The sequence below is a fragment of the Triticum aestivum genome, chromosome 2B (genome assembly GCF_018294505.1).
Source record: "Triticum aestivum cultivar Chinese Spring chromosome 2B, IWGSC CS RefSeq v2.1, whole genome shotgun sequence".
NCBI lineage: Eukaryota > Viridiplantae > Streptophyta > Magnoliopsida > Poales > Poaceae > Triticum > Triticum aestivum.
In genome coordinates this window covers 72,609,553-72,681,137 of record NC_057798.1, presented here as the reverse complement: position 1 = coordinate 72,681,137, position 71,585 = coordinate 72,609,553, and the positions used below count along the sequence as shown (strand labels likewise).

Here is a 71,585-nt window from a genome sequence, read left to right as displayed (position 1 = left end):
AACAATGGAGAAGAGGTCGGGGAAGCGAGGTGCAAAGGGGGTGTCTCCCGCGCATCGGTCAAACCAGAACAAAGTCGCAGCTCCCGATCCGATCGAGATGGAAGTCCCAATGCGGAGGACAGGGATCAGTTGGATGATCGACTGACAAAACTGGGAACCTCCGGACCTCTGGCAGAAGGCCAGGGCTGCCCATGCAGGTACTTGTTCCGGATGATGTCTAACCAAAGGCCGCCTTGCCCTTGAGAGATGCGCCAGAGCCAGTGGGAAAGGAGGGCAATATTCATGCGCTTAGAGCACATGATACCGAGGCCTCCTTGTTCCCAGGGCTTGCTGATGTCTGGCCAGCTAACCATATGGCATTTCTTCTTATTGTTATCACCAGCCCAATAGAAGCAAGACTGGACTTTGGCGATCTCATGGTGTAAAGTCTCGTGAAGGCTGTATAAGCTCATGCGGAACAAGAGAAGGTTGGAGAGGGAGGAGTTGATGAGAATCGTCCGGGCCGCCTTCGACAGCCACCTACCCTGCCATGGCTCAATGCGCATTTCCAGCCTGGCCACAGTCGGACGCAAGTCAGCAAAGGTAAGCCGAGAGTCACTAATGGGCGTTCCGAAGTAAGTCGTGGGGAAATATCCCAGGCGGCAGTTGAGCCGGTTGGCAATGTCGAGGGCCTCCACTGGAGAGTAACCCATCACCATCACATCACTCTTGTGGAACTTGATCTTGACACCAGACATTTGTTGGAAGCAGAGGAAGGAACTTAAGGTTAACGATATCCGCCTCTGAGCCTTTGACCATGATGATGGTGTCGTCGATGTACTGGATAAGGGAGATCCCGGAACCGCCGGCCAGGTGGGGAGTGATCCCACGAATATGGCCTGCCGCCTTAGCCTTGTCTATGATGGTGGCAAGCGCGTCCACCACCATATTGAACAAGAAAGGGGAGAAGGGGTCGCCTAGTCTAACCCCACAAAGAGTGGGTAAGTAAGGGCTAATCTCCCCGTTGATGTTCACGACAGTGCGACCGCAGGAAACCATCTGCATCACTCTGGTGATCCATCGGTCATCGAATCCTTTCCGGAGTAGAACTTCCCGAAGGAAGGGCCAGCTAACAGTGTCGTATGCCTTATGGAAATCGATCTTCAGGAAGATCGGACCTCATGGAGGACTTCATGAAGTACTAGCACCCCATCCAAGATATACCGACCTTGAATGAAGGCATATTGGTTAGGTTGGGTAATGTGGTCGACAAGCAGGGTCACCCTATTGGCAAACCCTTTTGCCAGAATCCGAAAGATCACATTGATCACCGTGATCGGTCGAAACTGGCGAATGTCGAAAGCCCCGGGCACCTTGTGGATGAGCGAAATGATCCCATAGTTAAGGCGCACGAGGTCGATGGACCCAACGTAGAACTCGTCGAAGATGGCCATGATCTCAGGCTATTTTAGTGCTAGATACATTCATGTGATGCTTCATACAAATAAATGGTTACAGAATGATTAGTGCATGCATGTAGCCACTAAAATATGTCTTCTCGACTTCACAGAGAAGGTCACACCTTCATTTGAGGAGACTAAAACCAGTCTATGATCTAGGATTATGGGGATGTAATATACACCCAACATCACAATATCCAACCATGGTCATATCTTGATTTTCTATTTCTCATAGTACGAACCAAGATATCTCGTGTCCAAAAGCTATATGAAAATATACTTCACACAAATCTGGGAAGGTTTCAACAATTTTGTCAAGTAGAAAAAAATTGAAAGCTAAAATTCAAATTGATGTCCATTTTTCGTCCAATTTTGGCCAAAAAAGTTTCCACAAAAATTCTCAAAAATCCACACAACCTTTATATTCAATCTAGGAAAGTATCAACAATTTTTCCCAACTAGAAAAAAATTAGAGCAAAAATTCAAATTCAGAGCCATATTTGATCAAATTTTGGGAAAAAGAAGTTCTAGAAAAATTGATGCAAAATCCACAGACTCTTTATATTAAACCTAGGAAAGTTTCAACATAAATTTCAAAGAAGAAAAAACATTAGGGAAAAAAATCAGAAGTATGGTGACATGGCGTATGGCATGGTGTTGACTGGACGGTCAACAGTCAAAAACCGGTCAACATCAGTTAAAAACCTCCACAAGGTTGCCTTTTGTCCGGTTTTCAAAGTTCAGGGTTGTAAATTAGACGGTTTCATAGATTAGGGTTGTGTTTTAGACTTCGGTGATAATTCGAGGTTTAATATGGAATTATCTCCACTTATTATGGAACAGTGGAGTACTTACTAAGGCTAGTCATAGTGGGAGTAACTTAGCTACTAACATAGCGTATTCCAACACAAATTTGCTTATGTGGCATGTATTCAATGAGGAGAGATGTGTTTAGAGTAATAAAGTATGTTACTGTAACATAGCACTTCCCAAAAGAAGATGAGTCTACACGCTAATAAATAAAGTCATTTGTGACACTACTACTATCTTACTTTGCACCATGGACATAGTAATTTAGACTAGTGTCATATGCATGACATTAGTATAAGCTACTCCCTGCTAGTCGCTGTCATGGTCCTAAGACTGACAGTAGAAAGGGGGTAGGTATGGAGAGGCAAGATCCTAGCTATGGTTAAGGTGTACGCATAGACTTTACGAGTTCAGGCCCTTCTCAGTGGAAGTAACAGCCCTACGTCTCGGTGCTCGGAGGCGGTCGATTGGATTATGCGTGTGATATTACAGGGGGTGCGAACCCTTGTGCCAGAGGAGGGAGGTGGCTTATCTAGAGTGCGCCAGGACCCCAGCCGTCCTCCATTACAAGGGACTTAATGTACATAAAGTGGGGGTGTTACTGGTAACGCCAGCCTTAAGTGTTGTTAATGACCTTAAAGACTACAGAGTGAACGCCTGTCCGTTGCCATGCTGAGTGACTCCTGGTCTTTGGTAGGTCGAGTGATTCTTTGTATGGTCGAGTGACGGTAGAGAGGAGGACCCCCAAGTGGTACGACCATCGTGTGGATTGCATTCGACACCTTCGACTGGGGGTCTCCTGCTGTCTCTTGGACTTCTTATCTTCTAGGGTAGTGACCTTGGGTAGGACGTATAGGTCATGCATATGACCCTACCCCAGGTCTGTATCCTCATCATTAGCCCCCGAATGGATTAAGGTTTGGGTGGAAAGTAGGTTGAAGTTGGACTTGTTCTGAGCTTTGCGCCTTCGCGAGTGTTTTCTGCAAGATTGAAAATTCACATTGGTACTTCAACGTCGACTCAGCCACCTTGATCGATTCAGTGAGTTGTCGCGTGAACTTGTGACATCATGTGCTGAGTGATGTATTAGAGTGCGGGATCTTGGGTGCGATTGACTGTTGTGTATCCCAGATTTCGCAGGATACAAAATTTCAGGGAAGCGCGCGGGACGGAGAGCGCCGAAGCGGGTGGAATGGATAAACAGTGATGCCTCGATTTCTGCGCTGCCTTTTTTGCCACATATGTTGCGCGCGACTGTTGCGGGATTTGATAGGATTACCTGGACCCACGCGTCAGTCACTCGGAAGCAACCCTTTATAAGGCGATGGGGCCGAGGCGTCTGCACTATGCACGCCTGTTCCTCCTTTTTCCTCCGCCTCTCCACCGCGCCCAGCTCTTCCTCTCTCGGCGCTGCTGCTCTGCCGCCATAGTGAAGGATAAGATGGCGGCGCTAGAGCATGCAAAGAAGGCGACGGGGGCGGCGAAAGGCAAGAAGCAGAACCGCGGGTCGTCGTCGCGCGTGGGGCTGCCGCCGGGCTGGATCCAGGGCGATTGGATCCGGTCTTTGATCCGGCAAGAAGATCTGGTTGAGCTAGCGTAGTCCGAGCTGATTGCCAAGGGAGTGACGAGGCTGCCGGAGGGGGAGATGGAACCACAACCTCAACCGGGTGAGTGTGTGCTGCTCGCCACTCACATCGACCGGGGTTTTTGCTCCCTCCGCACCCTTTCTTCCGTGGATTCCTGAATTTCTTTGGTGCTCAACTCCACCATTTTTCTCCCAACACCATCACTTATTTGGCCGCATTCGTATCGATGTGTGAGAACTTCTTAGGGTGTCGACCGCACTGGGGTCTTTTCAAACACATCTTCACCATCCGCTCCCAGTCGGTCAAAAAAGCAAAGTCGAGTGACTCAAAAACCCATGTCATCCAGATGTGTGGGGGTTTAGGTATCCAGAAGAGGCATAGGAGTGCCTTTCCTGCCATGACTCTCACTGAATCTGTTAGAGGCTGGCAGTCGACCTAGTTCTACTGCCAGGATATCGTAGCTCCAGGCCAGCCGACTGGTCTTCCCCACTTCACATTCGACCGTGTTCAGACCCCTGCCCCACTAAAAGTGACTGCTGCTGAGAGCGTGGAGACGAAGATGTTGGTGGAGAAAGTGGTCCAACTTATTAATGAGGGCGTCACCGGCCTGGACCTGCTGGAGGTGTTCCTCAGTCGACGCATCCAGCCTCTCCAGGCTTGCAATCATCCCATGTGGATGTACTCTGGATCGGACGACACCGCTCGGGTCCATCCAGAAGAAGTGTCGTCCAAGACTGTGGCTTTGTGGCCGAGGGGCATCACATGCAATCAGGACAACCCCAGAGGATCAAGGTGAGTCATCCCCTTCGGCGACGATAATCCGCCTGACAAGGTATGCTTTTTGTTCCGACTGTTTCATGCTCACGCTCTGACTGTACTTGATGTTGACTGACTTTTACTCGACTGATTTGTCCCGCGGGTATTCACTGAGATGCATTTGATGCCCAACGGCGAACAAGCTTTGGAGCAGGACCAGGAGGGAGAGGACAGTGCGAAGGAGAGTGGCAAGTGGGAGTCTCCAGATGAAGATGAGGAGGAGGAGAGCGAGGAGTCGGACGATGAGGAAGAAGTCGACTCGCTACCACGCTCTGAACGTTAATTCAAACAGCAGCATGACCCGTCTGGCGGGCGCGGGAAGAACGTGGCTCTGAGTACCAACACTCAGAAGCGCACTCAGACGTCGACCCTGGAGCCGACGGAGAAGGTGGCTAAGCAGACCAAAGTTGCTCCTCCCAAGGCTCGGAAGACTTTGCCACGGATCAAGATGGACGTCCCTATTGCTTCGGGGTAAGTGTCTGACTTGTGTTTACGTAGGTCGACTGAAGTTTTTGGTCTGACCAGCCGAATCATGCATCTTTCCAGTCCCACCTCTGCTACCACTGACATGGACATCGACAAGGCACCAGGAGACGAGGAGGCCACCTCACGAGTCGGTAAGTCCGCTCAATCAGGCTTCAATAAGTTGAGTGGATCGCCAATCGGCAGAGTTTCTATTATTTCTCTCTTTTTGTAGTTCTGCAAGAGGTCGTTGTGCTCCCTGACGACGAAGAAGAAGTGCCTCTACAAGAGAGGAGGAAGAGGGGTGGGAGTTCAGGTAGGAGGAGCCTTGAAGTTCAAGTCCCTCAGTCGACGCCGGTGCTTGAGGCGGTGGTCAAACGCTCCGGAGAGCTGGTTCGGACCAAGGTCACATTCGCCAGCCCGCTGACGACTGATCGTCCGTCGGGCTCGACCGCACCGACTCCTGCCGCTCCAGTGCAACTCCACGCATCTGACCCAGCTGCTGCTTCGACTGCCCTGCAGCCATCACTCTTTGCTGCGTATCAGACCCCAGACGACTCGTCGAGTGCCGCTAGGGAAGCTCTTCGCCAGGTGAACCTTGTCATGGAGCAGGTGAAGGTGATGCACGAGGCTAGTCAGGTGCCTTACAACGCTAGTACTGCCATTCAGACCAATGTTCAGGTCAGCAAAACCCCGACTGAACTTTCGAATGTTGTCTTATATCCGATCACCCACTGGGTGTTTCTTTGTTGAGAGTTTAGGAAATCTCCCACTCCACTTGACTTGAGTTGAGTCTCAGTAAACTTTCTGAACCAGTGGGGGCACGCCGAGTGCACCCACTGGGTGTAGTCCATGGTCGACTGCTGGCAGTCGATTGAGGTCTTAGAATGTACTTCTCTTTCTTTTTTTTTGAACTCACGCTGGGCAGGCCCTGTTGAGTATTGATCTGAACCAGTGGGGGCATGCTAAGTGCACCCACTGTGTGTAGTCCTCGAGACTACTATTGAATATTTGATTCGGTAGTAGTCTTAGAGCAACTTTTCACTGTCACTGTCTCTTATTCCTGCCGACTGACATATCACTCTTGCTGACTGCAGAGGTCTTGTGATCTTGGAGCTCGGCTTTCCAAGTTAAAGAAAAAGCATATTAGCGTTGAACTTGACCTTGAACTCGCAAAGAAGAATCTCAAGACTACTCAACAGGAGACGACCATCATGGGAGGTAACCATTCGACTGTCTTGTCTGCTTAGTAGTTCGCACTTTCCACTGCTTTTCTTTCAGTCTCTTGGAACCGAGTGACTTCACACAAGCAGATGTGCATAGTGAAAACCGCCAACTTCAGGCCCATCTGAAGAGTGTTGTTTCTTTAGAGAGAATGAAGGAGGCTTTGGAGAAGAACGACCTGGACCTTGCTGCTGCTCAAAAGGAAGCACATGAGAAGAAGACGCTTGCGGACTAGAAGCTGGCTTCAGTCGGCAAATTGGAGGAGGAGAACGCGAAGTTGAAGACTGCCATCTCGGACGCTAATCGAGAAGTCGAGCAACTGAGGAAGGACAAGGAGAACCTGACCACTAAAGTCGGCGGCCTCAGAGCCAAGACGGGCAAGCTAGAATCCTACATGGAACAACTTGTCGCGAAGCTTGTCCTGAAGCTTGAAGGTATGGCCGTTCGATTAGTTAACTTTCGTCGACTGATGTTTGTTGCAATATTGTCGACTCATTGTTTTTCGTGATGGAACAGAACTTTGCCAGGATTTTGAAGCTAAAACCAGGCGGGTCGAGACCATCAATTGTCCCGTGCAAGATGAAGTTGCGATGAACTTGCTTCGATTGGAATCACGCTTATACGGTGCTGTCGACTATCTGGCTCGGCTGAAGGCTGCGATGACCCGAGTGGACGCCAAACTCTGTCCTCAGGCAGAACTTTCTCAAGGCCTCGAGTCGTTGATGACTTGAATCAATTAGATTCCTGGCCGAGTGCAAGAGTGGAAGAAGTCCTCGGCTCGCTGTGGTGCTGACGTCGCCTTGTCATTGGTTCGAGTGCACTGCAAGGAGGCTAAAGAAGAGAAGCTGGCGGCCCTCAAGGTAGCGAATACTAAGAAGCACTCCTTCCAGTCCTTCATGGACACCTTCCTCGAGGCAGCCACCCACATTGTCGACAGCATCGATCTTGATAGCTTCTGCGATCCAGCCAGTCCTTCTCCCGTCGAGTGACGGAAGAACATTATGCCCCACTTTTATTTGCCTCAGAATGCCGAGTGATTGTGTAATCGTTAAAAACTCCTTCGGGCCTGACGCTCGAGTACTTTTTATCTGCGGTTAGGAACCTTTGGATTTATCTTTGAATATGTTGTGTTTATCTTTCGATTGAAATTCGTTCTTCTCTTGGATTGGTTCCTCTTTGTTTGATGCAGCTTCTGAAGAAGGATCAGCAGTCGACCAGTTGGACGAGCCTTGGGCAGCATTGATCAGCTTATCAGCAAGGTACTCAGCAATGGTCTTGACGTTCCTGTCATCAGCAAGGGATCAGCCGTTGGATGGGCCTTTGACAGTGTGCACAATCTCGTCCTTCTTCTTGACGGTGCAGCCCCAGGGGGAGGGGGGGCTGTGGTCGACCCGCACCACTGCCAAGTGGGAGGACTGCTCACCACTCGGTAGGATTTTTCAAACTTAGGCGAGTACTGGGCTGTAGCTAAGCCCCCGAGTGGGAGGACTGCTCACCACTCGGTAGGATTTTTCAAACGTAGGCGAGTACTGTACTGCAGCTAAGCCCCCGAGTGGGAGGACTGCCCACCACTCGGTAGGATTTTTCAAACTTAGGCGACTACTGGACTGTAGCTAAGCCCTCGAGTGGGAGGACTGCTCACCACTCGGTAGGATTTTTCAAACTTAGGCAAGTATTGGACTGCAGCTGAGCCCCCGAGTGGGAGGACTGCTCACCACTCGGTAGGATTTTTCAAACTTAGGCGTGTACTAGACCGCGGCTAAGTCCTCGAGCGGGAAGATTTGCTCCCACAATCTCATCCTTGTTCTTGAAGGTGCAGCCCCCGGGGGGGGGACATGACCGACCCATACCGTTTGGTAGGACTTTTTTATCACTTAGGCGAGTACTGGACTGCAGCTAAGCCTCCGAGTGGGAGGCAGACTCGCCACTCGGTAGGATTTTTATTACTTAGGTGAGTACTGGACTGCAGCTAAGCCCCCGAGTGAGAGGCAGACTCACCACTCGGTAGGATTTTTATCACTTAGGCGAGTACTGGACTGCAGCTAAGCCCCAGAGTGAGAGGCAGACTCATCACTCAGTAGGATTTTTATCACTTAGGCAAGTACTGGACTGCAGCTAAGCCCCTGAGTGAGAGGCAGACTCATCACTCGGTAAGATTTTTATCACTTAGGCGAGTACTGGACTGCAGCTAAGCCCCTGAGTGAGAGGCACACTCATCACTCGGTAGGATTTTTATCACTTAGGCGAGTACTGGACTGTAGCTAAGCCCCCGAGTGAGAGGCAGACTCATCACTCGGTAGGATTTTTATCACTTACACGAGTACTGGACTGCAACTAAGCCCCCGAGTGAGAGGCAAACTCATCACTCGGTAGGATTTTTATCACTTAGGTGAGTATTGGACTGCAGCTAAGCCCCCGAGTGAGAGGCAGACTCATCACTCGATAGGATTTTTATCACTTAGGCGAGTACTAGACTGCAGCTAAGCCCCCGAGTGAGAGGCAGACTCATCACTCGGTAGGATTTTTATCACTTAGGCGAGTACTAGACTGCAGCTAAGCCCCCGAGTGAGAGGCAGACTCATCACTCGGTAGGATTTTCTCTTCATCTTAGGCGAAACAGATTCGCAGCTAAGGCAACATGTAAAAAAGAAATAAACAACAATCATTCGGAAGACTGTAAAATTATGTCTTTTGATTACCAAACTAAAAGGTACTTCTTATTACATCTCATCAATCTAAATACTTAAGAGTAAAAAGGGCGGAGCAGTTCCGCGTTCCAAGCGCTTGGTTCATCTTTGTTGTGTTCGACGTTGAAGAGACGATATGCTCCGTTGTGGAGCACTTTGGTGACGGCAAAAGGGCCTTCCCAAGCAGGAGCGAGCTTGTGTGGCTTCTGCTGGTCCACTCAGAGAACTAGGTGTCCTTCTTGAAATGCCCGACCCCTTACGTTTCTGGCATGGAATCGACGCAAGTGTTGCTGATAAATGGTCGACCAGATCAAGGCCATCTCTCTTTCTTCTTCCAGGAGATCGACTGCATCTTGCCGAGCCTGCTCTGCTTCCTCTTCTGAGAAGAGTTCGACTCGGGGCGCGTTGTGGAGCAAATCACTCGGGAGTACGGCTTCGGCTCCGTAGACTAAGAAGAATGGAGTCCGTCCAGTCGACCGATTGGGAGTTGTCTTCAATCCCCAAAGCACTGACAGGAGCTCATCAACCCAAGCTCTTGTCGCATGCTTGAGGTCACGCATCAACCGGGGTTTCAGTCCTTTGAGAACCAATCCATTCGCTCGCTCAGCCTGCCCATTCGACTGAGGGTGAGCGATCGAGGCGTAATTGACCCTCGTGCCTTGGGAAGCACAAAAAGGCTCTGAATTCATCAGAGTCAAAGTTTGACCCGTTGTCCATGATGATGTTGTGTGGAACCCCATATCTGAATATCAATTCCCTGATGAAACTCACAGCAGTACTTGCTTTAAGGTTTTTAATGGGCTTGGCTTCAATCCACTTGGTAAACTTGTCGACTGCCACTAGCACATGGGTAAATTCGCTCCTGTCGGTCCTCAGAGGTCCAACCATGTCCAATCCCCAAACAGCAAAAGGCCAGACGAGTGGAATAGTCTTCAGAGCTGATGCAGGTTTATGGGACATGTTGGAGTAAAACTAACAGCCTTCACACTTGTCCACTATTTCTTTTGCCATCTCATTGGCACGTGGCCAGTAAAATCCTGCTCGGTATGCTTTGGCCACGATTGTCCGAGAGGATGCATGGTGACCACAGGTCCCCGAGTGAATATCATTGAGGATCATTCGGCCTTCTTCTGGCATGATGCACTTCTGGCAGACCCCAGTTACTCTTTCTCTGAACAACTAACCTCTTATCATGGTAAAGGCTTTAGATCATCGGACGATCTGTCGAGCCTCTTCTTCATCCTCTGGAAGTTCTTTCCTAAGAATGTATGCAATGTACGGCACTATCCAGTCGGTGGTGATGACCAAAACCTCCATGATCAAGTCGACCATGGCTGGGACTTCGACCTCAGTCGGATCTGTGGTGCTCTCGGGCTGTGGTGACTCTTCGGTGAAAGGATCCTCTTGAACTGAAGGTGAATGAATATGTTCCAAAAACACATTAGGGGAATGGCCTCTCTCTTTGAACCTATCTTTGCCAACTCATCTGCAGCTTGATTTTTCAGTCGGGGTATATGGTGAAGCTCCAACCCTTCAAACTTCTTTTCCAGCTTTCTTACCGTGTTGCAATAACCAGTCATGGCTAGGCTCCTGACATCCCATTCCTTCATTACTTGATTAACCACCAAATCCGAGTCGCCGTAGACCATAAGGCGACGGAGGCTGAGTGAAATGGCCATACGCAACTCGTATAAAAGTGCTTCATATTCGGCTTCATTATTGGAGGAATCAAAATGGATCTGGAGAACATAGCTAAGCTTGTCTCCCCGGGGGGATACCAATCCCACCCAAGCACCTGAACCATTCAGCATCTTGGAGCCATCAAAGAACATAGTCCAATGCTCCGAGTGTACTTGAGTCGGCAACTGCTGCTCGATCCACTCGGCGAGGAAATATGTGATTGCTTGAGACTTGATAGCTTTCTTTGTCTCAAACTTGATATCCAATGGAAGGAGTTCAATCGCCCATTTTGCCACTCGACCAGTTGCATCTCTGTTATTCAGAATTTCAAATAGTGGTGCGTCGCTGACGCTTGTAATGGAGTGATCAGAGAAATAATGTGCAACCTTATTCATGGTCATGTATATTCCATAGACAAGCTTCTGATAATGCGGATATCGTTGCTTGGATGGAGTCAAAACTTCAGAGAGATAATAAACTGGGCGCTGAACCTTGTAAGCTTTTCCTTCCTCTACTCGCTCGACCGTGAGTACTGTACTGACAACTTGTCCAGTGGCTGCAATGTAAAGCAGTAAAGGCTCTTTGCTTATTGGCACAACGAGTACCGGCTGGGTGGACAACAGGGTTTTGAGCTCTACAAACGATGCATCGGCTTCCTCGGACCACTCAAACTTATCAGATTTCTTCATCAGCCGGTAAAGAGGCAAGGCCTTTTCACCGAGACGAGAAATGAATTGACTCAAGGCGGCCAAACAACCAGTCAGCTTCTGAATGTCATGCACTCGCACAGGGCGTTTCATTCGAAGGATGGTATCAACTTTTTCTGGATTGGCGTCGATCCCTCATTCGGAAACGAGAAAACCGAGTAACTTTCCTCCCAGAACTCCGAATGTGCACTTTGACGGATTAAGCTTGATATCCATAATGTCATCCATGTATGCTTCCACATTCCGACTGATTTGAGTGAGCAGACACTTTTGAACCATTCTCATGAATGTGGCTCCGGCATTTTTAAGACCAAATGGCATGGTGACATAGCAAAAGCACCCAAATGGGGTGATGCAAGCTGTTTTTATTTCATCGGGACCATACAGACGGATTTGATGATACCCAGAATATGCATCCAAAAAAGACAAGCGCTTGCACCCCGCGGTCAAGTCAACAATCTGATCGATGCAAGGGAGAGGGAAGTGATCTTTCGGGCAGGCCCGATTGATATGCTTGAAATCGATGCACATACGAAGTGAATCGTCCTTCTTAGGCATGAACATGACTACATTGGCAAGCCACTCGAAGTGGTAGATCTCACGGATGAACTCTGCTGCTAGCAGCCGAGCCACTTCCTTGCCAATCGCTTTCCTCTTCTGCACGGCGGACCGCCAAAGATGCTCTTTGACGGGTTTTACCTTGGGGTCGACTCGCAAACGGTGCTCAGCCAGTCCCCTGGGAAACCTGGCATGTCATAGGTTTCCATGCAAAGATGTCCCAGTTCTCACAGAGGAACTAGATGAGCGCTTCTTCCTATTTGCTGTCGAGTGTTGTTGATATATGAGTCGGTGCAGCATTGGGATCGGTCGGGTGAATATGAATCGGCTTCGTTTCACCAGTCGACTGAAATGCAGAATTCGTAGCAGGCTACTTGGCTCGGAGTAAATCACTCGGATCTGCATTCTTCTGATACTCTTGGAATTCAAGTGCTGCCATCTGCACATCGGCAACTTTGGAACCTTTCTGGAAGCATTCCTCTGCTTTCTGCCGATTGCCAGTAACTGTGATCACACCTTTGGGGCCAGGCATCTTCAACTTGAGATACACGTAACATGGTTGAGCCATAAAACGTGCGTAGACCGGCCTACCCAGAATGGCATGATAAGCACTCTGGAAATCCACGACTTCAAATGTCAACTTCTCCTTACGGTAATGCTTGGAATCACCAAAAACCACGTCGAGGGCGATCTGGCCGAGTGATTCGGCTTTCTTTCCAGGGATAACACCATGAAAACTCATATTGCTCTCGCTAAGCTTGGACATCGGAATGTCCATCCCCTTCAAGGTTTCAGCATAAAGGATGTTCAAACCACTGCCACCATCCATCATCACTTTAGTCAGTCTAGTGCCTCCAACCACGGGGTCGACCACCAGTGCTTGCCTCCTGGAGGTGGCTACATGAACAGGATGGTCAGACTGGTCGAATGTGATGGCTGTTTGAGACCATTTCAGGTATGTGGTCGTCGTCGCCGGAGCGGCCATATTCACTTCTCTGTTGATGACTCTCAATTGACTCTTGCTCTCAACATCAGCAAAAATCATCAGGGTTGAATTGACTTTGGGATAACCATCGTCTTCTTCCTCATCCTTGTCTCGTCCGACTCCTTTCCCTTTTCACTAGGTTGATCTCCTCGGAACTGCTGGATCAGGAGCCGACACTGTCAAGTGGTGTGTTTAGGGTAAATCAGATTCCCCTATTCGTCCTTCTTCGTGTGGATGTGACACGGTAAATCCAACACATCATTTCCTGCCTGATCCTTCACTTTCTTAGGGGGCCGGGGCCCTTTAGGTTTTCCCTTGAACTTTGCTTGAGCCACTGCAGCAATCTCGCCGGGTGCCGCCGGCTCGGCCTTACGCTTCTGTTTCCGATTGGAATTACCTCCACCGGTCTCTTGGCCGACTAGCTTACTCTTTCCGCTACGGAGTCGATCCTCTTCTTCCCCATTAGCGTACCGGGTGGCTATTTCCATCATCAAAGTCAAAGTCATATCACCAGTCCGACCGAACTTCAGGACCAACTCTCGGTACTTGACGCCTTCCTTGAAAGAGCACACTGCTTGATGCTCTGATACATTTTCAACAGTGTGATGCAAAGTGGTCCACCTCTAAATGAAATCTCACAAAGTCTCACTCGGCTTCAGCACACAATGCTGCCACTCGGTCAATCCTGCAGGTCGTTTGCAAGTGCCTTCGAAAGTTCTGACGAACACTCGAGCCAACTCTTCCCAACTGTATATACTGCTCAGAGCTAACTGAGTCAACCACGCTCGGGCCGACCCTTCCAACATCAGCAGAAGATGTTTCATTGCTACTTCATCATTTCCACCGCCAATCTGCACAGCCACTCGGTAATCCTCAAGCCAAGTTTCAGGCTTGGACTCTCCGGTGAACTTACTGACTCCGGTCGCCAACCTGAAGTTGGGAGGAATCACTGCCGCCCTGATGGCTCTGCTGAAACACTCTGGACCGGAAACATGCACTCTGCTGCCACTTGGAAGATCTCTGCCAGGGTCTTCTCTATGCGCTCTGTTCCGGTCGACCAGGCCTTGAACAAGGATGGATCTCGCGTCGAAGCCTAGTTCTCTTGGGTCGACTGAGGCTCTGCGCTCGCCACTGTGACGGCGTCTGTCATTGTTCCGCCGAGGCACATATGACGCACTCCTCGGAGGAGGCATGGGTCCCCGACGATGATTGTCGTGGTCGAGTGGATGATCATACTATCCACGGCCCTCACGCCGTGGAGGCGATCTTAGGCTATGGGCCGACTGAACTGTATCCGCTACTATGGATCTGCTGTGAATCCTATTTCGTGAATGAGACACTGTTGTGTTTTCCTCTCCCGCTGCCCGGAGCAAAGCCCGGATCTGCATCAGCCCTCTGCCAGCCTCCGACTGGGAAGGTTGGATCGACTTTGCTATTCGGGCCGCAGTTGTGAGGTTCTGAATCGGAGTACGGTATACCTTGGGTGGAGGCGGGAAAAGCTGCCGTCGACTGGAGTCAGGAACCCGCTCCCGAGCACGCTTGTCGAGAGCACGCTAAGGGTTATCCAGTCGAGTGCGCTCAGCCAAATTAGCTAGGCGCACCTCCTCCAAGGCCCGAGCCTCGGGGGTTTCTCCAACGATAGGCGTGTGGACTGCATCCATGTTGCGGCGACGAAGTTCTTCCCTCTGCTGTGAAGAGAGGGGTCGGTACTCCTCGTGGACGCGCGACGGATCGCCGCCCCCGTCCCTGCCGTCCTCTCGGCGGAAACCAGGTGGACTGTGAGGTCCGTCGACCATCAAGACTTCGGCCGCAGGGTCGCTGCTATCGGACTAGGATGCGGTCTTCGCGGAGCCAGTCCACAGATCGAACAGGCCATGGAGAGTTTCGTCGGGCTCGATTGCCGCGACTTGATGGGTGGCCGAACGCCGAGCCACCACGTGCTTCATCCACCGCTGAAGCCGCGATCGACCGGATCGCTTGCGGCGGCGAACAGCGGGAAGGGAAAACACCATCGGAGCCGACTGATACTGAGTCGACGGCTGCCGAAGAAGGACGCCGCGAACGCACGCGCGGAAGTGCGTCACCCCTCGGACAGGGAGCGCCTCAATGTCCAGGGGAGCTTCTTGAAGCCATGCGAAGTCGTCGGCGACAAAAACGAGCGCACCGATACGGATCTCGCGGCCCTCGGCCAATCCGTCGCCGGAAACCATGATGATGATGATCGGTAAAACTTGCAACTTCACCAACAAGTCGCTAAGACACCTGCCCCGCGGTGGGCGCCAATTGTCGTGGTCCTAAGACTGACAGTAGAAAGGGGGTAGGTATGGAGAGGGAAGATCCTAGCTATGGTGAAGGTGTACACACAGAGTTTACGAGTTCAGGCCCTTCTCAATGGAAGTAACAGCCCTACGTCTCGGTGCCCGGAGGCGGTCGATTGGATTATGCGTGTGATATTACAGGGGGTGCGAATCCTTGTGCCAGAGGAGGGAGGTGGCTTATATAGAGTGCGCCAGGACCCCAGTCGTCCTCCATTACAAGGGACTTAATGTACATAAAGTGGGGGCGTTACTGGGAACGCCAGCCTTAAGTGATGTTAATGACCTTAATGACTATAGAGTGAACGTCTGTCTGTTGCCACGCTGAGTGACTCCTGGTCTTCAATAGGTCGAGTGATTCTCTGTATGGTCGAGTGATTCTCTATATGGTCGAGTGACGGTAGAGAGGAGGACCCCCGAGTGGTATGACCGTCGAGTGGATTGCACTCAACGTCTTCGACTGGGGGTCTCCTGCTGTCTCTTGGATTTCTTATCTTCTAGGGTAGTGACCTTGGGTAGGACGTATAGGTCATGCCTATGACCCTACCCCAGGTTTGTATCCTCATCAATCGTTGCCTCCTTCTCCTCCACTACAAAAAGAGCTAGGGTTTCTGCCTCCCGTTGGTGCCGCCGCAGATCCGCTCCTCTCTGGTGGCCCTAGGGCCATGGGGGCACGGTGGATCTCGGCAAGGGCCAGCGAGAGGGCTCCGTTTTTAGTTGTTTCTTTCAGTTTTGCTAGGGTTTGTGTCCTTCTTAGGAAGACGAGACAGCGGCGGCTCCCTGAAGATGGAATAAAGGTCTCCCCGTCTAGACCTCGTTCGGCGGTGCGTCTAGCATGGTTGGTGGGCGTGTGGAGATTTTTTTTCCAAAAAGGAGGTTAACACCCGGCCTTTGCATCAGAATGATGCATACGGCCATATTATTAATAAGCAAAGGTTCAAGTGGAGGTGTGTCTCTGGCGGATCTATCTTTGGTGGATTTGTTCGGATCTCGTCGTTGTTCGTCTATGTTCGTGTGTCTTCGAGTTGGATCCTTCTGATCTACGTTATTCTTTATCTGCGGCGGTTGCTGTTCTGGTGCGCTGGTCCTAAGGGGCCTTAGCACGACGACTTTCTGACTGTCTACTACAACAAGTTGTGCCCGACTCTGGCGATGGATGGGCGATGACAGCGACGCGCCTTCGGCTCGCTTCAGTGCTTGTAGTCGTCGCTAGGTGGTCTATGGATCTGGATGTAATATTTATTATTTCTGGTATTCGTTGTACTGCCATGATTGAAGATGAATAGATCGGAAATTTTACTATTCTTGTGGATGAGATCATTTGTGACAACAACAACATAATTCAAAGATAATACTATCCCCATTGCTGTCGAACAGCAAAACAAGAAAGGCAAGCTAAACTAAGTACAACAGCCTAGAGGAGGTTGGTTTGTCTAAAACAAACTTAGAGGCTGGTTGGAACCATCCATAGCATTCTGTGCTGCGTTCCAAGCATAGGATGGTGGGTGTTGGTCCCATGTTTTGCAACGGAAACGTAAGCTTCTCCGATGTCGCGTCGCTTTGCTGTCCCGTCCTCCACGTTGAACATGTTGAAAGATTTGTCAGCCAACTTAACCAAGGAGTAGACACAGTTGTGCTGAATCCCGTACCGATCCCCAGCCAAGCACGACACGCCGAAGTTCAACGGAGCGACGAAGAAGGCGCGGCCGCCGAGATCGCGGACGGGGCGGCATTGCTGCTCGGAGAAATCCATCTTGTAGACGTTGGCTTCGTTGAAGTCTCGACTGCGCAGCAGCCTAACCATGTACAGCTCCTCCTCGGACTCCACCAAGAAGGCCTTTGCTGTTTCTCCGTAGTTGCAGCTCTCACCGTCCACGGCGATGGAGCTGAACGCCGGCCCTGCAGCAGCTGCAGGGGAGAGGTCCAGCACGCCGAGCTCGGTGGGCGAGGCATGGCATGGACGACATCGCCTCCGCTTCCCTCCTCTTTAGTTAATCAAATCAATTCACACAACGAAGAAGGGCAGCTCGCCTAGTCGATCGCCTTGATTCGTCGGCAGAGTTGGTGGTGGACAAGCTCGATCGCACGGCCGGATGGATCTAAATAGCCGCTGCTGGATCCCGACTCCAGTGGGAATCGGAACTACCAGACGGAAAGAGAATCCAGGTCGGACTCAACAGACGCACCGGATCAAAACTATCTCTTTTTCTTTTCTTTTTTCTTTTTGAGCAAAACTCTTTTTTTTTTGAGAAACTTGCCACAGACTCCTTCCCTGCGGCGTCCTCACCGGCGACCAGCGGGGGAAGATGCGGTGGGTGCGGGACAAGTACAGGATCTACGACTACTGCGCCGACCACGAGGGCGGCAAGGTGCCCGGCGTCGAGTGCACCCTGCCGCACTACTGATGAAGAGAGCATTCATTCAATTCGCACATCTCTTTCTAAGTATAGGAGTAGCAGCAGAGAAAAACGACCGACTATCCAACATCTGAATCATCTCATCATTCGGTTATGTTATAAGTTGGGCTGGGTTGGATTCGATGATAGGCATACAACCCAATCCAATCCAATCCAACCGTACCAAGTCCAAGACTGATTCGGTACGGTGGAGCTAGCTAGCTCGGGCTCACGCTGCCAGAGGGAGGAGAGAGAGGACTTGCCTTGCCCATGGATGTGATGGCGGCCGGCTGGGCTGCTGCATGCGGACGTCTTCTTCGGCGGTGCCGGGACGATCCGCTCTCGACATCATCCCTTTTGAAGAAGAAGCTCCTCGTCTCGCCCGTCGTCCAAAGACACAAGTCACGCGCACCCCGCACGCGGATGGATAACCATTCCTTGGATATATAGTGATGACGACGTGGTGGAGATTAGAAAACAAGGAAGGATCTGAAGCAAGGCCTGCCACAGATCAGTGAGGTGGCATAATCTAGACCCTCCCTCCCTCCCTCCCTAGTTAACTAATGGGCATCCCAAGCGGCACATTCGTTTCATCCCAAAATAAATACTAGCACTCCCTTCATCCCAAGCGACGTGGGTGTGTTGGGCGTTTTGTTTTCTCCGTAATAACTGATGCATGCAACCCCATGTGAGCTGGATGCTGAGATATTCTCCATAATAACTGATGCCTGATGCATGCAGCCTCATGTGAGCTGGATGCCGACATACATGACAAGGCCCACGACATGGCCATAGTTACCCTACATGCAGGCGCTATGGCCCTCCCAACTTGCATGCACACCCTAGCACTATGGCTCTCCCGGCTTTTCAATTAGTTATAGGTAAGTTTCTAACCTATGTATCAAGCAACACCTCTTTCCCCATATAAATGAGATGCATGTCATCTCACTTGCTATTCTTAGCAATTACATGAAGATCACTTGCTTTTACAACACCTATCAAGAATGCTATATTTTCTAGCAAATTAACTTTCCAAGACAGCCTACTTTCTTTGAGGGTGTCAGAAATGGGTCAATTGTTCTATAGTGGGTTACCGGAGCAGCTCATCTTTCTTTATACTAAAATGTTACAGCCTACTCCTGTTTGATGTTGATGGGCATGGATTTGCAAGCCAATGTTTCACCATACATCTCCTTTGCATACAAACAACAGAACACACATGCAATGCATCAACCATCCAGAGAGATGGTACAAAAAAGGGAGCGATGCTTTTATTTGGTCGCCAACCGGACCATCCAGGAATACATCAATGCACACTCCAAATTATACCACTGCTGATTGTTGCAATGCATCTTGTAAGCAACAACAAAAATAAAGCGCGGCACCACCTGTCATCTATCATCATCTGTTTATTGTTCAAAATTCCGAAAAACAAAGTCAACTAACTAAACCGATAAGAATCTAATCCCTTTCGTCATGGCCTCGGGGCCGCCCTTCTTCAGTCACAAGCTAAGAAAGAGCTAGCAGCACTTGAAGAACACAAAACAAGCCCAGACCTCTACATCCGAAACTTGGATAATGAGTAGTATGTTCCACCAGCCGTCTCGTTGACCATTCCGTTGATTGTAGTCAAACAACAATAAACTTCAACCCAACAAGTGACCACCAAGGTGGAGGCAGGCAGGCCCTTGGGAGTTCCTGCATGTGAGTATGAGTAAACCGCATGATGAGATCCGGCCCTTGATTTCCGCAAACGCGACCACCAGGGCACCCCCTAGATGAAAAGAGCCTGACACACAACTCTTGACCCTGAAACCAACATGCACCAGTTAGTTGCGCTCTAGACCAGAAGAGGCATCAAGAATTCATGATTATCAGAACGTTGAACAGTAAATACTCCAGCTTGGGTATCAGTTCGTCAACGGCATCAGTTGGACTAATATGCAGAAATAAGAGGTTGCAGACATGTACACATCTTCAAGAAAATGACATAGCCTTGACGAGCATATTAAACGGATGACAATGTTAGCTGATTCATTGACTTGACATAGTTACCCTACATGCAGGCCATTTCTCCATCTCCATATCCATCTCACTTGCATATATGCACAACACACCCATGCAATGCATAATAAGCCAATAGAAAAGGCACAAACATAGAAGATTTTATTTGGTCTGCGATGCCCGCACATTTGCCAACTCAAGCAAATCAGGATGATCCATTCATGCACTCCAAATCAAGAATGAAACTGTTCAATTTCATTCACTCATGCACTGGATAAAGTCAAAATCCTCTAACAAGCGTTTCTCTACTAATCCAACAACACGACAGGCTCAGTAAGCTGATGAATCAAATCTGGCATTCATCACCAACAATGGGAGTTCACCACGCCGTCCTTCAAGTGAGTCTGAATAGTCACAGGTCATTGATGCATCTCTCCTGTAGCGGCCTGGCCTGCAGACAAGCAAGCAGGACCTTGAGTTTTAAAAAGACGGTACTTGGGAATACAAAACAAGGCAAGAGGTAGCACCCAGCAAAACAATAACCCATCGGGCAACTTGCCAAAACTGATCCACACCACCATAACAAGACCACATTCAGCAGCAACCCTAAATGACAATCTCAGATTTGAACTTTTCGACCAACACCAAGCAATGGACCAAAGTATGGCACTAAGTTGTCACTCTCGCACGTCACGTACCATAGCAAAAATGTATGCAAAAGCCATGGAATATATATATAATCCATGGCAGCAATCAATATCAGGGTCGTACCTGAGAATTTGGGGGCCCTGTTGAAAGTGCAATCATGCCCTTAATCATATTTTGATGTTGATGACAACACATATGCTCGGGACTAATCATGTTTATCAAGTATATCTCAGGATTATGTTCCAAAGACCGCGTGCATGGATAATGACTAGGGACAAAAGCATATAACTCAAGAATGGAGGTACAAGATGTTGACTTCACTTTTGGTTTGTTCTTGAGTATAGGGATCCCGCACTATTAAGAGGGGATCGATGGATCTGTGAAAAAAACTTGCTCAAACTTGCTACCTTACCTTCGGACGTCCGGTCCTTCCTGATTGCCCGGACGTCCGGACACTTCCGGACGTCCGACACTTCCACAACAGAAACATTTTTACGGATGTCCGGAACCCGCCGGACGTCCGACACTTTCACATCAGAAGCATTCTTACGGATGTCCGGCCCAGCTCGGACGTCCGTATCCTGTACACTGGATTGTTGGTCACACTTTTCACAGCGGCCGGTCGTCCGATGACTGTCGGACGTCCGGACCCATTTGGGCCTCCGGACGTCCGACGTTCTCCGGACGTCCGACGTTCTCCGGACGTCCAGCCATCCTGTACCCCAAACGGTCACTTTTTCCCACCACCTATATATACTCCCTTCCCTTCCACGGGATAGGGTTGACCATTCACTTTGAGCCCCTACAAGAACACTCCTCACTCTCTCTCTCTCTCATTCATCCACACTAAATCCTAGATTCCAAGTGTTCTAGGAGCTTTTTGAGAGAAGTTCTCCAATCAAGTGATAGATCCACTTCTTCCCTTTCTTTGCACCAAAGGAATTCGTGACTTGAGCAAGTTTTGAGCATTTCCCCATCGTTCTTGTTACTCTTGGAGGTTGGAGACTCCTAGGCGGTAGGAGTCATCCGGAGAGGAATCGACCTTTGTGATTACCCTCGGAAAAGTTTGTGAGGGTTTGGAGACCACCCCAAGGTCTACCACTAGTGGTTGAGAAACGCCTCCGTGGTGTTGTCTCAAAGAGAGAATAGGGTGAGCCTTCGTGGCGTTGGTGTGCCTTCGTGGTAACATCCACCTCTCTAAACGGTGACGTAGCTTCCCTCCAAGGAAGTGAACATCGGCTTACATCCTCGTCTCTCGGAGTTGCGGTTATTCCTAACCCTATCTCTCTACTTGTGGTTACTTGTCTCTTAGTGCTTACTTACTCATATATTTGTGCCTCTTGATTATCTTGCTTAGCTCATTAGTATCATACTAGCAATTGTTAGGCTCACTTTCATTTTCCGCATTATTTCCTAAAATTGCTTAGTAATAATTAAAATTTGTAATTGTACCTATTCACCCCCCTCTAAGTCCATCTCGATCCTTTCACCTGTGCAAAATCTGAGTCTAGGTCCTAGTCATTAAGAAGACTAGTTAGTATGACCTTTCGCATTTTCAACATACAGGCAACAGTTTTTTAGAACTAATGTTAACCTTTTTCAAGAAGTATATGTTGAAAATACGTAAAATCGTGAATGCTTAGTTTTTAAGTGATATATTGTATTCCCTCTATCCGGATTTGTAAGGTGTGCGCACTGATTCTTTAGGTCTTCAATTTATCTACTGCGGAAATGTGTTAGTGAAAGATGAATTATGCCACCAAAAATACATTATTGGACTCGTCGACGGATGAATATTCGTCTTAATGCAAAAGACATGCAACTTTTAAATTTAGAGACATTTGTATGCCAGCGCATCATTACCCAAACTACTGTTGTACTTAACACGTGAATTAGTATTTGACTCCGCCCCCAAGTACTGTCATACTCCGTAACTAATGCTGTGATATAGATTTACTACTTTTTTTAGAGGCAAGTGCTGACATTGGGAAGACCAAAGGTAGCATGTGAAAAGACATGCATCTCTCTGTAACTAATGCTGAGCAGAGTCCCCAACTCCCCAAAGATAATTTGCGAAGGAGAGATGAGGGAAAGACAGTGTGGAGTAGGGAGACTCCCACGGAGTACATGCTCTCTATACATAGTTTTCAAACGAATTTGCCTACTCTTCATAAGTTTGGGGGCCCCGTAAACATAACTTCAAGAATTAATATGGGGGCCCCATTTTTGGGGGGCCCTGTGCCAGTGCACACCCTGCACCTGCCTCCCGTACGGGCCTGATCAATATCATCATCAATAACCATTTCCTTGATTCTAAGCAAGTACTAGCACACAAACCTCTATCTAACATCACCTTAGAAAAAACCATTGTGGTACGGGGATGTGGTTCACATGCCTATATGAAAAAATAGCATATTAAAGGAGAGGATGTTTTTAACATCGTGTACAGCAGGGTCTAATTTACATAGTTTTGTGCTCGCTGAAAAAATCCACATGTTGCTCTAACCAAGCAAATGTAGGCTAACATTTCATAGAAAGACTTGGATCCAGTTGCATGCATAATTGTACAAATCCTCTCCCTAAAATGGCATCCATAAGTTGACAAGTTTATCATTTTTCATTGGTGAAAGTAGAATATATCTTCTAAAGTGAGCATAAATGTATAATCAAGATCCTCGTAGCGCACAGCATGGCACATGGGAATAGCTCAAGTTTACCAAGCCTCTCGTCAGCAACACAAAGCACGCCACTAACACTCAGTAAAAGATGAAGTAGAGAATATCGGTCTCGTCTTATCCTATCAAACAAGACCAAGAATCACCTAAGCAGGAAATATTTACTCTGAAAGCCAATCCTGCTATAATGCCAAGAAAGCATATCGATTGAATTACTGCGACCCAAACAGTAGCATATCCATGACATGTCGATGTAGTTACTATACCATGGCAATTCAGGAAAGAACAAGCTATACCAAGACCAAGTAAATTGGCCTTGTTCTTATCAGAATTACTCCATAGCAATCAACAAAAGCATGCCAGTTGATTAATTTCAGAACAGTGACTAGTTTCCACTTATAAACTAAAACCATAATGATACAGTGAGGACATCAACTAAACTAATCGTTGTATATGGCAAAATTGGCTAAGAGCTAGCACCCAGCAAAACAAAAACCCATCCAGGCACTCGTCCCAACTGATTACATTCAATAACAACCCAAAACAACTAGTTCAGGTTTAAAATTTTGCGGGTAACCACATCAATCATGATCAATAACAGATAAGCTAAAGTTCCAGCCCAAGGGGAGCAAAATCCCAGGCAATTAGCCACACAGCTGCATGCTTAGGTAGATAAGAATCAAGAAGAGCAATATATAAAGTCGGCCTTGCTGTAAAACACACATTAATCAGTAAATACATAAAGGCCAGACCACACAACTTATTTTAGATGTCAAGTCTAGCTGTTACCCATGATGTGTCAGATGGTTCCTTGTTGTGCCACTTGCTTGGCGTATTCCTTCCCATTGAAATCCTTGAATCCTGGCGACAAACGAGATAGTGAGCGGCAAACAGGCCTTATACTGAGAAAATAAAAAAGCATGAATTCACATACGGGCTCAGTTTCACATGTATCCAAATTGCTGCTTTGGATTGAGATTCAAAGGACTACTGTCAGGTTCGAAATAGTGATGCCATTGACATGTTTCATAGTTACAAGAAGGAAAACACATTCACCTCCTGACCACTAGTACAAATACCAAGCAAAGAACAGTGATTTAGTATGAATCAAGAGCTAGGTTGTAGTATAGAATATGCAGGAGGAGAATGGGAAGATTGAAAAACAACACACCGTTCTAAACATTAGAAAACAAGGAGCAGTTTCTCTGTATCATTTTTATGCTTTGAGTTGTCGACTGTAATTGTTATAAAGCGATCAAACTGACATGATAATGTTGTGTCACTAGACTCGATTAATGTAGCCCGGATGGCTTTACATTGCAATCCAGGATAGAGAGAATAATTTTTGACAACACAAACGACAATCTCAGATTTAAACTTTTCGTGGTAACAACACCATCATCATCTATCGCTATGGCACCAACACCAAACAATGGACCAAAGTATGGCACTAAGTTGTCACTGTCGCGCGTCCCGCACCATAGCAAAAACGTATGCAAAAGCCATGGAATATATGTAAAATCCATGGCAGCAATCAATAACCATTTCCTTGATTCTAAGCAAGTAGCACACAAATCTCTATCTAATATCACCCTTAGAAAGAGCCATTGTGGTACAGGGTCATGGTTTACATGCCTATATGAAAGAAAAAAATAACATATTAAAGGAGAGGATGTTTTTAACATCATATACAGCAGGGTCTAATTTACATAGTTTTGTGCTTGTTGAAAAAATCCACAGGTTGCTCTAACCAAGCAAATGTAGACTAACATGTCATAGAAAGACCAGATCCAATTGCATGCATAATTGTACAAATCCTCTCACTAAAATGGACATCCAAAAGTTGACAAGTTTATCATTTTCCATTGGCGAAAGTAGAATATATCTTCTACTGTGGGCATAAATGTAAAATCAAGATCCTCGCTGCGCATGACACATGGGAATAGCTCAAGTTTGCAATATCTCTCATCAGCAACACAAAGCACGCCACTAGCACTCAGTAAAAGATCAAGTAGAGAATATCGGTATCTTATCCTATCAAGCAAGACCAAGAACCACCTCAGCAGAAAATAGGAACTCTAAAAGCCAATCCTGCTATCATGGCCAAGAAAGCATATTGATTGAATTACTACGACCAAACAGTAGCATAACCATGAACATGTAGTTACTATACCATGTCAATTCAGGAAATGAACAAGCTATACCAAGACCAAGTAAATTGAACTTGTTCTTATCAGAATTACTCCATAGCAATTAACAAAAGCATGCTGGTTGATTAATTTCAGAATAGTAACCAGTTTCCACTTATATAAACTAAAACCATGATGATACAGTGAGGACATCAACTAAACTAATCAGTTGTATATGGGGAAACTAGCTAAGTGCTAGCATCCAGCAAAACATGAATCCATCCAGGCACTCGTCACAGCTTATTACATTCAACAGCAACCCAAAACAACTAGTTCAAGTTTAAACCTTTGCGGGTAACCACATCAATCATCATGAATAACGGATAGGCTAAACTTCCAGCCCAAGGGGGACAAGTCCCAAGCAATTAGCCACACAGCTGCATGATTAAGTAGATGAGAATCAAGAAGAGCAAGATATAAAGTCAGCCTTGCTGTAAAACACACATTAATCAGTAAATACATCAGGGCCAGACCACAAAGCTTATTTTCCATGTCAGGTCTAGCTGTTACCTATAATGGGTCAGATGGTTCCTTGTTGTGCCGTTTGCTTGGTGTATTCCTCCCCATTGAAATCCTTGAATCCTGGCGACAAACGAAAATAAGAAAGCATCAATTCCAGTAGTGAACTAGTAAACAGTAAAGAGCCGGCAAACAACAGGGAAGTTTATCTCTACTATGCTCCTATGGCGCATACGGGCTCAGATTCACATGTATCCAAACTGCTGCTTTGGAGATTCAAAGGACTATTGTCAGGTTTGAGTTGTCGACTGTAATTGTTATGAAGCGATCAAACTGCCATGATAGTGTTGTGTGACTAGACTCAATTAATGTAGCCCGGCTGGCTTTACATTGCAATCCAGGATAAAGAGAATAATTTTTGACAGCACAAATATATGCATGGTACACTACTACTAAAACTCAGTTTGTTCGTCCCCCACAACTGCAAACTAGCCACGCAAATGGATTCAATTAGCCACTCAGTGTTTTGTTCGCCCACCACAACTTAAACTCTTCACTGGTGTTCATTAAAAAATAACTGCTGCTAATTAGGCAGGAAGGCACGCACGCATGAATATTTTGAGCAAGAAAAAGAAAATTTTCTTGCATGATTGATGGACGGCACATAACAAACGACTCCTACATGTACTAGAGACATTCTTCATGCAGTCTGAATCTGGTGACGTGGTTTGAATCAATCAAGCAAACGAACGCGGTTTTGATCTTGACAGAGATGGGAAACGGTGCTAACCTGTACTGTGTCACAGCAAGCAGGAGGGCCGGCGTCGGTGGAACATGGCCTCCCAATGCACGAGCACCACGAGCACTTGATCGCGGACAGCTCGAAGCCATGGTTCTGGACCACGCCCTTGACAAGCCCAAGCCCGTCGGCCGCAACAATGATCCAGAGGTGTTGCGTCATGGTTCTAGGAGCGCCGTCGCCTGGCCTACTCGATTTGTAAGTGTCACCGGGCTGCACGACTATTTGCGGCATCCATCAAAATCATGGACAAATTGGCACCAGCAACCAGGGCCTCCATGAAATTCTTTGTGCCAGACCTTGCAATGGTACCAACGTTATCTGACTTGGTAATACCAATACCACTGTCAATAAGCGTGACTGTGGTCGCGGCCTTGTAGGCCTGACAATGGGGATGAATAGCTCTGGTAGAGCGTACATCATGCTCTTGTCAGTCAGGCCCTCAAACCCGATATTATACAACGTGTGCACATCTTAGGACCCAAATACCTACTCCTTCCTTTCCGGTTTATAGGTCTCAAATCTGAAATCTCATCAACCAAGGCATATGGTGAGTGGAGGAATGTATATCGTACTTTACAAAACTACCCAAATTAAACTGATGCATTAATTTGAATTAATTGCAATGCATGCATGCTTGGCCAATAGATGAGTAGGAACAGTACATGCATCGGTGTGTTTCTTTTTAATTGTTGCATGCAAAGATTTAATGCCCTTCGGAATCTTAAAATGAGATGCAGATGAGCCCTTTAAATTGGAAAAGCGAAAAAAATGAGACAAGCCCTATAAACTGAAAAGGAGGGAGTAATTTAGTGTGGTTCTTAAATATAACAAGTCAATAATGCAAACATAACTGAAAGTAACCAATGCAACAGTACAAGATCAGTAGCAACATGACATTATCTTGCACTGAGGCAAAACATAAACCACAAGTTATTATTGTTCACCGCTAGCTACTGATCTAACAAGAACATTAACAACTAGAGTTGTCAAACAGGAAACAAGAAAATAATTACATCAAGGCCACTGTCTAACAGAAGTTACTATTGTTGTCAAATAGGAAAGCAACAACAATAAAACCGGCAACCACAAGTTTGAGGTGACCGAAAGAGCACCACCATAGACAGTGTGACCACAGAATGAGAACCGGGCCCCAACTAATTGGCCAGCACCACAACAGACCATGGTTTGACAACCCGACCATCTCGGGGTACAAGGAGAGAGGGAGGAGACCAGGGATTCACCAGAACCAATGAAGATGCTGAGTTATGGCCGTGGAAGAAGTAGTCCACCAAGCAGTAGTATGCGAACAATAAATTTGACAATTCTTTAAAGAGACCTACACATAAAGCACAAATTTGATCAGCCAAAAAAGGCACATGAGCTATATTGCATATGTAATCATGCATGAATAAGAAATGTACTGATTACACAGAGCAGAAGCCAACCAAAGCTTGTTGTAAGAGCAAGCTACCATGTGGCTACACCATTAAGAACTAGAGCGAGGTAGCAATAATCAAAGTGTTTAGAGCTAATACAACTAAAAGTTCAAAGAATATTATTTTGCGAGGACAAAAGTGAAAGCAACTAAGATGTTCCCAGGTGAGATTATTTCTTTCTCATGACAGGAGCATAACAACACATATCTCGCAATTCAGACAGAACAGCTACACTCATGACTTGTGTTGCATCGGCAACAAAAGCCATGAGTACCTTGACTGGATGTGCCCAGCGATGCAAAAATATCAGGTCACAACAAAAGGGAATTCATTCATTCAAAGAAGAATAATTATCGGGAAAGCAGCAGCCATCCATAATTCATGAAGTTATGACATACCTAGACTAGAAAAGTTCAGTTAAAGAAATATTTGTCTGAAGTGAAGAAACATTTTTGTCAGTTAAATGCAAATTGACAATTATGGCCATCCACAGTAGAAAATCTACAAATCTATCAAGTAAATAGCTGCAACCACTTTCATGTATCAAAAACATTTTTTTTACATAAAACAACCCTAGTAGAAGCCAAACAATCATATCACCAGAAGGTAAAATGAGATCTAGTTTAGCAACTGAGTACTAAATCGTCTCAAACGGTGACAATTACAACTATAAATAGAATCGTCACAAAAAACACAAATGTTGACTTCATTTCTGGCAGTCCATAATGCCCCAAACCAGACAACCACTTAATGCTCCCAACTCCCAACAGCAGTATATTCTACAACAAAATTACACTTGCACATAGAAAATATCTTCTTATTAGTCTCACTGCATAGCATGAAAGTTGCTATATCAGAAAGAAAGAGAAAGAGCTCCTTGCCTTAGAAGAAGTCCTGGAGAACCTCTGCACTCTGGGAATCCTAATGGAACCACCAACAAGGGCAACATTGTGTGGGGTGCTATTGTCCATCATTGTGTCCCTGAGATACTTCTCCACAGAATCCATGATCCTCCTGAACAGATACGTGTTCATCTCCTCAAACCGAGCACGAGTGATGGTGTCACTGCCCCCCTCAAACAACGAGTCAATCTCAATGGTGGTCTGAGTAGTGGAAGATACAGTTCTCTTTGCCCTCTCACAGGATATCGGCCTTTGAGGTCCTTGTGTCCAGCAACAACCTTGAAGGGCTAGGGCTTAATATCGCCCTAGACAGTAGAAGATATCTCTTCAGCTACAAACTGCTTCTCCTCACCTTTGTACTAGACATTAATCATGGGCTTGTTACCAGGTCCAGCAACAACCTTGAAGGGCCACGGTTTAATATCACTGTGGACAGTAGAATCAGTATATCTCTGGACAATTCGATGCTTGGCATCTACATAATACAGTTCACATCAAAAATAGCATACACACCACACTAAGAAAGTGAACACTAGCCATTATATGAAAAGTTCAATCTTCTGCTACATAAACTGAGGCAAAGCAGACAATAGATGACCTAGGTAGAAAACATGGTTTGCATTTTTAAATGAGCCTAGGCAGAAAACATGGTTTGCATATTTAAATGGGCCTGACATGCAACTAAACATAGTTGTATCAAAGGACCCATTCCAATGATAATCCATCATAAGAAAAGTAATACAAAAGGGCATATAGTCACTAGAGGCACATTATGAGCAGCCAGTGCTGCAAAGTTTCGTCCCCCCTCATTTGCTGCCATGTTTTGAGACACGGAATCCTAAAAAACCAGGCGTCAGATAACAAATGGCATTTACCGTATCAAACAAATGGGATTAAAAAATTAACTTAAACTTGTCACGCAATCTCAAACGAAAGATGATGATCTTGTTTATAATAATCACAGTGATTCAGGAAATGGGATTGTTTGCATCACAGGATGCACAACAACAAAACAGGTTTGGCATTGAATTCCATAGCTTATCAGAATTCAGAAGTCAGTCATATAAAATATCATAAAAACAATGGGAGATCAGATGGTATTGCATGATGTAAATTGATCAAAGTGAATGCAGAAATGTGGTATGGTTATGATATCACCACTACTCCCATCAAGTCGTATACATGCCAAACAAACACCAGACAAAACCATGAAAGCTATGGGTACATTTAGCTAGCTGGAAAATTTTGCCACACCAAATTAAATGGCAAAGAAAGAGCAAATCACAACAAATTCGCCCCAATTCCTCTTCACAAAACATGGTAGAAAACTTAATGGCCCAAAGCCATCCATCGTAAATTCAATAGAAAAGTGCTCGAATTTATTTTATCATCAATATAGTAGCTCCAGAAAAAAGAAACAGAAAACAAATAATAACTAATTCAAAAGATAAAGCAACACAAATTGGCACAGAACACTTACGTTGACTTTAGTAGAATGAGAATCAATGAAGTGCGCAGTGAAAAACAAGTCTATCATACACACCAAGAGTGATTTGATAAAGAATCGTTCCATCTGTTATTATATATCTAAATGATTGTGTTAACCTGGTACTAGGATATAGCTAATTCGATACTATGTGTGTTAAAACATAGCTACATATACTAAATGATTGTGGTATGAAATAGAGGACATGGGACATAACTCGAAACAACCAGGCATAAATCAACGAGGACAAGACTTAAAACATGTTAAACCGAACACAATTGGCAAGACAAAGCAATCAAGCTCTATAGTAGATTGATAATATAGATCTAACATGTATCAACCAAGTCGCATGTCAATGAAGTGTAAAATAACTCAATGTCCTGATCTACTTTAAATAAACTAAATCTAACTAGGACCGACAATACAAGATCAGTAGCAACATGACATTATCTTGCACTGAGGCAAAACATAAACCACAAGCTAATATTGTTCACCACTAGCTACTGATCTGATAAGGACATTAACAACTAGAGTTGTCAAACAATTAACAAGAAAGTAATTTCATCGAGGCCACTATCTAACAGAAGTTACTATTGTTGTCAAATAGGAAAGCAACAAAAATAAAATGGGCGACCACAAGATTGAGGTGGCCGGAAGAGCGCCACCACAGACAGTGTGACCACAGAATCAGAACCAGGCCCCAACTAATTGGACAGCACCACAACTTGCCACGGTTCGACAACCCGACCATCTCGGGGTACAAGGAGAGAAGGAGGAGACTAGGGAGTCACCAGAACCGATGAAGATGCTGAGATATGGTCGAGCAGTAGTAGCTGAACAATAAATTTGACGATTCTTTGAAGAGACCTACACATAAAGCACAAATTTGATCAGCCAGAAAAGGCACATGAGCCTAGTACATACACATGGGCTAGATTGCATATGTAAGCATGCATGAATAAGAAATGTACTGATTACACAGAGAACAAGAGCAGAAGCCAACCAAAGCATGTTGTAAGAGCAAGCTACCATGTGGCTAGACTATTAAGAACTAGACCAGGGCGACAAGGTATGATAAAGTGAAGAAGCAATATTTTGGTTTATCAGATAGTAATGATAATCAAAGGCAGAGCAGCGACTATTTTTATACAGGAAGTAGGCAGAGCAGCGACTATTTTTACACGGGAAGTAGGCAGAGCAGCTAATACAATTAAAAGAGCGAATAATATTATTTTGCGAGGACAAAAGTTAGAATAACTGAGATGTTCCCAGGTGAGATTAATTCAAGTCAATGGAGCCCTAAAGGGGAAAAAATCCATTCTTTATCATGAGAGGAGCATAACAACACATATCTCGCAATTCAAACAGAAGAGCTACACACATGACTTGTGTTGCATCAGCAAAAAAGCCATGAGTACCTTGGCTGGATGTGTCCAGTGATGCAAAAACATCAGGTCAGAACAAAAGGGAATTCCTCATTTAGAGAATAATAATTATCGGTCATGGGAAAACAGCAACCATCCATAATTCATGAGTTATGACATACCTAGACTAGAAAATTTCAGTTAAAGAAAATTTTGTCTGAAGTGAAGAAACATTTTTGTCAGTTAAATGCAAATTGGCAAGTATGGTCATCCACAGTAGAAAATCTACAAAAAAGCTCTCAGAATGTCACATAAGCAAAACAACATCATCAGATAAAACATCAAATTCTCAGAAGATAACATGGGACAAGTGCACAACATAAAAAACTCTTCCGTTTTCAGTTAAAGTGGACCAAGGTACATGATGCCTAAATTGCATAAAAAACTTAAACAAGTCTAAACTGTCTAAAGTGGACCAAGCTTACAGGAAATTCTAAACATGAAGAATGGAGATCAGTTTTAACTCTCAAAGACAATTCTGTGTTTAAAGTAGGCTAAGGAACAAATGCCCCTTGTCCTTAAATTTCTTAAGCTCCCCCCTTCCCTAGTACGAACCAAGCAATCAAATTACCAGTAGGTAAAATGAGATCTAGTCTAGCACTTGAGGACTAAATCATCTAAAACTGTGATAGGTACAGTTATAAATAGAATCGTCACAGAAAACACAAATGTTGACTTTATTTCTGGCAGCCCATAATGCCCACCACACACCCAAACCACTTAGTGCTCCCTACTCCCCATAGCAGTTTATTCCACAACAAAATTACACTGACACATAAAAAAATCATCTTCTTATTAGTCTCATTGTATAGCATGAAAGTTGCTATATGAGAGAGAGAGAGGGAGCCAGTGTCTCACCAAAACCGAGTAAGTGGCGGACATCACAGCTACGGTTGCAGCCAAACCAATATCATCGTTCTACGAGGGATATTGAGGTAGCATCTAGCGAATCATAGTAGCCGAACATGGAGGTTATTATGACGCAGCCATCACCATCCTATAGGTGTCTCCACCAAAGCCGAAGGGGAATGGCGGTGCCCATTCGGTGACCACCCTGTAACAGCAAAAAAGATTGGCTCTTTCTCATTACACCCAACAAGACCATGAGGTAGGAAACACACAACCAAACCATCAACTTAAACACATGATTCAAGGGGATTTTATTATCAGATGCATATACAAACATCACAGATTTAAGGGCAAGATTGATGCCTTAAAAAGGCCCAAAGATACAGAATTGGTGATACCATGAAAGCTCTTGAAACAAAAGATTTGTGAGCCTTTGTGCGAGTACACTGCCATATTTTTTCTTTGCTAGTTGGCCTAATTATGCTATTGTTTTGCTTGAGAGTTAGGAGTCCTATGACTTGACCTTCACTAGGAAGTGGAAAGGCAGGCTCTGAATCTTATAGCTACTTATCTAGTTGAGATGTTGAAACATAGGGTGCACATGTCAGGTTAATAACTGCTTGAGAAACTGGTATCAGTTGATATTCTTGGTCTAGAGAGAGGCATAAATGGCTAATAAGAGCATTTATAACGAGTGAAGTTTAAAATCACAATTAATTAACTAAAAAGGTATACTAGTTACATTCAATAGATGAATGGAATTGCTGTCACACAGGAAAGGTAAATTGGACAGAGGGAGTTTCCCCATTTATGCTACGTTTGTTTTCAGGAAATAAAACAAAAAACACGCAATTAGGCTAGAAAAGCAACACATATATTACGCAGGATTCTGCACAATATCCCAGGAACACTTCAAAGATATTATTATGGTAATAAATCAATTTCAGTTGATGTATTGGCCACCGGAACTTACATGATCATCACACAGAATAGTTACCATGAATCGTAAACATGTTACTGTACAGAAATTATTAACAAAATAGTATGATAATTAGATGGCCAGAAGACCACCACCATAGACAGCATGAACACAAAACAAGCCCTAAATCAATGTCTCAAGCACCAGCACCACAACCGGCCACGGCTCGATGGCCAAACAACCTAAAGGCATAGGGAGGGAAGGAAGAGAAGAGGGACTCACAATAATGGAGGAAGAAGCCGAGGAGGGGGTCGTCCTTGCCAGTGGTGGCCGAGGAGGAGGTAGCCAAACAGGGATGTTCCGACATAGCCGCCGTTGTCCGGTTGATGATGGCACCAAATCTGAAGGGTCTAAATGGCTGCAGCATTAGAACATGGTGTCCCTCTTCAAAAGTCTCCGCTGCAGCAATAGATATGAACCACTTGAGTTTACTTCAATAATATTTAAGTAACAAACAAGAGAATACATATTCATAGCAGGTTTAGTGCGACAAATTTCAAGAACTAATCTGGGTGGATAAGTAAAAAATTAAACAAAGAAATGTGGCAAACCAAGATGTCTTGGTCTAAATGGATACAACACATTGCTTGCAATTCTACAGATCAAGATGGAGGGAAAAAATTCTTGCCTTTCGCAGCACTATCTGTTAATGTAAATGATAAAGAAATGACATGGCAGGTAGACTATATTATAATACAGACTTTACCAAAATCTACAGTTTTCCCTTATTTATTTGTCACCGCTTCTGTGCCTATGCCCAGAAATCTGTAAGCCCTGATGCTGTTAATTTGATTGATCCCTATGAGCAAAGGAAATTAAACTAATATATTATCTCTTAACTCTAAACCACCTTTGCAACTCGATTCTGAACTCATTCATGTGCAAATGTCCAATCAGGTCAGGCCCGATACTCACAGTGCAGAACATATCATCTCTATACATCATATTTAGGACAAACCATATTTGATTAAATTGCAAATTAGGGAAACATTTAGGAAAATTGCTTATAGTTGGAAAAGAACAGTGCTATCGACGAGATGGAAACTCCAGTGCTTGAAGCAAGTTACCGCTGTACTATGTACGCCCGCTGCCAATCAGATGCAGTAAAATAGTTACTGCAGTGCAGTGTAATTGCCTTATCTAAACAGTTGTACATTAATCAACTTAAACATAATATGCAAGGGGATTTGATTATCACATACAGATACAAACATCACAGATTTCAGGGCCAGATTGATTCGTTAAAAAAGGCACAAAGTAATAGAGTTGGTGATACCATGAAACCTCTTGAAACACAGGATTTGTGGGGATTTGTGCGAGTACACTGCCATATTTTTCTTTGCTAGTTGGCCTAATCATGCTAATGTTTTGCTTGACAGTTAGGAGTCCTATGGACTGACCTTCACTGGAAAGTGGAAAGCCAGGCTCTGAATCTTATAGCTACTCATTTAGTAGAGATGTTGAAACATGTGGTGTGCATGTTAATAACCAGAGTACTTGAGAAACTGGGATCAGTTGATCTTCTTGGTCTAGAGAGAGGCATAAAGGGCTAATAAGAGCATTTATAACGAGAGAGGTTTACGAGCACAATTAATTAACTGAACTGAAACTAAAAAGTCACACTAGTTACATTCGATAAATGAATGAAATTGCTGTCACGCAGGGAAAATAAATCTCAACACAGGGAGTTTCCTCATTCATGCTATGTTTGTTTTCAAGAAATAAAATAAAAACAGGCAATTAAGCTAGAAAAGCATCACATTTATTACACAGGGTTCTGCATTATATCTCAGGAACACTTCGAAGATTTTATTATGGTAATAAATCAATTTCAGTTGATGTAGTGGCCACTAGAACTTGCCTGATCAAACACATACGAATGAGCATTGCCAGTTTCAAATAATGAACCCTCACATTCACTAATAAACTTCTACAACAAATTCATTCAATTGGCAGAACAAAATTTGCAGGAGCTAATATATATGCGCAGTGAGCAATCATCAGATGTATGAGGGAAAAAATCCTGGATAGAACATTTCTATCCTAGTACTGCCAGTGATGAGCAGTTTCAATGGATCAACTCAAAAAACAATGCCCTTGCTTATTACCAGTGAAGAGCCAGACCATCTCATGGCACATGGAGAGAGGGAGGAGAGCTGGGACTCACGAGAAGTGAGGAGGAAGCCGAGGAGTTGGTAATCCTTGCAAGTGGTGGTAGCCGAACAGGGAGGTTACGGCGCAGCCTCTGTTGTCCGGCTGATGGCACCAAAACTGAAGGGTCTAAATGGCTGCAGCATTAGATTAGAACATGGTGTCCCTCTTCAAAAAGTCTCTGCTGCAGCAATAGATATGAACCACTTGGGTTTACTTCAATAAATTCAAGTACTAAACAAGAGAAAACATATTTATAGCAGGTTAACTGCAAAAGATTTCAAGTAATAATCTGGGTGGATTTATTACTAATAATTAAACAAGGAAATGCAGCAAGTTGAGATGCCTGCTCTAAATGGCTTCAACTTAGATGTGAATGCAGTTTGTAGACACTACACATTGCTTGAACATGTCAAATCAGAGATGATTGAACTACTTTTCCAATATATGTATACAGTAGGTGTAATATAAAAGTCAACTGTTATCCAGCTTGTAATTTTTATCACCAAAATAGTAATAAAAAGTTATGTGATTGCACATGTTGGAATTTATCAAACAACATAATGTTTGGCAGTACCAAAATACCAACATAGAGGGGTATCTCATTCTGAAAAATTCAAATGGTCATGAATATACACCAAAAGTTGGACATGGCATAAAACAAGCATAATACTACAGTCATGGCACAGATAATTAATCCTCCAATTTCAACATTATTTGTTATTGCGGCCCAACTAGATTCTGAACTGATACACACATACATGCCAATATATCGGCATAGTAGATATCGCACACCATTACTTGTATTGTATTCTAAAAATGCAATTCTACATATCAAGATGAAGGGAAACAAAAAATCTTTACTTTCTCGGCACTATCTGTTTAATGTAAGTAATAAAGGAATGACACAGCAGGTAGACTGTATTATAGTACTCTCTCTGTTCCTAAATATAGGACGTTTTGCATATCTACAGACTAATCCCTTGTTTATTTGTCATTGTTTCTATGCCTATGCCCAGAAATCTGCAAGGCCTGATGGTTGTTAATTTGTCAGATTCCTAATAAACAAAGAAAAAAAATTAATACATCACTATCTCTTAACTCTAAACCACCTTTGCAACTCGATTCCAAAGTCATGCATGCGCAAATGTCCAATCAAATCAGGCCCAATACTCGCACAGTGCAGAACATATCATCTCTGTACATCATATTTAGGACAAACCATATTTAGTTCAGCTGCTGCTGTTCGTATCACTCAGTTGTCCATACGATTCTCAAGCATAGAGAACCAAGGAGAGCATCACTCAGAAAAACTAGACACGCCTAGTGGATCTACTTAAGGCCTTGTACAATGGGAGATGCTTAGAGAGATGCTTAGAAAAATAAACCGGGTTTTTCTGAAGCATCGGTGCCTATTTCTACAGGAGAGACGCTTAGTTAAGCGTCTATCCTGTACAAATAAGCACCGGTGCTTACGAAAAGCCTGATTTATTTCTCTAAGCACCTCCCCTAAGCACCTCCCATTGTACAAGGCCTAAGAGGCAATGCTCCCAGATCGTTTCACTTCAGCAGCTCCGCTTTGTTGCTCACCAATCTTGAAGGCAAATCATAAGAAATATTTGGGCAATTCATGCTTCAGACCCAACAAAACAACAGTACAGCAACAACATCAAGTGGTACGGAAAGAGAAGACGCACCTAGGCCGGCGATGGAGCAGAGAACGACGACGTTCGTGTCGCCGGACTTGGTACTTGTCCTTCCTGGCGGGCTCAACAAGTGCGCTGGCTGTATCAGAGGAAGCCGGGGAAGAAGCACGGGAGGCAGGCGGCAGTCAGTGCAGTAGGTTTGTGTCAAAACTGCAGGCAATACAACCGGACAGCAGCACCGTTATTGATGGGAAAAATCGTCCTCCCAGGGCTAGAGGATGAACAGGGTGGTTGAGATTTGGGATGAATCAGAAAAGGGGATAAAAATCTTTGCTTGGGGGCTGGAACGGACCTTGGGAGGCTGCTCGTGGGTTGCATGAAGGCCACCTCCCGGTGGTCCTTCTTCTCCTCCTCCGTTCGTCAGGTCCCGCGACGGGCCATCGGCATCTCCTCCCGGTGGCTAACCTCTTCGCCGCTCCAACTGCAAACCCTAACCCTAACGGAGAAAGGGGGGTGGCGTCGGCGGCGATGAAGGAGTCCGTGTGCCCGTGGAGATGGAGGTGGACGCGCGCGCAGACCCGGACGGCGAGGTAGAGGTGGTGTGGATCGGGAAGAACCGCCGCTGCCGCCGGGAACGCCATGGACGACGCCCGGATTATTGGATCTGGGGCCCATGTAGAGAGAGAGGTGAGTGGAGGGGGAGGATGGTGGGAGGCACGAGGTCGGCGGTGGGTAGTGGCGGCGGCGGCGACGGGGGCGGCGGGTGGGGGAGACGAGACGAGGTCGGAGTGAATCGCTGGTGGGAGAGCCAGAAGCCATAGGGGGAGGAGAGGAGTGGGCTCCGCTGCTGCGGATTGGACTACTTCCTCTCTTTGTTTTTTGTTTGGTTTCGTTTGAAATCTACAAGCGGGCTTTGGATATTTCGGCGGGAGTAAAATGCATCAGTGGTCACTGTACTTGTGTTGAAAGTTCATTTTAATCACTATACTTAAGAATACGGTCAATACGATCACTATATATGCATTGCAGTGATTATACGATCACTGACTCAGCGTATAACTTCGTATTTTGTTTAAGTTGACCGGTCAAACTTCCTACATGGCAGCCTAATCGACTCTACATATGCGGTCCCACCTGTGAGTGTGTGGAGGAGAAATAAATTGGAAAAAAACAATGCACCAAAGGGGTGGACTCGAGCGTGGGACTTTTCCGCTACTACCCACCCGTGCTAGCCAGTTGAGACAAGATTTCATCCAGCTTGTTGAGTTTCACACAATGCACGTTAGTACGCGTGCACACACTCGCTAGCAGGCATGCAAACGCTCGAACCTTAGAGCGCGCACGCCGCGCGATGAAGCTGAGATCATCGGCTCGTGCTCCGGCAGCCGCGCGCACTATCATGCACGCGCACGTTGACAAAAGCGACCCGGTGTGGGATGTCGTCGTTGTCGGCCTTGTGACCATCTCACTAGACTGAGAATTGGTATTCGTTTGCGCCGCTTTGTCCCGTTGCTCATATGCATCACCCAGCGAGTGCTTGTGAGGGCATGCACAATGATATCTAGCTAGCATAAGGCACATTGCACGCTACGTACGAAAATACGTGACGTGGTGGGATAGAGAGAAAGATAAAAATGATCTGGGCTGTCTGTAGAAATAAATACGATCTATTAGTATATACCCGGGCAAATCTCTGGTTACTGGCGACCCTTTTTTTTTGAACTATACTGGCGCCCCTTTTCTTCTGTGTACGAGTGCGTCGCTTATCATGGGCAGATATCCAACTGAGCCAACGCGCATGCCCTCTGGCGTTGTGTGAGGCAGGACTCCACGAGCGCATGGTGAGGCTGTGGAGGGACTAGCGTGAGACGGCAGGTGTGCACTGCGACGTGTGTGTGACCTGTATGCATCCGTGCTATAGCGTGCGTGGACATAAGGACGTGTGTGCACTGCGTACGTGCGTGCGTGAGTCTGTGTGCACTGCATGGGGTGAATCATGATGCATGCTTGGATGTGTGCTTTATGTTTATATATAAATTACGTCACTATCTAATTAAAGCAAAAGCGGTTGGGCTCAGGCGGCTAATACGCGCGGGAAACCTCACTGGGATATCTTGTTCGAAGCTCGTGGACGCATTGTTTTTGGTTTGTCTTTATTTCTTTCTTTTCATTCACTGATAAGTGGGTCTGTATAAGATAGAGGTAACGTTGTCTAACTAGGTTCCACATATAGGAAGTTTGACTGGTCAGCTTAGACAAAATACGAAACCATACGGCAACCAGTGACCGTATAATAACCGTAATGTGTACATAGTGATCATATTGACCGTATTTTTAAGTACGCTGACTAAAGTGAACTTTCGACACAAGTACAATGACCACCGATGCATTTTACTCTTTCGGCGGCAGCGGAGAAACTTCAAGAGCCATTGGCCCAAAGTTGTGCCGAGACTTCTATGGCATCGTCGGGAGAGGAACACAACTTTCGGAACCAATGGACACAAACACCGCGCCGTGGGACTGGAATTTCCACCAGGAGGTCTGGGCTTTAGAAATTTCGGAAGCATGTGTGGGAAGATCTACTGAATGGTTCGGTGGGGCCGGAATCTCCCCCTTAAGGTCTCTTCGCCGTTGAGGCCGTCGTTGTGGTGACGCCCTCCTCAAAATTAGCATCTTGGTTTGTATTGCCATGGCAGCGAAAAACGATGTCGTGGCAATTTTTTTATTGACCCATGTTTTTAACTACGCCACGCCATGTAGTTGATCGCTCTTCATATGATTTAACGAGTGGGAACCTGATAGTTTCATGTTTGTGTGTTTAGCTTTATAGGGTATTGCATTGAGAGATTATCAAAATAAAATCTTAATTATTCTTCAATTTTTCCGCTCGTCATTATAATTAATCTACCATTCTCCGCGTCATCATTATTATCATTCTATGATACTCTCGAATGATATAGTAATTTGTTTCGGTGAAAGCAGGATCCAATAATTTGAGTCTCTGCACTATTCACATTAAATGACAAGAAATAGAGTACTAGAGAATTTGTATTGTGTTTCCCCCCTCAGTCCAAGCCATATTGGATGTTATTCGATGCAGTTCAAAATGTGTCATATGTATTTAGAGTCCAAGCAATTGCACACACCACATCACATGAATTAAACAATCTAGAGCTTTTGGATTTGATTATCATGAAGAAATGCCGCCTTGGGTGGCACTATGTCATATTGTGGGGGCGGGGCCACTGCAGCCCGTTGTCCTTGTTCGTGGCCCATTATGCAGGCTCCCTCAGCGGGATAAAACTAGAAGCTGGCCATAGGCGGGCCACAGTGCGGCTTGTACAGAGGTGTTGCAAGATGACATTGCTAGGCATGCGGGCACCGCTACGCAGGTGGCGTCGTATAAGTTGTCGGGAGTAGCGGGGCTAGGTTGCGGTCGTGTCGTAGAGCCACAAAAGGTGTTGTTTTGTTCTGATCTTGAAGTATGCATTATTTTAGCCGTTCGGGATCATGTTTGTACTATTTTTCCAGTATTTGCGCTCTGGTCCCTTTGTTTGATCGATCCGATTGCGTGCACCAATTAATGCCAAGAGAAATATTCCCCTGGGAGAGCGTGTCAGCGAGGAACATCGATCATTTGGCACGGCTCAGCTCGCAGCAACGATATAAGCTCACCCCCTTGTCATCGCCTAATTGCCGGTTGCGATGGTTTGTTGGGTGTTTATGGGTGGGAGCTGGCGTGAATTGAGGCGTTTGAGAGGGGAAAAGTATGATGGTCGTCCGTCCCAAGAAAATTAAAAAAGGCAAAAAAATTGTCGAGGATTGCCTGGTCGGTTGATTACCAGTCGTTATTAGTAATTAGCTAGACTGAAAGAGCAAAAGCGGGACACTATACTGTTAGGTCAGGCTACAACTTTGCAAGAACGCAATTGTTGTTGCAAGAGCGAAGTGCAAATGGAAAAGGTTCTACCTCAAACAGTGAAGTTGATGGAAAAATATGGAAGAAGCTTTGGAAGGTAAAATCCCCGGACAAAATGAAAATCATCTTATGGAGAACGGCACAAAACTGTCTACCTACAGGTGACAATCTTCAAAAAAGATCAATACAAACAAGGTATGATTGCCTCACATGCAATAGATTTGAGACAGTGGATCATTGTTTCTTCCACTGTCATTATACTAAAGAAACGTGGACTGAACTGAAGAAATATCATCATATTTCCTTAAAACTGAAGAACTTTTTACATATTCGTCAATGGCTACTGGAATGGATCAATGAGGCTCCTGATTTCCAATTTATGGTGTTCACGATTGCTGTTTGGTACATTTGGGGAAACAAAAATAACATTAGAAACGGGGAGAGTTTCATTCACCCACAACGTGTAGTTGGGAAGATTAATGCATATATTGATTTTGTTATCCTAAATAATTTCAGATCGACTCACCTTACTAGGTGAGAGACCCAAGCATCAACCCACAAAGTGGTCACCACCGCCTGGAAGGGTCGGTTCTGATCAGTACAGATGCAGCAATCTTCTAAGACTCATGTCGTATGGGTATCGGAGTTGTGATCTGTTACCATCTGGGAGTGGTACGGGCTGCTTGCAGATGCTACGTGGACCAGGTGGAAGACCCAGAACTTGCTGAAGCCATAGCGGTGCGACATGCCTTATCATTCACCGAAGAAGCTGGCTTCCAATCCATTATTATGGCATCTGATTGTTCTACTGTAGTCAATAAGGTGAAGAATGTGGCAACCGATAGATCTCAAATAGGTGCCATAATATATGACATCAAAAATAGGGCTCTTAAGTTTAAATCTTGTATGTTTACTCATGTCAACTGATCATGTAATGTGGCAACTCATGTTCTTGCTAGATCTGTAGAACACGAACCTGGGTCCTGCTGATTTAATGTTGTACCTCATGTAATCAGGACCATCATTTGTACTGAAACATTTGGTGAACGAATGTAATGCTCAAAAAAAAAAAGCTAGACTGAGAGATGCATTTAGCTAGCTAGCTAGCTAGCATCAAGGGGATGTGAGAGAGTGCACGTATTTACGTTTGTAGTAGCTAGCTAGTCAGTCACGCGTGCATGCATGTGCGTTTGTTACGTGTACAATTCGTGTGCACGTGCATAGCAAGGGGCATGTGTTGTGCCATCATCGTATTCTTGATCTAATCTTTCTAGGCATGCCCATGCATGCATGTTTGTGAAAGGACCGCAAGCGAACCGCGTGTGGCCAGGATCGTATGGCGAGCGAGTGTGCGTGCTGAAATGAGCTCCCATCCCAAGAGTCACAAGGACGTTGGCCGGCGGCGGCCGCTCCCAGGTCCGTACGTCCACAAGGACGTTGGTGCTCAGCGTCAGGAAGAGAAACGGCAAAGCTGCATGCATGCTCGCACCCGGGAAGAGAAACGCCACCCCCGGCAACATCGAACGGCGGCGAGCCAAGTGATCGATTCTGCATGCATCTCCAATAGACCAAGATGTGTGTGTGAAGTTGGAGAAGACGATGGAAAATTAATCAGCGACTGAGGAGGCGGAGGTAAACTGGAGTGGAGCGTGCAAATCGAGCTAGCGGAGGCGATGGCATGGCCGGTGCTGCCGGAATTTGGAAGGTTTATTGAGGAAGAAGGTTTAGGAGTAAATAAATCGCGTGTTCATTTTTTTTTGGTTTCCATGGAAAAAAAAATTGCCCTTTTTGATTTGGACTGGATCGATCTTCAGGAGGCCACGAGGTCGTATGTGGGGCGTTAGGTCTCGGGCATGACCCTCGCTCCAACGCGTACAAGGTTGCGCGTATCTATTACCGCTCCGTGCACATGCCCATCAGGATGGAGGTGTTCACCATCGGGAGAGATCAGCATTGGCGTCAGACGACGGCGCCACCGCCATGCCCTATCATGGCGTGCCGGACAGCAACCTTCTTCAATTTAGAAGGTGTTAGGCATGAGGCTGCCATATACACATGATGATAACTATGTCTAATGACCGTATATTGTTACAAGGAGGATCTTACAATCTCGTGTGCTATGATAGCCAAAGCATAGAAGGTGTTAGGCATGAGGCTACCATGCATGACTTGACATATCATCATCCGGAATCAAGCACACATGTGAAGTACCCAAAAGAAAGTGTATACTGCTACGATTTAATCCCTTACGTTCCAAGCTTGGTGCCAATCTAGTTACTTATTAGTACTCCCTCCGTCCCAAAATTCTTGTCTTAGATTTGTCTACATATGAATGTATCTAGTCACATCTTAGTGTTGGATACATTCGTATCTAGATAAATTTAAGACAAGAATTTTGGGACGGAGGGAGTAGAAAACAATGCACAGTTGCATTTGCGTGACAAAGAAATAATTTTCCAAGTGCTAATGGTGCATCACTTTGTGTTGTATATTTGTTTTTTTTTCATTTGTTTCGGTAAAAGATGTTCTGGTATTTATTTTTTGGGCCAATAGCTCCTGTGCGACGTTTTTGATGTGAATTTGCTTGAGTGCGACGTTGTTCGAGTGAATGGATGTGATGCGACACACTTGAGCGTGTAAATAGCTCCAATGCGACATGGCTCTGTTTAACCGTGAAATGAAAAATACGAGGGTTAGCGATTTGAGTTATGACACGCGGGACCCACCAGTTACTCGCATGCGGGTGGGACCCACAACTTATCCACACAAGCATGCCCGTGCTCATCAGCGTGCCCCGACCCGAGCCAGCCCGCCCCCCTCCATTGCTTACCCTGCCCCTTTCCTTTCCCACCTTCTTCTTCCTCTACTCCGGCAACGAAGCGCGCCGCCGGCGAGTGATGTCTAGCTCGACTTCAGCCACCTGCCAACCATGGACGCAGTATGGTCCACTGCCGTTGACAAGATGCCCCGATTGCCCACGCATGGAGCCTCTCAAGCGTTTGACTTGTGTGAGGGAAGAAAATGGCAACCGTGGGCGCGAGTTTGTGAAATGTTTGAGCAAGCCACAGCCGGGGCAGGTTAGATCTGTGTTCTTGACCAATTCTACGGTCTAATTTCTCCCGATTTCTTTCTTTTTCCCTCGAATTAGGGCGGTGGATCTGGGTGGTGGATCTAGGATTCATGCGCCGCCGGCCCCCTGTTTTCAGGTTCTGAAGAAATGTGGGCATTTTGAGTGGCTCGATGAATATGTTGAAAGGTTGAAATTGGAGGGATCAACCCCAACCCAAGAGCTCAATTTTGGGGGGCGGCTTGCCGTGGAACAAGCCCCCAATTTGGCGGACAGAGCCGATCCGATGATGCACAGTGCAGAACTGAAGTGTGAATTGAAGAAAATCGCCAAGCAACTAAAGCATCTGATCGATTTGAAGCAACAAGCAAATATGATGACGGGAGCATTTTATGGTTGTGTCATTGCTATGGGTTTATTTTACTTGATGTTCATCAATCGCTAGAATTTGTTATAGTTTCAGTTAGTTAGTCAGCTAGTTTCAAGGGTGCCCAGTAGTTTGAGTTAGCCAGGGATCATTTGTTAGATGAACTTGAATTCGTGTGAAGCAAAACTTGCTTGAATTATTGTAATGATATTCTCAGGGGCCATATTCAGTGTTGATGCTCTGTTTCCTCTGTTTTTGTTCTTCAGTTAACAGAGTACACACCCAAATTCAGTTTCTAGTAAAAAAAACAAAACTGGGCTGCCGAATAGATGTTGGGCCGTGAGAAAATGGACCCTGAGAAAATAACCATGCCCAAAATAGAGACCAGCCCGCCCGCGTAGGGGCACCAGCCCACCCGCGTAGCGGCACCAGCCCACCTCTAACTTCGGCAAATAAAATGTTACTTATTTTTACTTTGGCCTTTTTCTTGCACTAAATTTTGTGATGGATCATTTTTTGATGCAATAAAACCAAATGTTAATTGCTTTTATGCATGTCTACGGTTCCATGAACTAAATGAGTTGCATGAAGTAAATTAGTTTGCATTTCCTAGTGGCATGTCCATAGTGGGTTTGCATGGGGCTCCTAGTTGCATGTCCATGGTTTGGCCAATATTTTGAAGATGGTGTGTGTGTGGTGAGATTGAGGTGTAGCAACCCGGGCTCGTAGCAACCCATAGCAATACACAAATAATAAGCAAGAACAACCCATAGCAATCTTCAAATAATAGCACGAAACACACAATATATATAGTAGCATAACTATTGCAACCCATAGTTCCACGATAACCTTACAACTCCATGATAGCCTTACAACTTAAAATACTAATACAACTTAAAAAAAACTAATACGATAAGCTAGATAGATCAGGGGGCACCAATCGCGGGTTCTTCTTCGGGCTCTTCTCCTCCTCCTCCCGGGGAACAACGCCACCTCGCTCCTCCGGGCGCCGTCCTTCACTCCTCCCCGTTGTTGATGGGGTACGGGAGCGTGTGCATAACGCCGTTGTTGGGAAAGATGCTCTGGAAGTCGGTGAAGATATTGTAGGTGGTGAAAGCTATGAACTCACAACCAACCCAATACGCTCGCCCGAGGAGATGGAAAGCATCGAAAGGGTTAGTGAACGTGGCGAGGAGCCCAACCACAACGCCGTTGTGGTTGACCTCCTCAACATGGTACATCCGAGGAGAGCCGCGGGGGAGGTGGCGAAAGCCGGCCGCAAGGAAGAACTCCGTTAACTCCCTTGCGCCCCTCCATCTCGAGATCGCCCAAACCCTAAGGGTTCTCTCTACATACACTCCGGCCGGGTAGAGCCTTTCCGGCACGGTTGGGGGGAAGCGGTAGGTGGGGGCGGTGTACTGCATGGTGGCGGGGTGGCTCGAGTGCTCGGTCGGGTTTGATGGAGAAGAATGAAGAAGAAGGGCAGAGGAGGCAGAGGATGGGGTATGATGGATGAGGAGGGAGAGGACGATAGTGCCCGGCTTAAATAGCCCAAGTGCGACATCGTTTCACCCCGTCGAAACCCTAGAATTAATGGGTGGGCGGCGTTTGGTGGCGCCCCATGAAAGCATGTACACGAGCGTGGCCGTGGGAAACGGACTGCTACGCTTCTGTGCCACCGGTCGTGGGTCAAGGGGGACGGGCTCACGCACGCGTCTGTGCCGTCGTGGGTCAAGGGGACACGCCTTCCCCGGGTTCTCTGCGTGTGCCGCCCGTGCATGCATGCCGTTGCCCATTAATTTGCTCATCTTGCTAGGGCCTGGCTAGAGGGCAAGGTTCGGTCGATGGGAGACGTGACAATAATGTACGCCTTCTTTTGTCCATCTTGTAACGGGCAGCACGCCATTTGAACTGCATCGATACCCACATCGATACCATGCCAGTATTGCGTCCTCAAAGAGGAGCACGCCATGCACAGCGTGCACACCACGCCATGCAGTGTTGGCCTTTTGGTTGTCTTCATCGGGCTGCTGCATTGTGGCCGGGTGCATGCTTTGATGCGACGCTGCATCGGTTCTAATGGTAGGCATGCGACGGGTTACTGCGTTGATAGGGGTGGCGGAGCAGGGCTACGTCGAGGCATGCATGCAACGCACGGGCGCAGTCCTGCGGGTGGGCATGCATGCTGCGGGTAGGCACAGGCACGCATGCAACGATGGAAAGGGCACTCCGTAGGCTTGGTCCATGCACCGCGTCAACTCTTGCCGTTGGATTCAAATGAACGGTCCTGATGCTCCAACGAGAGAGGCTGATCCAAACCCCACCGCGTCAACCAATCAGCGCGTCTCATGCGGATCGCTGCACACTGTAGCTAACCCTAGCGCCTGATCTCAACCGTCCACGCACAATGATCGACGACCAGGTAGTGTGCGGGGTTTTGAGGGGTTTTGAGAGGGGTTTTGAGGGGTTTTGAGAGGTTTTGACTGATTAGGGTTGAGCATAACTAATTCAAAAAAATCAAAAAAATATAAAACTTGCGCACATAGTCTTATTATGTCGTATAGTAACGAGAAAAAATATAAATATGGTTTACATACATTTTTACGAAAAATCCTCCACAAAATTGTTATTCCTCAAACAATGTAGTATGGAGTTGAAGGGAGAGAGTAGTGGGCACCCGAGAGTAGGTGGAGTTTTGAAAATGAAAAGTGTGAAAACCTCACCAAAACTTCATTTTGGATTGACTAAGAAAGATCTGAACTTACTTTTCTCATTTTCATGTTTTAAACTTGTTTTATATATAATTTTCTATTAAACCTTGTTTTTTCAAAAAGAAAAGAAAAAATAGAAAATTAATTCAATAAATAGTGAGACTTTAGATTCACACTATATAGGTAGAATAGATGTGTAGAAAAATTATTTGGCTGGTTTAGACAAGGGCCAAAAAAACTTGCTTAAATGAGGCCGTTTACCCTACCTTTGGAGGTCATTTGAAACACACTTTTCATGACTATGAGTTCAACTTACCAAAAGGGCTCGGAATGATCAGCAAGCAAACATATTTCAGTTGAGGTACTTTAGATAGCACTAAAACATCAATAGCCCAAATTTAAATTTAAATTTAAATTTTATTTGGCTGGTTTAGACAAACAAGTTCGAATAGAAATATGGGGATACATAGTGACTACCAGTACGCACCAAGTTACAAATATTATTACATGTCCCAAATTTTCAAACTGTTCTCTGTTCTACTTCTTCCTACCACGTCGTGTGCCCTTCTTCGCCTTAGCCCTTCTTATTTTTGGTTCTACTACACACACAAGTTCACTGATCATCTTGGTTTTCTTCACTGGTCTTTTCAACACCTCGCCAATACCCTCGTGATCAGTGTCTTCAGTCTCAATGTTGACAACAGTTTCAGTTTCTTTGGTGTGTACCTCAACATCAGTTTCTTCGGTGTGCACCTCCACATCAGTTTCTTCAGTCTGAATGTTGACTGCAGCAGGATTTTCTTCAGTCTGCTCAGGCTCAGGCACACTTCTCTTCTTTCTACCGCCATTGACTCTTGCTTTTTTGGTTGGCCAACACTGTTCAACAACAAGGGGCTGACTTGCTCGCTTCCTCCTGTGCAGAAAATGTTATAGATATACTAATTGGAAAAAAGCACCAAATCAAAACACAGACAAATAAACAACAACATACTTTGGCTTATCAGGAGTGTAACGGCATTTGATAGATCCCACTCTGTGCCCAAGTTCCTGGCACAACTTGCATCTGTTTTTGTTACCTTTTTGGGCCCTTTTTGGCTTTTCATCTTTCATTCCCTTCTTACTACTCCCACCTTTCTCAAACCATGCCTTGAATCTACTCTGTTTAGGCCTGCCAGCCTTTCTTTTCGTCAAGGGAGGACACATGGAAAATTCAATGTCCACTTCAGGCCACTGAGACTGATCTGTAAGTGCTGGAATTGGAGTAGCATATGCAGCTTTGAATCTTGCTACCGAATAATATTCATGCAGATATGGGTGCATGTTTATCTTCGGTTGGGATGCTAAGAAAAGAATGGCATGCTCACATGGTTTACCAGTGTGTTGCCACTCGAGGCAAGTGCAATCATGCAATTCAGTGTTAACAACATGTCTCCTTCCAGTTTTGTTATCTCTAACTTCAGCACCCCAAGGTGAAGATTTTTCAACAAACAAATGTGAAAGACTTCTGCTCTTATTGACCACCTGTTGTACCACTGCTGGAAGCTTATCACCTTGCAGACAATCACCTATCCTTCTTCTCAATTCCCACAATCGCATGAGCATGATCCTAATTTGGTCAACCATGTCATGCACAGGCAAATCTTTTAACTCCTTCACCTTATTGTTGAAACTCTCTGCCAAATTGTTGTTGATGTGGTCACACTTGATGGCAGTGTTGAATGCTGACCTGTACCATAACAAAGAATGGTAGGTGTTCAGCCATGGACCAAACTCATCACATGCTGCCATTATCTTATCAAGATGATATTTGTGTGTCTGTCTAGTGTAAGATCTTGCTGCTGGCCACATGCGCCCAAATTCTTCTCCTCTAAATTTTTTGATCAAATTCATCCACAAATGACCGAAGCACTCCCTCTGCTCAGCATGTGGGAAAACATTTTTCACTGAATTTTCAAGCCCCTTACATGCATCTGTGTGTATAGCCAAAGGTGACACTGGCCCTAGGCATCTTTTCAACTGGATCATGAACCATGTCCATGAAGCCTCTGTTTCTGACTGAAACAAGCCAACAGCAATAGGAAACATCCAGTTGTGTCCATCTAGAGCATTGCATGCTGCCAACTGACCATTCCACTTGCCTGTCAAAAATGATGAGTCTATGCTCAAATATGGACGGCACCCTGCTTTGAAGCCATCTATGCAAGGCTTCAAAGCCATAAAAAACTTGGAGAACTTGACTTCACCTTTGGCTGATACCTCTGTATCTATCTCCACAACACTACCAGGTGACCTCTTTTCCACCTCTGCTTTGAAGTTGTAAAGCATCCTAAATGTATTTGCCCAATCACCATATAAGTTTTTCATTGTCCTTTGTTTTGCCTTCCACACTGTGGTATATTTCAGTTTAATGGGGTACATCTTTTCCAAGTCTACTTTGAGTTTCTTGGCAGTAGTGTTTGGTGTTTTGGCTAAAATTGGGGTGATCTTTTCTGCAACCCAAAGTTGTGATGTCATGGTTGATACTCTCTGTGAACTTGTAATACAAGTATGTTGATTGGGGATTTGGTTAACCCTGACAGTACTTCCATCAGGTTGCAGTCTAGCAGATATGTACCACTTGCAAGGCTTGACACTACCATCAAATCCTCTGCACCTCGCATAAAACTTCTTTCTATCAGTCCAAACAGTCTTGGCATCAAACTCATGTTTCACTGCATAAGTCTTGAAACACATCCTAAACTCCTTCATGCTTGGGAAGAACTTGCCTACTTCAATGACAGGGTTTTCTTTGTCATACACATGCACCAGCTCATCATCATGTGCATCATCTACTTCATCTGCAGCTTGTTCCATCAATTGTCCATCTACATCTTCATCAACATTAGCAGGCAAACTAGATTCTCCCCTCTCCTGCTTATCTCTGTCATCGACTGGAATGCCAAAAAGTTTGGCCATCTCAATGTCAGGCATTGGTGCAATGACCAAATCAGTAGGCTCGTCTAATTCAACTACATTCCAATCAACAGTTACTGCAGTTTCAGTTTCAATTCCAGTCACCTGTCCCTCTTCGGCTATTATTGTAAGTTCAGTACACATGGGAATCAATGGCCTCTGTGTAGCCCAATCATCATCTACCATCTGCGCAGCCAATTGTGATGGCACATATCCAACCTTCGAAAAAATATTCAGATCAACCAGCTCAGCAAAAAAATTAGCTCGTTTGCTTGTCCAGCCGTTTTGCCGATCGATTTCATCAATAATCTATTCACCATCTTCCATTCTCACATACTCTCCTTTCCAATCATCAAACCGCAACAGTGATACTTCTTGCTCTGGACCCCAAACAACATTCTCCCCAATTTTTTCCATCCATTTCTTCACTGCCTTCTCTCCCATGTTCTGTAGAACTTGTGGATCAATCTCTGTAAACTCAACCTCCCATTTAACAATTGTGTCTCTCTCAATGTTCTGAATGCTACCATCAACTAATTTTTCCTTTGATGGAAAGAAATTGACCGTCAATTCGAAGGTCCGAGCGGCAGCATCCCCTCTGTCAGTGGCGGACAGTGTGAGCCCGTGAGAAAGAGCAGACTAGGCCCTAATTGCATGCAAATTGGATCAGAGAGAGGAGCATTACCTATTCGAAGTTGAATCTGGGGGCTCCATCTCAGTATGCCCACGGGCTCCCCTCACAACCTATCGATTCAACAAGCGAAAACAGAGGAAACGAGCTGAGATCTACGGGGCCGAGAGAGGAACGGGAGGGGGACTAGGGTTTTCACTCACCATTTTTTGAGGACGAAGGCTCTGCCGCCGCCGTTGAGAACGCAAGATCCGCCGCCACCGGAGAAGAAGGGGGAGGGGGCAGAGTGGCGGGTCCGGCACGGTCGGGCGGCAGGGCACGGTCAGCTGTTTTGAGGAGCAATTAAGTTGGACCCACATGTCCTAACATAAACGGGCTTGGTTGACGACCAATTTGACCACATTTAACACCCCATGTGGCCCTGGGCTATTTACCTGCTTAAATGTGTCGCACCACAGCTATTCGCTCGAACAACGTCGCACTCAAGAAAATTCACATCAAACACGTCGCACAGGAGCTATTGGCCCTTATTTTTTTGGTCGCTTGTCATTAGTGTTCATTTTTTTTCCTCGATGCTCTACTGGGTCGGGTTGCAACCCTATCTCAACTGCCAAGACTTAGAGATGAAGCGGCGGTTGGCCGGCAAGCCAAGTGCCCATAGCACTTCGACGCACCTATGTTCTCTCTTTTTTCTTCAAAAATCTCTTAGCTCCACGGCAATGGTGTCATCCGATTGGCCATCTCATAGGTTCGAGGCGCCAGTATCGTAGCAGAACTGAAGTTGCAGCTTGCTTGATAGCGTGGAAGGACGAGCGCACCTTGCAAGAACCTATCTGACCATGGAGGACGAGACGACGGCAGCGGCGATGCTGCATGTGCCGCACGAGCTGGTCACGCAGATCCTGCTTCGCCTCCCCATCGAGTCGCTGATGCGGTTCACCTGCGTGTGCAAGGCGTGGCGCGAGTGCGCGACACCATCGCCGGCGACCATTCGTTCCAGCACGAGCACCTCCGTCTCCAAAAGCCGGGCGTGCTCATCGCACCGCAGACCAGAATCAACAACCGCCGTGATCTTTACAAGGACACGCCAGTTAAGGTCACCACACCCGGCTTATACCGGTGGGAGATGAGCCAGGGCGCCGCGACCCTCATTCTAGCCACAGACCCCTTCCCTGCGGAGCAAGCCAGCATCCATAGGTTCGCGCATTGTGACGGTCTCGTGCTGATGGTGATGAGCAGCACGGTGCGGGTGCTCAACCCAGCCACGTGTCGCATCCTGCCCCTGCCCCAGAGTCCCCACGACGTCCTGACGCCTTTGGTCCCTTGGTTCAGGCAAGGGGCGTTCGGTCTCGGTGTTAGACTGTATTTACATGTGTATATTGTAACATTGTATACCACCTCATTATATATATATGTGATAGGCCACCCCTAGAGGGTTGTGCCGGTTCCCCCCAAAGCCTATTGTCTTACATGGTATCACGCTAGGTTACATCCGCTTCCGCCTAAAAACCCTAAACCGCCGCCGCCGCCGCCGCGCCCGCCGTCGCCGTCGCCCGACTGCTATGACGTCCGCCGCTGCGTCCGGCTCCACCGCCACCGGTTTTCTGCCGGCCTCCCTCGCGGCACTTCTCTCGAGGCCGCTGGATGCTGCCTCCCTTCAGGCGCCGATCGGGACACGGAGCGTCGGCTCCCTCTTCACGCTCCCGCCGGCTGCTACTTCGCCCGGGCAGGCGCTTGTGGCCCACACCGCCACCGCCCCGTCAACCGCGGCTGTCGCGCCCTCGGCCACTGCGCCGCTGGTGGCGGAGGACGTCGCGCTGGCAGGCTTCGCGGCGTCAATCGCGGCCATCGCGCCCTCTGTCACCGCGCCGGCTGCCCCTCTGACTGTCTCCACGGTGGTCTCACCTCAGCCGGTCTCCTCGATGGGATCGCAGCCGCCGCCGCCGTTTCACTTCGGCCATCTCATCACCATCAAGTTGTCGCCGGACAATTACATCTTCTGGCGCGCGCAGGTTCTTCCGCTTCTTGGGAGTCACTATCTGCTTGGCTATGTCGACGGCTCTCTCCCTTGCCCTCCTGCGCTGGTTGACAGCGTGCACGGTCCGGTCTATAATCCGGCTCACCGTGTCTGGACAGGGCAGGATCAGGCGAACCTCTCCTCCATCCAGGGGTCGCTCTCTCCGGCCGTTGCTGGGCTTGTTGTCTTCGCCAAGACGTCCCACGAGGCATGGACTATTCTTGAGTGCTCGTTTGCGGCACAGTCGCAGGCTCGTGTATCTGGGCTCCGTCGCCAACTTGGGGAGTGTCAGAAGCTTGACTCCACCGCTACTGAGTTCTACAACAAAGTCAAGAGTCTCGCCGACACGCTGGCCTCCATTGGACAGCCCCTCACCGACTCCGAGTTCAACTCGTTTATTGTCAATGGTCTTGATGAGGAGTATGACGCCCTAGTCGAGATCATCAATGAGAGGGGCAACTCCACGCCCATGCCAGCACACGAGGTCTTTTCACGCCTCCTGCTTACTGAGCAACGAGTCGAGACGCGCCGATCGAGGGGCAATGGCGCCCTCTCGGCAAACGCCGCCACCAAGGGTGGTCGCTCCTCTGCTTCATCCAGGGCTCCTTCGGGGCAGTCACCACCACCCGCCTCGGCCCCTCCTCCTACTGCGACGCTACCAGGGGCTGGCGGTCCACGTGTGTGCCAGCTTTGTGGTCGCGATGGGCACTGGGCCTCGAAGTGTCACAAGCGCTTCCAGCGGGGTTTTCTTGGTCTCGGCAATGACGGGAAGGATACACGCAACTTTGCTCGTCAGGTCGCCATGGCTGATCGTCCGCCGCCGCAGAAGCCACAGGGACACACTCAGTCCTACTCCATTGATCCCCACTGGTACATGGACTCTGGGGCGACAGAGCACCTGACCAATGAGATGGGGAAGCTTCACACTCGTGAACCCTACCATGGCTCCGACAAGATCCACACCGCCAATGGAGCAGGTATGCACATCTCTCATATTGGTCAAGCATCACTTCTCACTAGACATGCCAATAGGAGTCTTCAACTTCGCAATGTTCTTCGAGTTCCATCTGTGACACGTAATCTTCTTTCAGTTCCTAAACTCACTCGTGATAATAATGTGCTTTGTGAATTTCATCCTTTTGATCTTTTTATTAAGGATCGGGGCACGAGAGACATTCTTCTTAGTGGGCGGCTCTGCCAAGGTCTCTATCGTCTGGAGCATCCTGGCGTCGCTCGCGTCTTCAGTGGAGTTCGGGTATCTCCGTCACAGTGGCATGCTCGTCTTGGTCACCCGGCCACACCTATTGTCCGGCATGTTTTGCGTCGTCATGAGCTTCCTAGTGTGTCTAGTAATAAAGATGTAGCAGTGTGTGATGCTTGTCAGCAGGGGAAGAGTCATCAACTTCCTTTTTCGGAGTCCAGTCGTGAGGTGAAACATCATTTAGAACTTGTGTTTTCAGATGTATGGGGTCCTGTTCAGACTTCTGTTAGTGGTCATAATTACTATATCAGTTTTGTTGATGCTTACAGCCGCTTTACCTGGCTTTATCTTATCAAACGTAAATCTGATGTGTTTGACATTTTTGTTCAGTTCCAAAAACATGTTGAACGCCTTCTCAAGCACAAAATTGTTCATGTTCAGTCGGACTGGGGTGGCGAGTATCGCAACCTCAACTCCTTCTTTCAGTCGCTTGGGATCACTCACCGTTTAGCATGTCCACATACACATCAGCAGAATGGTTCAGTAGAACGTAAGCATCGTCACATTGTTGAAGCTGGTCTGACTCTTTTGGCCCATGCATCTGTTCCGTTTCGTTTTTGGAGTGATGCTTTCACCACTGCATGTTTTCTCATCAATCGTACTCCCACTCGTGTTTTGAATATGAAGACTCCCATTGAAGTTCTCCTTAATGAACAACCGGACTACACCTTTCTCAAGGTGTTTGGGTGTGCTTGCTGGCCCCATCTCCGTCCATATAACAAGCGTAAGCTCGAGTTTCGTTCCAAGAAGTGTGTTTTTCTTGGTTATAGCTCTCTTCATAAAGGATACAAATGTCTTCATGTGCCCACTAATCGTGTCTACATCTCTCGGGATGTTGTGTTTGATGAGCATGTTTTTCCCTTTGCCAAACTCCCTGTGTCCACTACCGAGCCACCTGTCATGCATTCATCCTCTGTTGCTTCTGACCAATTTGATGATGTTGCATATTCTCCTCTATTGTTGCCTAACCATGGTGCAGGCACTGGTCGTGGGGCTCGTTTGGAGATTCTGGAAGTGCCATCTTCCTCTTCGTCGCCATCGCCTTCATCCTCGGCACCTTCTGTTGTGCACGAGGAGCACATGGCGCCCCTGCATGGCCTCGGTTTCCGTGCTCATGCACGGCCGATCGACGTCCTGGCCCGGTCGCCTATGGCTTCTGGGCTGCCTTCACCATCGTCGCGCCCTGCAACCCCGCCGACTGGGCCGGCCTCCTCGGTCCCCGTCTCGCCCAGGGCGTCGGGGCAGTCATCACCAGGCCTGGCCTCGCCCGCCCCTGCCTCGCCCAGGGTGTCTGGGCCCTTCTCACCAGGGCCGGCCTCGCCTGCTCTCGCCTCGCCAAGGCCGTCTGGGCCGGTGTCACCGGAGCTGGCCTCGCCCACTCTCGGTTCGCCCATGGCCTCTGAGTCCCTGTCGTCGGGCCAGTCTTCGCCATGCAGCCCGGAGTCGTCTGTCCCGAGCTCGCCTGAGGTGATTCCTGCATCTCCGGTGACCGTCACGTCTCCGTCACCTTCGCCTCCGCCGGCTCCTGCTGCTGCTCTACGTCCACATACGCGCAGTCGGAGTGGCATTTTTCAGCCTAAGCAACGTCACGATGGCACAGTTGCTTGGTTAGCGGCGTGCATGTCTGCTGCTCTCGCAGATCCATCCTCTGAGCCACGCACATATCAAGCTGCTATGCGCATTCCTCATTGGAGAGAGGCCATGGAGCAGGAGTATCAAGCGCTTCTTCGCAATCAGACATGGACTCTTGTTCCTCCACAATCACGGGTAAATGTCATTGATTCCAAATGGGTTTTCAAAGTGAAGAGGCATTCTGATGGGTCCATTGAGCGCTATAAGGCTCGTCTGGTTGCTCGTGGTTTTCAATAGCGTTTTGGACTTGACTATGAAGACACCTTCAGTCCAGTGGTCAAGCCTACTACCATCAGACTTCTTCTCTCTCTGGCTGTTACTCGAGGTTGGTTTCTTCGTCAGCTTGATGTTCAAAATGCTTTTCTTCATGGTGTCTTGGCGGAGGAGATTTACATGCGCCAGCCTCCGGGTTTCTCTGATCCGGATCGCCCTGATCATCTCTGTCGTCTGTCCAAGGCAATTTATGGTCTGAAGCAGGCTCCTCGTGCTTGGCATGCTCGTCTTGCAATGGCTCTTCGTGCTCATGGTTTTGCATCATCAACTGCTGACTCCTCATTGTTTCTTCTTCAAAGGCCTGAGGTTACTATGTACTTGTTGGTCTATGTAGATGATATCATTTTGGTCAGCTCCTCTCAGTCGGCTGCTACTGCGCTTGTTCGCTCACTTGGTGCTGATTTTGCGGTCAAGGACCTTGGGAAGCTTCATTACTTTCTTGGTGTGGAGGTTACTTCTCGTGATGCTGGCCTTGTTATGACGCAGAAGAAGTACTCTCTGGATTTGTTGCAGCGAGCTGGGATGCTTAAGTGCAAACCGACGACTACACCCATGTCTACCACTGATAAGCTCAATGCTGTTGATGGTGTGCTTCTTTCTTCTTCTGATGCGACAGAGTACAGGAGTATTGTTGGTGGGCTCCAGTACTTGACGATCACGCGACCAGACATTTCCTATGTTGTTAACCGAGTCTGCCAGTATCTGCAGTCACCCCGTGACACTCATTGGTCTGCTGTTAAGCGGATTTTGCGCTATATTCGTTTCACGGTGGCTCATGGTTTGCATATTCGGCCGTCTGACTCTGGTTGTCTTTCAGCATATTCTGATGCAGACTGGGCCGGCAATCCGGATGACAGACGATCCACGGGGGGTTATGCTGTCTTCTTTGGCTCTAACCTGATTGCCTGGAGTGCTCGAAAACATGCTACTGTCTCGCGTAGCAGTACTGAGGCTGAGTATAAGGCTGTGGCCAATGCCACGTCAGAGATCATCTGGGTACAGTCCTTACTTCAGGAGTTAAGTATACCCCAATCACAGCCTCCTGTTCTTTGGTGTGATAACATCGGTGCTACATACCTTTCTGCAAATCCGGTATTCCATGCCCGAACGAAACACATTGAAGTTGACTATCACTTTGTGCGTGAACGTGTCTCTCAGAAGCAACTACAGATCAAGTTTATTTCTTCCAAGGATCAACTTGCTGACATCTTCACCAAGCCATTGCCTTTGCCACAGTTTGAGACTTGCAGGCGCAATCTTACCCTTCTAGATTCATTAGAAAGTGGCTAAGATTGAGGGAGGGTGTTAGACTGTATTTACATGTGTATATTGTAACGTTGTATACCACCTCATTATATATATATGTGATAGGCCACCCCTAGAGGGTTGTGCCGGTTCCCCCAAAGCCTATTGTCTTACACTCGGGTATGACCCTCGCACCAACGCGTACAAGGTCACCCGATTCTACCACCGCTCTGCGGAGCTCGTGGCTGGCACTCGTAGCTACGCCTACGGGATGGAGGTGTTCACTATTGGGAGAGACATGCAATGGCGTGAGACAGCGGAGCCACCGCCGTACCCTGTCATGCCGGGCCAACCGGCGACCTTCTTCAAAGGATTCTTGCTCTGGACGATTGATGAGAGGCGTGGGGTGCCCGTCCGAGGTTTCCTCCGCTTTAGCTTGGAGGACGAGTCATTCAGCGTCGTGCCAGCGCCACCTGGGTGCCCTTACCTCCATTGCTCGACCTCCAGCTTAGCCGAGATGCTGGGGGAGCTGTGGCTTGCTCATGGAGTGCACCCCATCCGCGAAGGAGCGCGGATATGGGCGTGTGATAAGGTCGATGGCACCGATCCGCCACTGTGGGTTTGGCGTGATCTCATGAACATCCCGCGCTATATTCATCTCCTAGCTATGTTTGACGATGGCTTGGTATTCCGAGAGGATTCTCGGAGGCTAGTGTGTTCACATAGCCAAAGTACACTAGATGATAGGCATCAGGCTATGATGGATGACTTACGATATCACCATCCTGACGCGAGCACACTTGTCAAGTATACACAAGAAAATGTCCATGTCTATGTTGTAATCCCCTACATTCCAAGCCTGGTGCCAATTAATATAAGGTGTATTAGTTTTTCAAAAAGTCAACTGTTGTCTATGTTTGACCAACTTTACAGCAAAATATATAAAGATATATAATACTAAATATATAAAATGTAAAAATATAGTCCATGATGAATCTAGTGATAATGATTTGGTATTCTAGATATTGATATTTTTGTCTATAAACTTGGTCAAATTTAGAAAAGTTTGACTTTTTGGAAAAATAATACACCTTATATTGAGGAACGGAGGAAGTAGTTAGGAACTATAGAAAAGAACCGATATGCAACTGCACTTGTGTAACATAACACACCCCGAGGTAAAATGAATCTATATCTTAATTAATGAAGACTTGCATGTTACCATCCATATGTTACTACCCACTATGAAGGTGATAACATAGGCTAGTAACACATGCATGTTACTAGTCCAAATTACTCACCACTATGAGCAGCCTTATAGACCTTTCTGCATTGTTTGGCGCTCTGCTTGTATACAAGAGTTAATTGCACAAAACACAAACTCTTGATAACATTGTTGCACACTTCCTTAAATCCACAATTTCGAGAAAACATAGCAAGAAACTACAAGTTATGTTCCGAACTATTGCACTATGCACAAATTGGCCAATTTGCTGGGCTTGTCATTAAACTGCTGGCAGATCATACACGGAACAATGTCGACCATGATCCAACTTGTCAAGGGCAACTCCGTTGGCACCATAATGAAGTACTAGGTAAGTAGTTGCTCTTGCTTCCAATGATCTTATATGCATCGATGAACTTTTTCTTTTATGTCCCTTATACCTATTCTTCGACCCCTTGCATCCACACCCACAATTGGCCATACCATTGCACTTCTTCAGGTCGTGTTGATGGCCAAACTAATCCCTTCGCCTCCTCCAATGCTCGCTAGTGGATACCGTAGCAGTCGAACCCATTCATCATGGTGCAGGACGTATGGATGTGGTCGTGGATAGGGGCTTTCATGAGAATCAGACAACCGGGGGGATGATAAGTTGAATTGTTGACTAAGAGGGAGAGGGTAGGTGACTGGAGTGGTTGTGTGGTTCTAAGGCCGAGGAAGTGGCCGACGTCTAAGTTGACATGGCATGCATTGTGCGAGGAGAAGGGCAATGAGGAAGTTGGTTAGGAGGAGGAGATGAGGGCAGCGAGCCATGGATTTGATTGAAGGAAGCAGTGGCACGATAACAAACGCTAGTGGCCATGGGCGCCCACGTTCCAGCAAGGCCGACACGTTAGTGAAACATGGGCGACGGGGTCCTAAGAGGGTTCATAATCAACCGGCCTTACTGGGTTGTAGAGCGACGATCCTATGCTTACGGATGATTTTCCTATGGAACACCCCCCCCCCCCCTACACGCTAAACCTTTCACTAATATCTCACGACCACCTCCCCCGAGTTTCATTGAGGGCCCACTCCCCTCCATCCTATAAGTTTACTTCTGTAGGCGTAGAACAACTCTTTGTAGAGGGATGACAGTAATCAGTAGCTAGAGATGAATGCCCAATGAGATCTGACTCACTTACTTGCAGTTGCAAATCCATCAAGTGGTCCCTCTTTGGGTCTTAATTAGCCCTAGATAGATGTGCTTGATTTCTTTTGGAGGATGATATAGCGATAACGCGCTTGCTATATTTGTAAGGCAACTGGAAGAAATCATGTCGGTCTACACCTCAGCTATCCGTTTTCAGCATCTTGATTCGTGGATTGGCTTTTCTTTTTCAGTCTTTTTTGTTTTGTTTTCGAGGGTTTTTTCGTTTACTGGGCCTGGTGTGTTCCTTTGCGGGCCTCTGAGATTTGGTGTGTGTGCATGACTACGATCTATTGTATGATTTTGGGTTTTTTCTCCTTTTTCATTTTATTTTTGTGTGTGTATGTGTGCTACTTGTTTTTGGTTTCTTGTGTGTGTGTGTGTGTGTGTGTGAGCATGCGTGCGACAGAGAGATGGAGATGTGGGACGCGACACCATCAGCATAAGATGCAATTCACTTTTTGCGTGTTGAGAGACGATTAATCTCCAACGTTGATGTCTTGTTGCCGGAACACCAAGTATAGCATGGATGTATGTGTACTAGAGGAACAGGCGCGCTCTGCCGCGCCGGGGAATCGTTGCGTTTGGCCTTCTTTTATTACATGTATTACTGTATACGTGCATGTTCAGTTTTTGAGTCAGGCAAAACTATTCCCCGTTTGTCCCTTTTTTATCACGTTCCGTCTCTCCATGAAGTTTATCTCTATCCGTTTGAACGACTCAATATCCATTTGAATAACTCATGGGATGATAACCTTCAATTTTCTTTCTTCATCGTGTTTACAGCATATGAGATTTATTAATAATTTTGGCGCATGTACTACTTTTCTTTACAAAAGTATCAAGTGCACATTTGTCTCCCTAAAAAAAAAATTGCACATTTGGCCAAGCAAACACCCATATCACAAAAACAACACAATACACCACATCAAACCATCTTCCCACTTTTTTCATCTACATATGTTTTTATTTCCACAAATTTGTTGGCTGGGGTAATATGGCAAGTCAGGCAAGTGATGCAAAAGATGGGGTTTTCACATCGATGGATTGACTGGATTATGACTTGTGTCACATCGGTGAGGTATACTGTAAAATTAAATGGAACCTCCTTGGATTCATTTGCACCGTCGCGTGGGCTTCGGCAAGGTGATCCACTCTCCCCGTTCTTATTTCTGTTCGTTGCTGATGGTCTATCTTCTATTCTCAGAAATAGGGTGAACTCTGGAATTATTTTGCCAGTGAAAATTTGTCGTAGGGCTCCGGGAATCTCTCATCTTTTGTTCGCAGATGATACACTACTGTTTTTTGAAGCAAATCGTGTACAAGCGGAAAGAATTAAGTCTTGTCTTGACCTTTATGCTAGAGCTACATGCCAGTTTCTAAATTATAATAAGTGTTCAATCATGTTCGGAGAAGCATGCCCTACCAATCTTCAGGAGGAGGTGAGAGATACTCTGAATATTCAGAATGCTGGTTTCGAGGAGAAATACTTGGGTCTTCCAACACCTAATGGTCGTATGTCCAAAGGCAAGTTTCAAAATTTACAAGCACAACCCTTGAAAAGACTTGTCCAATGGGGTGATGGCCATCTTGCTCAGCCAGGCAGGGAAGTTCTTATTAAATCAGTGGCGCAAGCACTTCCAACATATATTATGGGTGTTTTTAAACTGCCTTTTTCTGTGTGTGATGATTTAACAAACATGACGCGAAACTTCTATTGGGGTTCGAGTGAAGGAAAACGAAAGGTTCATTGGAAGGCTTGGCAAAAACTCCAGCAGCCAAAATGTAAAGGCGGAGCTGGGTTTCGGGACTTTCGGATATTCAATCAAGCACTACTCGCGCGCCAGGCATGGAGACTGTTGACAAAGCCAGGTAGCCTATATGCTCAACTTCTTAAAGCTCGGTATTATCCAAATGGGAAGCTAGAGGACACTGTGTTCGCAGGTAACGCCTCCTCCACGTGGACGGCGATTTCTCATGGCCTAGATCTTTTGAAGAAGGGGCTGATCTGGAGAGTCGGCAATGGCCAGCAGATAAGAATCTGGCGAGACAGTTGGATTCCGAGGCCTTTCTCATATAAACCTATCTCGCCACAGGGCACGTGTCGGTTCCGCTTTGTCTCCCAGCTGCTCAACAACAATGGTTCATGGAATGTAAATTTGTTGCAGTCTATTTTCTTGCCATCTGATGTTACAGAGATCCTGAAAATTAGAGCCTCGCCAAGACTTGGAGATGATGTGCTTGCATGGGGACCCGGAAGATTGGGAGCCTTCTCTGTGAAATCTGCTTACAACATGGCTTTTGAAGAAACCTGCAGAATGACTTCAGTTGCAACTAGTTCGGCGCCTGATGGTCATAGGACGTGTTGGAAAATGATATGGGGTAGCAACGTCCCACCTACAATCAAGAATTTTGCATGGCGTGTGGCTGTGAACTCGCTTCCAACTTGGAAAAATAAACACAAGCGAGGACTAGAGGAGTCAGATGTGTGCCCAGTGTGTGACAGGGAAACTGAATCTTCCTTCCATGCTTTATGTCGCTGTCCCCTAGCCATGGACCTTTGGAACTGCATGGGGGAGGCATGGCTTCTGCCAAGATTGGGAGATAGCAGTAACACGGGGACCGAGTGGCTCCTTGATATTTTATTTCCGCTAAGTGAGATTGAACGGGCGATGCTACTCTTCACACTATGGAGGTGCTGGCACAATCGGAATGAGGTTGTTCATGGCAAGATTCCACCTCCGATGGATGTCTCAAAGCAATTCTTGTGCAGCTACCTTGACTCGCTACTTGCGATTGCTCAAAACACAGAGTGTGATCCTTTGAAGGGAAAAGTTGTAATAACTTATGCTAGTACCAAAACACCACATGAAATAATAGGTCAGGACCCACCTGTTAGGTGGGTTCCTCCACCGACGGGTTGGGTAAAACTCAATACAGATGGATCATGGACAGAGCAAGGTGGAGCAGGAGCAGGCATGGTTCTGCGTGATTGTCTTGGAAAAATTATTTTCTCTTCTTGCAGGGTGCTCTTCTCCTGCCGAGATGCACTTGAGGCCGAATTATGTGCTTGCATGGAGGGTATTTCTCTTGCTATCCAACGATCGGAGCTGCCGATTTGTGTGAAGATGGATTCTGTTGTGGCGGTGAATATGGTTAAAGACAGAGACACGGACAGGTCTATATTTGCCTCCTTGGTGAATGAGATTAAACACTTGATGTCCCTTCGTACAACTAGTGTATTTCATATCAATCGTAGCCAAAATGTGGTTAGCGATTATTTAGCTAATTTTGCAAGAACTGAAGGTAGAACAGTAGTTTGGTTGGGCTCTGGTCCCCCACAGGTTGTGGACTTGTGTAAACTTAATTGTAATTCCCTGGATCCTTGATTAATACAAGTCTTACTCGCAAAAAAAAAAGAGTATCATGGGCATAATCTTCAGGTTGGGACAATGCAGAACAAAAATATTTTGTATGAACTTTAAATCTGGTGAATCAGGTACTTTTGAACTTAAAACCTCAGCTATGGATTTAATAGGTAAAGACTGCCCATCAACTGATAATGGAAGAGCACACGATTTGAAAACATGATTTCACTAACAAAGCATGCTTAATCTTTTCCAACTAAGGATGCCAACAGGTATAAAATCTACCAAATCTTGTAAATAGATGGCTCACGTATACCAGAACATGGGGCATATTCTTCCAACTGTGTCATGATATGCACTCTTCCACAGTATAGCAAAAAACAGTGTGGTTGTCGACCACCCAAATAAGAGAGCATACACATTCATCTCCACAGGTTAGCATTCACCACCTGAAATCACAAAGTCTGATGAATCTAGTAACAAATTACCAATATTTTCTATCTGATTTCTATACAATGAATGCCAAAGATATCCATGGTTGTAAACTAAATATACAACCACAACTACTGCCTCATCTGGAATCAATTTCAGAAAAGTATTACAAATCCTTACAGGAGCATGGACAAATTGTATTGTTTATACATAGCAGTAATAGATAAAAACTTTGTCAATACTCCATCATGATCCCAAGATCCTCAACTACATAGACTCGGTCATGGATCACCCAGACACCTATTTATGGTTCATTTTAACATGTGTGAAGTACCTCTTATTTTCTCAGACGGTCGTTAGTTAACTGTTATGGCAAATAGAATGTGTTCATGTTATATATGGTGAATCGTGTATCTGTCCAATTTGGAATATCTCTTGCAATCCATCCATCTTTGGATTACGTATACGTGTATGATCCTTCATCTCCAGATCTCTAGTTAAGTGGAAGAATGAGGCAAAGGGTGCTAGCAAAAAAAAAAATGAAACGTGGAAGAGTAAAACAGTACCGAAAATCAGTAGCTGTTGGTCTTTCTTTTCCCAATCCACCTCCATTCATTTTTCTGATATTAATTCCTGAAGCTCCTGGAAGAATACATGATCCTTCATCTCCAGATCTCCGGTTAAGATGAAGAATGAGGCAAAGGGTGCTAGCAGAAAAATGAAACATGAAAGAGTAAAACAGTACCAAGAATCCGGAGGCAACGGGGAAAGAGAAGCAGCCGGAGGGGTCATACTACTGCGTTGATGCGCCGCCGAGGAGGCCAGGTGGCACGGCGTGAGGTGTTGAAATGTGAGATGGGCCTAGAGCCCATATGACAATTTCAGATTTGATCTCTAAGGGTCCATGTAGGTGGCATGACAAGGTGGTGGAAAGTTTAGTCCCACCATGCTAGTGGAAGGAAAGTTAGAGTGGTTTATAAGGGTGGCTCTTCTACATGCTATTGGAGCTTGAGAAGAGAAGAGGCCCTCGCGCGCTCCTCCTCCTCCGAGTGGGCTGTCACGTACTCGGACGTGGGTCAAGCCCACGTCTCTCCACGCGGCTGCGTCTATATAAGTGTGCGGTGTCCCCTAACCCTAGCCGCCACGAACAGATCACATCTGCTCACGCGCACGCCCACCGTCGTTCCTTTGCTGCTGCTGCCGCCGGTGACTCCATCCCGTCCGCCGCGTACACGGTCGACGGAGAGCAGGTCTCCGAAACCACGCCCTTCTGGTTCCTGTACGGGGTGAGGGGCGAATAGGTTTTTGGGCAGCGATTACGCGACTGCTCGCTTCCGATCGTCTACTTCCTCTACGTCCGCGTCACCTTCATCATCACCATGTCCACCGACCCCGACCGTGCCGCCGCCGAGAAAGCTGAAGCCGACAAGAAGGTCGCCGAGGACGCCGATGCTGCCACCAAAGCCGCAGCCTCTGCATGGCCTACTGGAGGGTATAACTCGTTTATCCCGTTCCTGATTAATTTCATATTAGCAGTACTAGCAGTATGTGTAGATTTGTTTACTGTTTGCTTAGTACGTGGATGTTTAGATTAAAGTCAGTACGTCATCAACTTAGTCAATGCCATGCTAGTGATTTACTCGTGGATTAATTTAATCAAGAAATTGCCTATTTACTCAACAATCCAAAAACCTATTATGTGTAGGAATTTTTTGGCAAGTGGCTTTGCCGCAGCACTGAAACCGGATAAGTTTACCGGTACGTATTTTAAGCGTTGGCAGACAAAGACCACTTTATGGCTCACGGCTATGAACATGTTCTGGGTCACCGGTGTGTCCACGGGAACGATTGCTCCTGAAAAGGAGAAGTCGTTCAGGGAGGCAACCACTGTGTTTCTCGGAGCAGTTCTTAGCGTGGTCGGAGATAAACTGGTCGACGCATATTTACATGTGCATGTCGCCAAGGACTTGTGGGAGGCGCTCGAATCTAAGTTTGGGGCCGCCGATGCATGGAGTGAGATGTATATTATAGAGCAGTTCCACAACTACAAGATGGTTGAGAACCGCCCTGTACTGGAGCAGGCTCATGAGATAATATGCATTGTTAAGGAGCTTGAGCTTCTGAAGTGCGAGTTAGCGGGCAAGTTTGTCGCGGGCTGCATAATCGCTAAGCTCCCCAATTCCTGGAGGAACTTTGCCACCACTCTGAAACATCAGAGGCGTGAATTCTCTGTGGAGGATGTCATTGGCCATCTGAGTGTTGAGCAGAATTCGAGGGCAAAGGACTGGCACGGAAAAGGGGCTGAAGGGACTTCTATTGCCAACATGGTGAACCAGAGGAACTTCAACTCCCACAAGTTCAAGGGAAAGAACGGTGTCCAACAGAATACCGACTTTAAGAAGAAGGGTAAGAAGACCTTCAAGAAGAACAAGAAGGATGAGGGCTGCTTTACTTGTGGTTCTACTGAACATTGGGCCAACAAGTGCCCAAACAAGTTTAAGAAGTCAGGACAGGACTCCAAGTCTGTCAACATGATTGTGGGCAACAATGAGAATGATGCATCTGGGTACGGTAATTTATTTACTGTTTTTCCAGTGTTTCAGCCTACCGATTGGTGGGTGGATACAGGTGCAGGTGTTCATGTGTGTGCTGACATTTCATTGTTCTCTTCTTACCAGGTCACAGGCCACGGGTCCGTATTGATGGGGAATGGCGCGAGTGCTTATGTTCATGGTGTTGATACGGTCGATCTGAAGTTTACTTCGGGAAGGATCGTGCAGCTGAAGAACGTGCAGCATGTCCCCGCCATCAAGAAGAACCTCGTTAGTGGCTCCCTTCTATGTAGAGAAGGGTTTAAGTTGGTATTCGAGTCTAATAAATTAGTTGTTACTAAGTATGGACTATTTGTTGGAAAAGGTTATGAGAGCGGAGGGATGTTCCGCCTTTCATATTCATTCGAGTGTTAATGAATCTGAGATTTGGCATTCACGTCTTTGTCACATAAGTTTTGGTGTTATGACGCGGCTAGCTAAGTGGGATTTAATCCCGAGTTTCACTTTAGCCAAAGGTTCCAAGTGCCTGTCATGTGTGCAAGCTAAGCAACCTCGCCAGCCGCACAAGGCTGCGGAGGAGAGACACTTGGCACCATTAGAACTCATACACTCTGATCTCTGTGAGATGAACGATGTATTGACTAAAGGTGGAAAGAAATACTTCATGACATTGATAGATGATTCCACTAGATATTGCTATGTGTATCTATTAAATACTAAAGATGAGGCTCTACACTACTTTAAAATCTATAAGGCAGAAGTTGAGAATCAAATTGAAAAGAAAATTAAACGATTCCGTTCAGATCGTGGTGAAGAGTACTTCTCGAGTGAGTTTGATTCCTTCTGTGCGGAACACGGCATTATTCATGAGAGGACGCCTCCCTATTCACCCCAGTCAAACGGGGTTGCCGAGCGAAAAAACCGTACTCTAACTGATCTGGTTAACGCCATGTTAGATACATCGGGTTTATCCAAGGCATGGTGGGGGGAGGCTATATTGACGGCATGTCATGTCCTGAATAAAGTTTCGATGAAGGATAATGAAATCACTCCCTATGAGAGATGGGCAAAGAGAAGGACAACACTCTCATACTTGCGTACTTGGGGCTGTTTGGCGAAAGTCAAGTGCCGATCCCCAAAAAGCGTAAGCTTGGACCCAAGAATGTGGACTGCGTTAATTTGGGCTACGCTAAGAACATCGTTGGCTATAGATTTCTAGTGGTGAAATCTGAGTTACCTGACCAGAAGGTCGGTACAATCATAGAGTCTAAGGATGCTACATTCTTTGAGGATATTTTTCCTATGAGAGATATGCAAAGCACTTCTAGACAGGAATCTGAGGAGACTCCTGAGCCTGCAATTCCTATAGAATATTATGAACGAACACATGATGAAAATCCTGAGGAGGATGACGAGGAAACCCTTCGTAGGGGCAAGAGACAAAGGACTGCAAAGACATTTGGTGATGATTTCTTCGTGTACCTCGTGGATGATACTCCCACTTCTATCTCAGAAGCGTATGCCTCTCCAGAAGCTGACTACTGGAAGGATGTAGTCTGTAGCGAGATGGATTCCATCATGGCTAATGGGACATGGGAGATCACTGGGCGTCCCTATGGTTGCAAACCATTGGGATGTAAGTGGGTGTTCAAGAAAAAGCTTAGGCCCGATGGTACGATTGAAAAGTACAAGGCCAGGCTTGTGGCCAAGGGCTATGACCAGAAAGAAGAGGAAGATTTCTTCGATACTTATTCACCTGTGGCTAGACTGACCACCATTCGAGTATTACTCTCGTTGGCGGCCTCACATGGTCTTCTCGTCCATCAAATGGATGTTAAGACGGCTTTTCTAAATGGAGAGCTAAATGAGGAAATCTACATGCAACAGCCAGATGGCTTTGTGACAGATGGTCAGGAAAGGAAGGTGTGTAAGTTGCTGAAATCTTTATATGGCCTGAAGCAAGCACCTAAGCAATGGCATGATAAGTTCAATACAACTCTGACATCTGTTGGTTTCGTTGTTAATGAGGCTGACAAATGTGTATACTATCGCCATGGTGGGGGCGAAGGAGTTATACTGTGCTTGTATGTTGATGACATACTGATATTCGGAACAAACCTCAAAGTCATTGAGGAGGTCAAATCGTTTCTGTCTCAGAACTTTGAGATGAAGGACCTTGGTGTGGCTGATGTTATCTTGAACATCAAGCTACTAAGAGATAATGAGGGTGGGATCACACTTCTGCAATCCCATTATGTTGAGAAGGTATTGAGTCGTTTTGGATATTCGGACTGCACACCATCTCAAACACCATATGATCCTAGCGTGTTGATTCGAAAGTCCAAAGGCATGGCTAAAGATCAATTGAGATACTCTCAAATCATTGGTTCACTGATGTACCTAGCGAGCGCAACGAGGCCTGACATCGCGTTTGCTGTGAGCAAACTGAGCCGGTTTGTTTCCAAATCGGGTGATGTACATTGGCATGCTGTTGAAAGAGTTATGCGCTATCTGAAAGATACTATGAACTATGGACTTCACTATACCGGAGACCTGTCGGTACTTGAAGGGTATAGTGATGCGAATTGGATCTCTGATGCTGATGAGATGAAGGCCACAACTGGGTATATGTTTACTCTTGGAGGTGGCACTGTTTCCTGGAAGTCTTGCAAGCAAACGATCTTAACGAGATCGACAATGGAAGCAGAATTAACAGCATTAGACACTTCTGGTGTTGAAGCAGGATGGCTTCGAGATCTTTTGATGGACTTGCCACTGGTTGATAAACCGGTTCCGGCTATCCTTATGAACTGTGACAATCAGACTGTCATCACCAAGGTGAAGAGTTCAAAGGACAACATGAAGTCCAACAAACACATAAGAATGAGATTAAAAGTTGTCAGAAAGTTAAGAAACTCCGGAGTGATAGCGCTGGACTATGTTCATACGGCTAAGAATCTGACAGATCCCTTTACGAAAGGGCTATCACGTGTAGTGATAGATAGTGCATCGAGGGAGATGGGTATGAGACCCACATGAGTTGCCATGGTGATAACCCAACCTATGTGATCGGAGATCTCGTGAAGTAGGACCTGGGAAACAAGCCAGTGGTGAACTGAGGAGAGTAACTTTACTAACCCGCTCCGTTGGAGATGCAATACTCTCGTAAACTGTATGGAAGGATGACTACTGTCTTAATGTGTTCCAAGGCTGATATGTATAAGCAAGATGCTATCCTACAGAGCGATCTTTGGAGGAACACACCTATGTGAGCCCGACTGCTAGTCACAGTCTATGAGATTGGGGTGATCTCTAGTAAGCTCATGAACAGGCCAGGAGTGTGACTTATATGCTCCACCCGAGGGGTCAGCCTTCGGCAGCCCAGTACTAGTAAGACATGTGGTGAAACTTCTTTACGCCAAACTGACAATTCAAGGTATAGTCCATTGTTCAGTTGTGAAGGAGTGTAGCTACTTGCTCTAGGTGAAGCTCAACCTTAACAGGTCTTCACTGAAACACTAGTATATCAAAACAACGTTTGGAACAAAGGACAAAGTGGGCCCCTGAGATCTGGTGGGGGATTGTTGAAATGTGAGATGGGCCTAGAGCCCATATGACAATTTCAGATTTGATCTCTAAGGGCCCATGTAGGTGGCATGACAAGGTGGTGGAAAGTTTAGTCCCACCATGCTAGTGGAAGGAAAGTTGGAGTGGTTTATAAGGGTGGCTCTTCTACATGCTATTGGAGCTTGAGAAGAGAAGAGGCCCTCGCGCGCTCCTCCTCCGCCGCCCGCCTCGCCACGCCTCGCCTCGCCTCGTCACGACGCACCGCGGGTTGCGGGAATGAGCCGAGCTCACACCTATGCGCTTATTTTTGCCAGTCACTAACGGAGTCAGGGCCACGATCCGAGATGTCGGATCGTGGGCTGTCACGGACTCGGACGTGGGTCAAGCCCACGTCTCTCCACGCGGCTGCGTCTATATAAGCCCACGTCTCTCCACGCGGCTGCGTCTATATAAGTGTGCGGTGTCCCCTAACCCTAGCCGCCACGAACAGATCACATCTGCTCACGTGCACGCCCACCGTCGTTCCTTTGCTGCTGCTGCCGCCGGTGACTCCATCCCGTCCGCCGCGTACACGGTCGACGGGAGAGCAGGTCTCCGAAACCACGCCCTTCTGGTTCCTGTACGGGGTGAGGGGCGAATAGGTTTTTGGGCAGCGATTACGCGACTGCTCGCTTCCGATCGTCTACTTCCTCTACGTCCGCGTCGCCTTCATCATCACCATGTCCACCGACCCCGACCGTGCCGCCGCCGAGAAAGCTGAAGCCGACAAGAAGGCCGCCGAGGACGCCGCTGCTGCCACCAAAGCCGCGGCCTCTGCATGGCCTACTGGAGGGTATAACTCGTTTATCCCGTTCCTGATTAATTTCATATTAGCAGTACTAGCAGTATGTGTAGATTTGTCTACTGTTTGCTTAGTACGTGGATGTTTAGATCAAAGTCAGTACGTTATCAACTTAGTCAATGCCATGCTAGTGATTTACTCTTGGATTAATTTAATCGAGAAATTGCCTATTTACTCAACATGAGGCAGGGTAGGGGGAGAGGAGGGCAGTGGCGCGACCGAACGGGAAGAGGGGCGGCGGCGGCGGCTGGGAGAAAAGCGGAGAGACCACGACTCCACGAGAGCTAGGGCCGAGGGAGTTTGACCAATCAAGAGACGTCGGATGCGTGAGATTTTTCCTTTGGCTGGTACGTCGGTTGGGTGAGATTATATATTGTACAAAGAAGCCACACGGTGATCTTTCCTTGACAGACGGGGTCCACTCCAAAGTAAAACGCTGGAGCGCTATGAACGCTCTATTTCTTGGGAGCTTAGTAACTAGAGTGATATACATGCAAGTTTTATGCAAATGTGTGCAAATAATGTGTATTACCTTCATGTCTTGTCGTCACTTATTCACATACGATAATGCCCTCGCTGCGGAACTTGAAGCATGTAGAGAGGGGATTTCGTTTGCTTTGGAGTGGAGTACGCTTCCGTTTATCCTTGAGACGGACAATGTTGAAGCTGCTACGATAATCTCCAATCCCTCATGGAATAGATCACAACATGCCGGCATTATCGAGGAGATTGCCTCCACTATGAGAGGAGGACGAGAGATACTGGTTAAATCTATTAGGAGAGGATGCAACCTTGTTAGCCACCACTTAGCTCAGTTGGGTAGATGTGAGATGAAGACAGACGTATGGTTACGGTCCGGCACTGAAAGGGTTGTAAACTTGTGTGAACTGGATTGCCGCGGTCCAGGTTAATTAATATACAACCCTTCCCCGCAAAAAAAATGTTGTTATAAGTAACAGTACTATATGACCGTTCTTGCGGTCCAGGCTTGGGATTTTGTTGGTCGGGCTTTTTGAAACCC

The 71,585-nt window shown here is 46.5% G+C and overlaps 2 protein-coding genes and 3 non-coding genes across 24 annotated transcripts; all 5 read right to left on the bottom strand.

Moving 5' to 3' along the window:
- Positions 1–18,964: 18,964 nt before the first annotated feature.
- Positions 18,965–32,542, bottom strand: LOC123043546 (uncharacterized). Of its 19 annotated transcripts, none has more exons than XR_006419309.1 (7): positions 27,684–27,780; positions 26,431–26,962; positions 25,642–25,763; positions 25,468–25,558; positions 23,927–24,058; positions 23,782–23,853; positions 18,965–20,120 (listed from the first exon to the last, which is right to left on the bottom strand). XR_006419309.1 is itself a non-coding variant. In XM_044466034.1 (7 exons), exons 3-7 carry the CDS (start codon positions 28,910–28,912, stop codon positions 19,312–19,314), a joined length of 555 nt encoding a protein of 184 aa, XP_044321969.1. In that variant the 5' UTR covers positions 28,913–29,206; positions 31,058–31,133; positions 31,685–32,542; the 3' UTR covers positions 18,965–19,311. The 19 variants fall into 19 exon arrangements, 5 of the variants coding, with proteins under 5 accessions (XP_044321969.1, XP_044321968.1, XP_044321967.1 ...); XR_006419307.1 differs by having other exon boundaries at positions 25,655–25,763; XR_006419308.1 differs by having other exon boundaries at positions 25,692–25,763.
- LOC123047877 (small nucleolar RNA F1/F2/snoR5a) lies at positions 29,517–29,653 on the bottom strand. Its single transcript, XR_006423188.1, has one exon. It is a non-coding gene; the product is annotated as a small nucleolar RNA F1/F2/snoR5a (small nucleolar RNA).
- On the bottom strand, positions 29,699–29,782 carry LOC123047785 (small nucleolar RNA Z196/R39/R59 family). Its single transcript, XR_006423148.1, has one exon. It is a non-coding gene; the product is annotated as a small nucleolar RNA Z196/R39/R59 family (small nucleolar RNA).
- On the bottom strand, positions 29,865–29,948 carry LOC123047783 (small nucleolar RNA Z195/SNORD33/SNORD32 family). Its single transcript, XR_006423147.1, has one exon. It is a non-coding gene; the product is annotated as a small nucleolar RNA Z195/SNORD33/SNORD32 family (small nucleolar RNA).
- A 4,267-nt stretch (positions 32,543–36,809) lies between the features above and the next one.
- Positions 36,810–38,136, bottom strand: LOC123043547 (uncharacterized). Of its 2 annotated transcripts, none has more exons than XM_044466039.1 (3): positions 37,668–38,136; positions 37,367–37,469; positions 36,810–36,867 (listed from the first exon to the last, which is right to left on the bottom strand). In XM_044466039.1, exons 1-3 carry the CDS (start codon positions 37,954–37,956, stop codon positions 36,825–36,827), a joined length of 435 nt encoding a protein of 144 aa, XP_044321974.1. In that variant the 5' UTR covers positions 37,957–38,136; the 3' UTR covers positions 36,810–36,824. The 2 variants fall into 2 exon arrangements, with proteins under 2 accessions (XP_044321974.1, XP_044321973.1); XM_044466038.1 differs by having other exon boundaries at positions 36,815–36,867; positions 37,367–37,525; positions 37,668–38,125.
- Positions 38,137–71,585: the final 33,449 nt, after the last annotated feature.

Bases quoted from the DNA above. Each gene is read 5' to 3' on its own strand.
- LOC123043547 (XM_044466038.1), bottom strand. From the start codon at position 37,956: ATGGCGTTCCCGGCGGCAGCGGCGGTTCTTCCCGATCCACACCACCTC. The intron at 37,526-37,667 runs GTCCGTTCCAGC...TATTGCCTGCAG, and splicing joins CCCACGAGCAGCCTCCCAAG to TTTTGACACAAACCTACTGC. The intron at 36,868-37,366 runs GTGCGTCTTCTC...TATGATGTACAG, and splicing joins CTGCTCCATCGCCGGCCTAG to AGATGATATGTTCTGCACTG.
- LOC123043546 (XM_044466034.1), bottom strand. From the start codon at position 28,912: ATGAACACGTATCTGTTCAGGAGGATCATGGATTCTGTGGAGAAGTAT. The intron at 23,854-25,691 runs GTAACAGCTAGA...GTTTGTCGCCAG, and splicing joins AACCATCTGACCCATTATAG to GATTCAAGGATTTCAATGGG. The intron at 19,475-23,781 runs GTAACAGCTAGA...TGTTGGTTTCAG, and splicing joins AACCATCTGACACATCATGG to GGTCAAGAGTTGTGTGTCAG.